Source organism: Glandiceps talaboti, chromosome 5 (assembly GCF_964340395.1).
Source record: "Glandiceps talaboti chromosome 5, keGlaTala1.1, whole genome shotgun sequence".
In the NCBI taxonomy this organism is placed as follows: Eukaryota; Metazoa; Hemichordata; class Enteropneusta; family Spengelidae; genus Glandiceps; species Glandiceps talaboti.
In genome coordinates, this window is record NC_135553.1 from 16201310 (window position 1) to 16270723 (window position 69414).

The 69414-nt window shown below is 36.6% G+C and overlaps 4 protein-coding genes across 4 annotated transcripts; 2 read left to right on the top strand and 2 right to left on the bottom strand.

The window, feature by feature from the left end:
* Nucleotides 1–638: 638 nt before the first annotated feature.
* Nucleotides 639–8773, bottom strand: LOC144435147 (uncharacterized). The gene is made up of 5 exons (XM_078123714.1): nt 8482–8773; nt 5582–6547; nt 4930–5082; nt 4585–4764; nt 639–3806 (listed from the first exon to the last, which is right to left on the bottom strand). The coding sequence occupies exons 2-5, from the start codon at nt 6485–6487 to the stop codon at nt 3282–3284; spliced, it is 1764 nt and encodes a 587-aa protein (XP_077979840.1). The 5' UTR covers nt 6488–6547; nt 8482–8773; the 3' UTR covers nt 639–3281.
* A 2992-nt stretch (nt 8774–11765) lies between these two features.
* On the top strand, nt 11766–18980 carry LOC144435027 (uncharacterized). Its single transcript, XM_078123565.1, has 4 exons — nt 11766–12064; nt 12724–17039; nt 17779–17928; nt 18327–18980. The coding sequence occupies exons 1-4, from the start codon at nt 11863–11865 to the stop codon at nt 18513–18515; spliced, it is 4857 nt and encodes a 1618-aa protein (XP_077979691.1). The 5' UTR covers nt 11766–11862; the 3' UTR covers nt 18516–18980.
* A 2818-nt stretch (nt 18981–21798) lies between these two features.
* Nucleotides 21799–33928, bottom strand: LOC144435409 (uncharacterized). The gene is made up of 8 exons (XM_078124005.1): nt 33823–33928; nt 31296–31526; nt 30530–30762; nt 29972–30155; nt 29401–29685; nt 24348–28741; nt 23547–23690; nt 21799–22855 (listed from the first exon to the last, which is right to left on the bottom strand). Exons 1-8 carry the CDS (start codon nt 33893–33895, stop codon nt 22679–22681), a joined length of 5721 nt encoding a protein of 1906 aa, XP_077980131.1. The 5' UTR covers nt 33896–33928; the 3' UTR covers nt 21799–22678.
* Nucleotides 33929–46261: 12333 nt separating this feature from the next.
* On the top strand, nt 46262–58454 carry LOC144436020 (putative oxidoreductase YteT). The gene is given in 12 exon segments (XM_078124693.1): nt 46262–46351; nt 51749–51854; nt 51857–51906; nt 52814–52873; nt 53560–53667; nt 54005–54061; nt 54374–54504; nt 55169–55223; nt 55441–55533; nt 56311–56547; nt 57459–57620; nt 58323–58454. Coding segments are annotated over 12 exon segments (1281 nt in total).
* The last annotated feature ends 10960 nt before the right edge of the window (nt 58455–69414 follow it).

The window sequence follows — 69414 nt, forward strand, 5'->3', positions numbered from 1 at the left end:
CCTAAAGGCAGAGCACACGCACCTTATTACATCATTTTCCCGAATAACTTCAATCCTTTCATTAGAGGGCAATAGGTATTCTTCCACGTACAAATGCACGTGCGTGTATCTACTGAGTGAAAAACGCGATTTGATCTGACTCTCTAGATCTGAAACAAATTTACAGTTGTCTAAATTTACTAAATACCATACTAATCTGGGGTGATACGGCGGAGGGTCATCGAAACACAGACGAACACGAGTGTTCCTCATGGGGAGCGCCATATTGGAAAATTGCGCTTCATGACAGAAATAGCGCCCTCATGATGAATTGAATTACTGTATGTGTGATGGCTGGCATGTATTTATTTACACATATTGTGGCTATAGTCCTTAATTAAAGTTTAGAACAAGGTAGGCTACTTTTGAAGTGTCACATTTGCAACTATCAAACACATTGCATTACGTATATATTGTTGGTACCGCAGAAAACAGGAATAATACGTACATGTGAAGATTTACATAAAATGTATTTTTGACTAATTCTATGGCTTATATGTTCAATAAAGATGATACAATACATACAATTTAATTAGTTTCAATTTTATTATACTCAACTCACACTAGTCGAGAGTGTGGTATGTTACAAATCATGAAAAACTAAATGAAAATGAAAAATATAAAAATAACTTTCATCCGCTCAGTGCATGGAGCTACATAGTACATGTACTGGAGGGTAAGTGACATAGCAGTGATAAAATACAGCTGCAAGATCTAGATAATTGTATTCCATTATTATTTTAAAGACATTTTTTGTGACATAGTGAAAAAAGTAGAAGTATTTGAAGTACAACTCTGGAACAATATAATTCATATCTGCCAGATGTGTGCTCCTTACATGAAAATAACAAGTGAAACTCATATATGGTTCACTTTTTACCCCCGCCCCCTTCCCGCGTGGATATAGAATAATAAATATATATATTATTGAAGAATCATATCAAAATCAATGACCCTCGACCTGGGCGTTACATTGTCACTACTGGTGAGATTATTTTTAGAGTCACCTACTCTAAAACATTCTGCGAGACTGTGTCGATGCTATGAAGATTTTATTTATTTATTTATTTATTTATTTATTTATTTATTTATTTATTTATTTATTTATTTATTTATTTGAGATGTTTACAAGATTACCCCATTTACAGACACCCAGAAATTGGAAAAGACTAAAATGCATTCAATATTTACAAAACTAATAAAAAAATAAAACTATAGAAAAAATAATATTACCGAAACTCCGTTAAATTCACAAATCAACTATTTCATTTAGGACACTTTTTCTAAAATTACTGAGACTGGAAAATATGTCAGCGTTTTGCAATGTATTGATAAAACTGAATTATCGAAGGTCCTAGGTAAAAACGAGTTTTTTCCTTTGAGTAGTATTAAAACGAGCCATTTTGTATTTTGTAGCGGGAACGGAGATTCCTGGAGGAACATGAAAGGGGAACATTGACAACAAAATACATTTGAGTTAAAAGTACATTTAACATTTATAGAAAAAGACTGCATCCAGCAATTTCCTACGACATCGATTGAATATTAAAATACTGACAAAACTTATCAAGGCTTACTCCTTAACCATCCATGCTGGAATTTTAGTGATTAAATACTTCTGATGGTCATGGGTGACCAAACTTGTGGACAATACTCTAGCTGACTTCGTACAAGTGATTTATATAAATTAATGATACAAGAATTGTCATGGAAAATACTTGCAGGTACGCTTTATCAAATTTAAACCAACTAGCTTGTAAGCCTTTTTGACGATGCCCCGAATATGTAACTCCCAGCTTAAATTAGTTGAGAAGACAACGCCCAGATCTTTGACTTAGTTTACACGGTCGATTTTGATGGCGTTAATCGTATATTTATGAGAGATGACAGTCTTCTTCCTACTGAAAGTAATCACATTACATTTCTTCAAATTAAGTTTGAGGTGCACAGTTTGGACCATTCGGAAACGTTATTAAGGTCATTATGTAGTCTAAATCTGGCAAGATCATTAAAAATTGTCTTAAAAATCTTGGCTTCGCCTAATACGGCGAACACTCGGACGACTTAAGAACATCAGGAAAATCGTTAATATACATACTAAGAGTAAACCCTGAGGTACACATAACCTTTTGCCATTTAGATTATGTAGCTCCAATAACAACACGCTGTTGTCGATTATTTAAATAAGAACGAAACCATTCGAGAAGGCATCCACTGATACCATATGATTTCAACTTGTGTATGAGAAGTAGATGGTTAACAGAATCAAGAACTTAACCCCATAAAGGATGTCAGTTTTAATCATATTCTAGGATCGAAGTCCGAATTTTATTGTAAAAAAATAATAACGTCTGATTATAGAAGATAAGTTCAGAGGAATGTTTCTATTCTGGCAGTACGTCATGCTATGATCATAGTTTTACTCGAATTCTTTAGGGCGCCTTTAGTAATTACAAGGAGAGGGCCAGGGGAAATCAGGCCCTTGTCTTTTGTGTGATCATTGTAAAATGTGTGACCCTACCCGATTTCGTACGCGTCTTGCAAAAAAGTTGCCCTCTCTCAATTTCCTTTCTCTAAAATATGACTCTCCCAAAATTATTTTAAAAACATTCCTTGGGTTAAAATGCTATCAGACATGGAAAAGGACACAAGTCTCTGAATCAATGGTTAGGACTTGGTACTACCGCTGCCACCTCATTGATAGTTTTAAAGGCATTGGTTATTTCTCACGACTACCTCAAGGGGTTCGTGTAAAAGCACTGCATTAATAAATATCTGTGTTGTCAAATTGGCTGAGCTGAAGGCCAGAACTCACAAAGACTAGATGGGCATAGTCCTTTAATTGTTGGAACCGAGGTCAACACCTCCACAACATTATCCCCGATATCTTTACCCAACTGTTCCCGTTTTCCTTGGCAGACCCATTCCTGTCCTCGCATCATAACTGACTATTTGAATCTCTGCATGGTTGCCAACTGCAACTTGACTGATATTGTTATATTACGGTACCTAACCCAAACCGACCCCGAAACAATGCGGAAGCTAGAGAGATGCAGGACGGGTGGCAGCGATGGGATGCCAAAATCACAAATAATACAAAGTTAAACAATACAATGAGTCAAGGTAAAATGTGACCTTCCTCTAATCCCATTTTCTACACTATCTCTCCCCCCGAACCGATTTGTAAAAAGTGACCCCTCCCCCTTGTAATTACTGAAGGCCCCATAATTCCCATGACTTTGTCATGTTGATTCGCCTTCATCAAAACTGCTGCCACCCATACCGGAATCGCTGCTCCCATCGCTCCTGACTGACGCTTTCTTTGGGCACAAATGATCATGAACTAAAATTGCAGCTTGTTCATGACCAATATTTTTAAGTCTCCCTTCAAGATCTGTGAGAATCTCCCGTTTATTGAGTCCACCCTGTATGCTCCGTTCAATGTAAAAGTCGAGTAAACATGATGAAAGACTTCGATGTTGGCCAGTCACATTTTTTGTCAAATATGAGATCGTTTCTGTTTTCAATCCCAAATTGGCGGCTAGGAAACGTGCATCACACTGACTTTCAATATCTAACCGAACGCATAAGTCAACGTACAACTCATAGTTGATAATGTCCGAGAACCGGTCATTGTAAACACGCTGGAATTCTGGTAGAGAGTTCCTAAAATCTCTGTCTACTGCGTTTACTTGAGCAATCGGACGGTCCGCATTTGCAGGTCGCCGGGCAGTACTCTGTAATTGATAAAGTGCATCACGTGGTTGCTGTAAAGATAAAAATGTAGAATTATTAAACCCTTTATATGAAGAATTCTAAGTTTGATAAACCGAAGAAAGCCAATAAAATATTCGAATTGTGTATATTTTATAGTCGCAATGTTTTTTTTTATCTTCAAATTCAATGTCACCAATATCAAATATGATAGTTGTGAATCGTGACATTGAGCGTGTCGAAATAAGTGTTCTCTATGAGTGTAATCTTTTATTTCACAGTCATTAGCTCAAATAATTTAAATATCATAAAGACTTCAACTGTCGAAGATCCACTTTTGAACTTGTGTGAAGAGGATTATTGGCCACTAGTGGTCTGAGATATCATATATATTTATGAGAGAGAGAGAGAGAGAGAGAGAGAGAGAGAGAGAGAGAGAGAGAGAGAGAGAGAGAGAGAGAGAGAGAGAGAGAGAGACAGAGAGAGACAGAGAGAGAGAGAGACAGACAGACAGACAGACAGACAGACAGACAGACAGACAGACAGACAGAGACAGAGACAGACAGAGAGACAGACAGAGAGACAGAGACAGACAGAGAGACAGAGACAGAGAGAGAGAGTGTGTGTGTGTGTGTGAGAGTGTGTGTGTGTATGTGTGGGTGGGTGGGGTGAGTGAGTGAGTGAGTGAGTGAGTGAGTGAGTGATGAGGGTGTGTGTGTGTGTGTGTGTGTGTGTGTGTGTGTGTGTGTGTTATCTATAAGATATGGCAAGCAATAGAAATTGAACTCACAAGTTCAAGATAAATATGACATGGTCTCTTTTTATGTTTACCTGGCGATAAAGTGTACTCCTCAGCTTAATAATAATCTCTGTATCTGGTCGTCCCTGTTCGCAGACAGCGAGTCTACAACCTATGTTATCTGGGAGGCCTCCTACACTTTCAAGCGAGAAGGTACGAACTACTCCAGAGGGTTGTCTCGATTGTCCCATCCAAATATGTTCTGGTTTGACCTATATTTGTTGAAATATCAATTAATTTAGTTTATCGAATAATCTAAAATGTAAATCGATTGGTAAATTGAATTTTGAACTGTCAATTTCGAGGACCGTGCGCTGAATAATATCTTTAAAAATGATGTTATGCGATAAAATTTACAATAAATGTTGATTTCTGACCTCACATCTCGTATCATTTACCAATTTCCAGCCATCTGGTGAAACGTCAGTAAGATTCATTACAAGTCCTTTGTTTTCTTCAATAGATATTCTCTGGGACGTGTCCACATCTACCAAAGTTCCACCGATTTCACTCTCGCTTTGCTTAACTATCTGTAATAGACGTCGATGAACATGGTAAGCATCATATATGTTTGAGGTGGGAATGGGGCTCCGAACATGGACAAAATTCAACCAGGTTTGTATGGTAGTTAGAGATAACTATGTGGTTGGAAGTTCAGTTTTGAACCCTCAACAGTTTGGGTTGGTCTGTGTACGAAAACTATTGGCGTTACGTCCCCAGATCAGTAATAGCTTATACTTCTTTCTGGACGTTTCAAAGCCGGCTTTAGGGTCAGTCGCAGTTGTTGTTGTTGTTGTTGTTGTTGTTGTTGTTGTTGTTGTTGTTGTTGTTGTTACAGTAATAAAATTACCAATCCCATATTTGTTTGCACAAACTTTAATTGAGTAAAATGTCTTGCTAGAAGACTAAGAATTAACACTTTTCTAATCTTTCAATGGGTTCAGAATAAATCTTAGCCAATTATCATTTCTTCCATTCTTACATTTCAATGTTCAAACTTTCAGAAGTGACGATGATAGCATTACCAACCTTCAGATCTGCCACTGTGTCAGGAAAGACACGCACTCGTAACTTGATGGAGTGTCTCTTTCCGAATTCCATGAAGACTTGAACTTTGAAAACACCTTTCAATATGCTCTCACCTCTCATACCAATTATTCGATAAAGAGTAAAATGCTTCAAAGCGGTGATGCAATATCCTCGATCGGGTCCTCGACTCCATATGCAATGGGCTTCATCGTCATCTGTCACTTGCCAACTGCACTCCTCATTCGGTTTCGTATCACTTTTGAACACCTTGAAGCTACTGTATTCACCTTCTTCTATAGCCGTCTTGACTGACAGCAAGACGGGTTTCTCGAAAGCAAGACCATGTGGACCACATCTGATAACCGGTGACAGGTACATGCCATCGACACCTGAAGTCTTTGGGTATTCCTTCATGTTGTGAGTTAGATAGATGTAGACTTTATATGGCCCAAGACTCTTACTGACTGCATTTGGCGTGATTCTCAATCTCACATCACCGTCAGCAAGGACCAGTTCCCCACCTCGATGATCAAAAACACCACCCGCAAAGTATCCCGTTGCATACGACAGTGTGTTGAGGTAACGTTTCCGTCTCTTCTTCCTTTTTCTAATATTCTGATCAAGCTGTTCAAGGCATTTAGCTAAGTAAGAGTCTGTACAAACCAACGCCGATTCTCCTGTAATGCACCCAGTTCTAGTCCAAATGTTTGCCCATTCCAATTCCCTGAGAATTTTTCGGTTACCTTTCTCTGCTCTGCGTGCGTGGGCGGCCCCGCATTTTCTGTCATTTTTTGAACATCTGTCTGTTGAAGATGCACGAGAAGAGCTTTGGCTGGAAGATGTTGATGAGTCTTGAGCCGATGCTTGATCTTCATAACGTCTACAACGGCGTTGACGGAAAGACATTTGGGAGGCTATGCAAACCTGAATACCTGAAGAGTTTACAACCACAAGGAACCTGTACACCTAAATGTAGATAAAATACAGAAACATACACTTCACAATTTAAATAAAATGAATCAAATGTAGTGTCATGATATGTTCGTTTAAAATGGTCTACTTCTGTACACCATTCTATATACTCACTTTCCGTATACCTTTGTCAGTACGGCATGTAACTGTGAATATTCTGACTGAGCGACCACGCGATCATAATGGTTCTGCGAATTCTTTTTTGGCCGAACCAATTTCTCCCCTGACGTAAATTTTGACTCCAGCCTAAGGGCGTGGCCATGGTTGCTAGGGTCAACTGTGTCAAAATGTTTTGAACAAACTCTTCAGAATAACATTACTAGAAACATCTCACCAAATTTCAGTCTCATTGACTAAATACTTTTTGAGATATAAATTTTTGACCAAAATTAATTTGCATATAACTGATGAGATCATTATATGCTTAATATTTCTTCATTTATACACACCCACATATGCATCCCTGTTAAATTTCAGCCTAGTCTGCTGGGTAGTTTTGGAATTCAAAATGTTTGACAAAAAAACACATTTCTAGGCCTAATTTGCATATTACTAATGGAATCATCATGTCATGAACAAATCTTAATCTACACAACCCTAAAAACCTTCCACCAAATTTAAGACCAATCAGCCCAGTAGTTTTTGACCAAAATGGCATTTTTGACCCTAATCACACACCTGTGATGTGATCATTTTGCTTTGAAAAATTTCCCAAGTAGACTTCAAAAGTAATGTCCCCACCAAATACCAAGGCAATTGGTCTGGTGGTTTTTGAGTTTAAGTTGTTCATACACAGACAGACACACAGACGGACAGACATACATACATACATACATACATACATACATACAGACAGACAGACAGACAGACAGACAGACAGACAGACACCGCTCAATGCCACCAAATACCAAGGCAATCGGTCTAGCGGTTTTTGAGTTTAAGTCGTTCATACACAGACAGACAGACAGACAGACAGACAGACAGACACCGCTCAATGCCTATAGCACTACTGGACCTTATTATGAGTTCGGTTGTACTGAAAACAGTGCAGAGCAACCTTTTGATTATGCAGAGCTGAGAGCAAACATTGAACAAAGTCACCTTTTGATCGAGGAGAGTCGTCGACCACCGTATCATATTAAAGAATGACATTTACATTTGTATACGGCTTTTCCGTTGTTTTCATAGTTGCCATTAACTAATTCAATATATAAAGACCGACCTGTTTTTGTTTTTGTTTTATTTTCTTTTGTTTTTGTTTTATTTTCTTATCACTAAAATAGGTGTGCTGGCAACACGCCTTGTATTGTATTAACGCTGATGTCAGGGACATCATATCTATAAATAGAAGGGACTTTCCACCTTCTTTGCGCATGCGTCACCACAAAGGTCAGTAAATAAAGTATTTCGTAAGTCAAGGAATTTCCATGTCTTAGTTCGACAACATTCGATTTCCTTTTCAAAAATCATGCATTTTTTATGCAAATCAAATAAATTCAATGACGCAATATGAAAAGTGATTTAACGTATGATTAATGTATGAAGTATGATACAATCATCAAAGCAATGTAACAACACAAGATTATAGAAAACTATGTACGAAAACTTTGCCTAGTGAAAACCCGGGACCAAAACATACATTCTTCGATACTTACAACAACTCTAACGAAATGAAGCTATATATATTGACCCCGATCATAAAGCAATAAAACTTCTTCGTCTTTGACAAAATATAGTAAGAACAATTTCTATGGACTATACGTTCCTTTCGAACTGTGAGGAGTATTTTCTGTGCGCAAACAATAACAAAACAACCAACTACATCGAGTTAGCGAAATAAACCATAATCTATGCAATGTGGTGTGTGATAAGGATATAAAACTCCTGTTTGAAGACGGTTATAAAAACCGGTTACAAGAAATACTCACCCTGGCTTAAGACCTTCACTAAGATGTTGCGGTATATGGATACTTCATGTAGGTCAGCTCTCTTCCCTACAGAATGATTTACATTGATTTAGGTCTCAAAGAGCTTTCCAAGGCGCCTGTGAACATATGTGATCTGAAATGTATATTCATGATACTACTACTGCACTATAGACTAAGTACGTCATCCACCACGTTTCTTGTAAACAAGCTCTACCACTTAGGCCTAAAAGAAAAAACTGTTTGGTTCATGTTACCCGACCCCACCTAGTTTTTCACGTCACGCAGGCCTTACCCAACTGACATCACGCAAGACAATATTAAACTGTTCTTCTAATCTGTTATGACTGTACATCTGATGAGAAGAAACCAATAACACAAAGACCATACGGAAAACATTATTACCTGAACTAGACACTCACATAATTATAAAAAAATCTACCTATCCCACCTATTCTAAAAAATTGAGCGTAGTTGGAACCACATAATTTTTTTTGTTAGGCTATATCAAAGTGAGATACGCTTGCACTCAGACTGCGTCTGCGCAGTTGCAGTTGTTGAAGAATGGCCGGGGAATCCCCATTTCATGCATATTTGGATAGAAGCCAGTATTACGTTTAAACAAGAAACGTGACACACCATTTCTCGGTAGGGTGGAGATCATTCGTTTCAACACAAATAAGATAATTAAACTAATCCAGAGCGGTATATATCATTTAAATACATTCTTTCCCACTTTAGATTATTTTCCTGAGCTTGTCGAATATCCAGAAATGCTATAAAATTGTGACAAGTATCATGATATGTAAACTATGACAAATGGTATGCACAGCACACTCATTGTTCAATAGGAAATCCCCCTACTTTCCCATTTTTGTCAGACAAAATAGACGTGACGTCATATTTTCTAAAGACGTGAAATCATCATTTTGTAAAAACGGTAACAACTACTAACATGGCGAACCTTCACATCAAACCATATCGGACAGCGCGGAGACACAATTTGTGGTATTGCAGCCTCGTGTTATTCGTGTTTTGCTTGACAATCCAAGGTAAGTTTTGTCACCACGTCCTGTGTGGTTTCATTTTACCCTTTTATGTAGTATAAAGACGAGGTTTCAATACCTGACCTTAAATTGCTGAACTGTGAACTTTACTGTAAACTACACGACCCGTCCAGTAAATCATTGAACTTGGGAATCACTTGTTACTAGTGCGCACTGATCGATATAAAACACTGAAAACAGGGACAGGGTTATTGGGTGAATTACCTGTATGTTGTGCTGTGTATTTTCAAAATACTTCTTAAAATATACATCAAGGTTGTCAGATATTCAAAATGAAATTGAAGACATGGCGAAATAATCACCCATCTTTGTCAGTGACGTGTGTGCTGTCACTGTCACATAATTACACGTCATTGGGAAACTTCCATTAATCTATGGTCTATCTTTGACACATAGATACATGTATGAGTAATGTTTTCTACACATTGCTAAATACATATACATGAATATAGTCTACTGCGTTTAGTTATTTCTGAAAATCATTAGCAAAATTAGTATATACTCAAAATAATTCAATGTATGTTCAAAGTTCAGTATTAGTAGCTTTTCATTGGAAATTTAGATTTGTGAGGAGAAACGCAACTACATCGTCGTAAACGACAGCCTCTTTTACGGCACCGTCCAAAACGCACGGCCAAGTTCGTTATTTCGCAGTGTCGCGGGAGAAATAACGACTCTGGTTTGCGAGAATGTCCATTATTTCGTAGTGTCGCGAAAGAAATAACAGCTGTTTGCAAGAATGTGCAACTATCACGTGCCAAAGTTTTATCTCGTGATATGAGGTCATTATTGTCTTCCTTGTGACGTAAGAATTTGGCATCGCCTCCATTGTAAAAGTGAACTGTCATTTGAATATTTCATTTGAAAGAATTGGCGATATATTATTTTGTTATGTACCTCTATAGTCCGAAACTTAATAAGGTCTTATTTCCTGAGTTATTTATATTGTCGGTTTAATTATATATTGGACAGACTTATATTAAGTGTGGAAATACCCGCCATGCTATTTAATAATGTTCAAATTTACGACACCTTTCGATTCTCCTACTAGAAAGACCCGTATAATCCTTAATTGTTGGTACCCGTATAAACCTTTGGCACTTTTTTTGGCCAACCCTTGCTTCTTTGTGTTTTATTGCGTACTTTTGCTGTACTTTCGTTTCTATATTAGAGTGGTTACTTTGTGACATTAAAGGTCAAAGTTTATATTCAGGTCTATGAGTGATCTAATGACCTGAATACCTGATTACGTTAACAAGCAGTTGCCAGTCTGATGATCGCTTCCACATTTGTGGAAAATGTAACTCTGGAGAAAACGTCTGTTTTTGTAAGGATAAGCTTATACGTTATACATGTAGCTCACTTAGTTCTCATTGAAAAGGTGTGTTAATTGACCCACCCGTACAATTTTGCGCAATTCATTCTAAAAATGATAATAATAATGTCGTTGGTGGCGCTTCGATACACGTGTGTAGTCAGATTTGACGTGGCGCCACCATCGACTACATTCAAAATCTATTATAAACAGGCAATATATGCATTTTGGGTCTGCACTCCACATTTGTGTCGTACTTGACACTATCTGTGTACTAGTGTACAGGACATAGTGTACTAGTAATCATATCTTACAACGTAAAACCACATCGTATCAAATTCGTCGAAAAATACAAAATGTTGTGTTGAGTTCTGCGTCATGATAAAATGCCAGTTTGATACGTTACTATAATATTTGTATTTGTTGGATTATCACATGGAATTTCTATCTGATATGCAATTTACCATTCTTTTCCATTTAGTGCAAACCATACCAGCAGTAGTTAATAAAGGCAGTATATCTAGTACACAACATGAAAATTCTGCTATGATAAACCTCTATCCACCATGCAACAACGGAACGTTCTCTTCAGATAACTTCATCTGCTGCCAAGGGCAAAAACATCATAAAGTGAGTAGGCATGGACGACCGATGGAATGCTGTGGGAGCGATTCACACAACCCAATGCAGTCGATATGCTGTGGAGAAACTGTCCTTAAGAAGTCCCAGCTCCATACTTTACAATGTTGCAATGAAACAGTGTATGATGCTACCATACACGACTGTACTTTAGGGTCTATAGTACGAATGTCTAAGAAGATGATGACGCGTGGAGATGATGTCATCAGGGAAAACCAAACGTGCTATTCACACAACCCACTGCAGTCGATATGCTGTGGAGAAACTGTCCTTAAGAAGTCCCAGCTCCATACTTTACAATGTTGCAATGAAACAGTGTATGATGCTACCATATACGACTGTAGTTTGGGGTCTATAGTACGAATGTCTAAGAAGATAATGACGTGTGGAGATGATGACATCGGGGAAAACCAAACGTGCTGTAATGGTGAATTATTTGTAACGAATGGTACGCCTGCCAATGGAGGAAAGTGCTGTGGGTTTGAGGACGGAGCTGTAGGGTATAACCCACAATACAGAATGTGTTGTCAGGGACATCTCTACGAGCTTACATCTACACAACAGCGTATGTTATTCATTGCTGATTCATAGTGTTGTGTTGTGTTGTGTTGTGTTGTGTTGTGTTGTGTTGTGTTGTGTTGTGATTGTGTACTGATTGTGTTGTGTGATTGTGTTGTGTTGTGTTGTGTTGTGTTGTGATGTGATGGGATGTGCTGGGCTGTGATGTGTTGTGTTGCGTTGCGTTGCGTTGTTTTGTTTTGTGTTTTGTTGTGTTGTGTTGTGTTGTGTTGTGTTGTGTTGTGTTGTGTGGTGTGATTGTGTACTGATGTGTTGTGAAGTGCTGTGTTGTGTTGTGTTGTGTTGTGTTGTGTGGTGTGATTGTGTACTGATGTGTAGTGATGTGTTGTGAAGTGCTGTGTTGTGTTGTGTAGTGATGTGTTGTGTTGTGTTATCGTGTATTCTTGTTGTCATGTATGAAACTATATTATTTTGCCTTGTCATCAATATTTTCAATTATGTTGTAGGTTTTATATATTTCCCTCTCATCAACTGAATGATATGTTTATAATTATGTTGAATCATTACGTCCCAAATAGTAAAGTTGACAACTTAATACAGAAATTATATGAAGTATCGGTCAACTTTAAAGGTATGCTAATTTTGTCGAAGACCTGTGAAATGTTCTTTTTTCACATAAAGCTTATCTTCTTCTTCCTCTTTTAGAATGTTCCCAAGTAAACACGATTTTCTACGTCTCCAATATGAGAGGGAATGACAAGGGGAACTGTTCTCTGAGTCTACCATGTAAGACTATACAACGTGCTGTTGATATAGCCAAACCTAATGACGTCATAACTATAGATGCCACTAACAACCACCTGTATCCCTATAAACTATGTACAGAAGACACAACTGACACTGATCAACATTACGGTGTATATATTGAAAAGTCACTGCATATAAACACAGTGAATGGTACCGCCATCATAAATTCCTTATATGACTGCAGCGTGTTCTACTTCAACGGTACACAGAATACCATACTAAACCGTGAACCAATAGAAGTGAGTCTTACAAACTTAACGATTATCTCGGGAGTCTCGCCAAATCCGAACTTCGGTGCCGCGATTACTTCGAAAGACGCATCCTTGATCATTGACAACTGTCATTTTGAAAATCTGATTTCACGACGCATGGCAGAGGGCAAACGAAAATTTGCCATTCTTTACGAACTAGAAACTGCAATCGGAAATTCGCCGTTTCTTTTCCTCATGTTCAACACATATCTCCTAAACAGTACCGGAAGTGTTGGTATCATAGTTGAGCAGCAGCAAATGTCCATGGATACACTAGATGTAGTAATCAAGAATTGCTCATTTGAAAACAACAAGTTGTCTGGGATATACCTAAAAGTGTCAAATATTGGTAACTTCACTGGCCACATTCAAGATTCAAATTTTACTGAACACACAGAGAACAACAAAGGAGGGGTGCTCTATCTTGAGGAGTCGCTAGATGAGAAGACACACGCCCTCTGTGATTTGACAGAAGACATCATCAAAGCTTTAGATGCGAGCGTACTAAACGTTACTTCTAGTGGTTATCATCCAAGGAATTGTGTTGATCGAGAGACATGGAGACAGTACTGGTTGTGCAAAAAACATCTGCCGGCACAAAATTACTCAATGCATCTTAGTTTCAGTAATGTATACTTCAATGACAATAGTGCAACCAGTGCTGGGGGAGCCATATTTGCAGATATGACGTCACAAAGCCACCTGGTAATCAACAAAGTTAACTTTTATGGAAATGAAGCCACTGGAGTTACTGGCAGAGGTGGTGCTTTATATCTCTCTGGTGGAACAGTTGAAGTCAGAAATACAAACTTTGTCGACAATAGTGCATTTTTCCTCGGGGGATGTATCTACTTGAATACTGATGGAGATGCCGTTTACATGGACAACTGTGTTGTGAGTATCACGCACACAAATACACGTCTACTGGGAGCTCTTCTCTGGAGTGATTATGAAGGAAATCTCACAATCAAAAATACCAGATTTGAAGCTGATGCTAAAAATACAGACAAAGTCAATGCTATCTGGCATGGCTCACCCAAACCGTTCAAGCTAGATGACACCACATCTGTCATTTGTGATAAAGGCTATAACTTAAATCTAACACAAAAGTACAACCGAAAACAATACGATGTCTTCTTCACTTGCCAAGCCTGCGGTCCAGAAACATATAGCCTCGGTGCGAGTTATAGCAACGGAAGTGACATCACGAATATCACCTGTCATCATTGTCCTAAAGGCGCTAATTGTGCTGCAACAAGTCTTAAATCGAAAGCCAACCACTGGGGATACGAAGAAGATGATAGAGTCAATTTTTTGCTTTGTCCCCCTGGCTACTGCTGTCATGGCAACACCGATAGCATATGTGATGACTTTCAGTCATGTCATGATGGCAGGATTGGTGCATTGTGTGGTAATTGTCAATCTGGTTACACAGAATCCATTACAACGATTTGTGTGGCAAATGATAAGTGCGAAGAATCAGACATAATTTACTGGATCCTGGTGATTGTTATCATAATTTTCATCATCGTGTTTTCTTTGATGTTAAGTGGTGCTTTCAGGAAAAATAAGGATGCGGTAACTGAATACACCAACTGTGATATCAACACCTCGAATCAACATGCACATGAAGAACTAGATATAGTAGTACACGATAACGGTGGTACCAAACTGCGACCTACGAAGCAATCGAAGGGGCAGATTATTATTTTAATAGACATATTAAAGTTAGTATTCTTCTTTTATCAAATCGTGGCGTTGTTGGCGAGGCCTCGAAGTAGCAAGGACTCCATCTTCATTGTTCCGGGTCTATATTTCATTGTTCACTTGTTTAGTTTTCAAGTATTACCTGACTTCTTAGAGACATGCTTGCCAACCCTTGATAATTACATCACAAAAACCCTCTTCATCAATCTCAATGTCATAATTCCTGTTGTCGGTATTCTTTTGCTATTTTCCGTCATTGTTTATATCTTTAGATGCATAAAGAGACGTCGAAATACTAGTCAAATAGCCATTGACCAATCCATTTCGGATCACCTTACTTTTGCTCTGTCAATGTGTATAGTATTTGGGTATATATGCACTTTGAATATCGTATTTTCTTTCACTAATTGGGTTTGGATCAGTGGCGAGCTAAGGTTGTATTACTCTGGGGAACTCGATCTTGTTGGACCATGGTTCATTTTGTCCCTCTGTGTTCTCGGTATGACCGCATTTCCATTTCTGTTTATGCCACTATTGGTACTACGTAAATCCCAAAAGGGCAGATTTTCATATCTTTACTTCGCAGTACTTTGCATTCTGCCATTGCCTATACTAGTATATGAAGGATGTTGCGCTATCTACAACTATCGCAAGAAGAATGGCAAAAACAGTGTCTCGAAGTCATATGTTACAACGAATGGTGTAGTAACCTTCCTCAGGGGCAACTATCGCGAGAAACTTGCGTGGTATTGGGAGTCAGTGATGCTAACGAGGCGTTTTGTTCTCGTCGCCTGTCATTTTTATATCAAGGATGAATTTCAGCGTACAATAATTTTGGTTGTTCTGTGCTTGATTATTCTCTTTCACCATGTATATACAAAACCCTACAAGAGTGACAGCGTAAACAACGTAGAGACGGGAATACTACTCATTCTCATCACAGTCGGACTGGTCAATACCATCGATGCTTTCTGCTATACCTATGGATCACAAACCTGTAAACCAGGCCAACATGTTCTAAACGTACTTGGTATATTTGAATCTGTTATAACATTGTTACCGCTAGTCGTTTTCTTCCTCACGTTACTATGTTTCCTCCTTGCTTCAATTGAAAATACGTGTTTCTGGAAGGAATGCTGTTGTGGATTTGCCCAGACAATAATTGACAAAATTTGGAAAGACGTGGACGGTAATGCACCTAAAGAAGACCAGCAGCGTATGCTTTGTTGTGATGAAGAAACAGCAGATGGTACAACTAACCACAATAGTACTAGTAGCAACCAGGCCGACAGTAATCTTGGTAATGGAGCTCCTAAGCACAGTGCTACTAGAAGCATCAGTACCCCACGAACATATCGTCGACAGAGATACTCTCGCTTACCCACAGAACACCTCGAAGTTGCTGCAGTTTGCGAAACAAACGATGATGAATTGAATGATTTGGGAACTGACTCCATGCCGAATGATCCAGTGTTACTTTCTGCATCAACAGAAGATCCCATCGTCACAACGAATTCTGTAACAGAAAGTCCTAAACCGAACCAGGGAAATGGATCGAGTCAAGAAGTCGGTGAGGGTGCCGCGGCGAATTCAAAGGGAAAAGAACTGATACCTGAAATGAGAGGTGATAACAATGTCTACTTGAAAGCATGTTTAGAGCAGTTAACCCGAATTGTGAATACGGCAGACGACCCCGCAATTCTTTACACAACAAATTTTACGACAACGGTATTCGCTGCTGGCGTTTTCAACTATGAAGGAGGGCATTTAACGATAGAACAGGCAGGCGTCAATCTGTTCATTCCACCAGGAGCTTTACCTGAAGATGACGAACCAAGACGATTCTATATCTATGTGTCAACAAACGACAGCGACTATCCAAGACTTGGTGCAGACCAAACAGCTCTTTCCCCGGTCATTCGATGTGGTCCAACAAACTTCACTTTCCAGAAACATATCCTACTGTCAGTGAAAAACTGCATCGACTCAAAACAATCTGGAAGCTTAAAGCTGTGGAGAAGTTTATCTGATGTGGACCAAGTGACGAACTGGCACGATTCCAGTGAGGGACAACACACTCTTTGTATTTGCCAAGGACAGGACAGCATATCCTTCATCCGGGAGTTGGCAATGTTCTGTGTGATTAGCAACACCGACTACTGTATGTACAAAGTGACAATATTCATCTCTCTTGTGAACGACAGATTCACAAAAGTAAGAGTTCTGTTGTCTAGAGACACACCAGCTGATACAGAGGTAATTAACATTACTCGAAATTACATTCGAGGCAATAATATTCCGTTTTCATGGGACCAGATATATTGTGACTGTAAAGGTGCAATGAACAATGTATGGTGTACATTTCATCGAAGGAACATATCATTCGGAATGGAGATATTGAGATATTGGTTTCCTTGGTTTCGTTATAGAAACAAACAAATTGTTTTCTTCAAAAAGAATCAGTGACTGACAATGATATGCAACGTCTGATCATTTTATCATAACTTCAGTACTAGTACCCACTTGCCTACAAACTGGGATATAGATACATTGTATCACCTCCCAACAAAATGTACATAATACAATGTTCACTTGATCCACACAGTCTGTCTGATACCAGGAGATGGGAAACTTTCCCAAAGGTTGTATCCATATTTTCAGTTAGTTTATGCAAACTGCTTAGTGAATTATATCTATATATGCTATTCACCTATATATGCACCCAGCTAGTAATCAGTTAATTGTATTTGAATTACATCCAGTAGTAAAACGACTCACAAAGAAGCTAAGAAAAATATTGTGATTCTGTATACCACAATGCTAGGATTTTTCTCGTTTTGTCTACGCGTCAAGTGGATTATAACTCATTGTTATGACTGTGAATGTGTGTACTAAAAAGTCATTAACTATGTCTGTAATTTTAAGTATACAACACGAATTTCATTACCTATTCCCATCATGGTATTTACACCACCATTATTGTTCATTGTTTCAGCTGATGAAAGTAAAGGAACAGGGCACGGACAGCTACCAATACAGAGAGGAAATGAAAGTCAATCTGAACAAATCAGATGGAGATTATAAAATAGAACTTAAAGAAATCAAACCAATTGGTTGGACTCTAGTTGATGGCGAGAACTCAAAGGTAAGATTTGTATCTTGTTCTTTTCATAGTTTATAGATATCTTGGTTCGACTATTGGTTTCACTAAGAGCCTCGTTGCCCTTATATGGTATTATTTTTCGTAATGTTCAAAATATATTCATGATGTGATGAGTGTCAAAGCACGACGACAATCTCTTTTGAAATATTTTGAACTACAGAAGAATAAATATAACACATCAACAGACTTTATGGACGGGTGCTGTCTTTACCAGTCCCTTTTGGAATCTTTTAGCATCATCATTCTCGAGATGAATTATTTGCAGTAGCATATACCTGTATACAAACACGACTATTCGAGGACGTGTCTTTTTTCCACATGTGGTAAATAAAATTGTACATCTCTTTCTATGTTTATATTTCTATTGCTTCCATACTTAGATGGTGTCCAAAGAATCCCTGTGGATGAACAATCAAGGTGGTGGGCCATGTCCTGCTGTAACTTTCCTCCTGGAACGAGGATACAATCAGCGATCCCAAGCCATAGGAGGAGTTATTAATTTACTGAAATCTGGAGACAAAAAACCCTTGTGCAGTTTGACATTTGATGATGATTTGGCGTTGGCTTGAACTATATGCACAGAAGTTTAACTATGAAGTGCTGTGTTTGTGTTCACATCAATGACTTTATTTAGAGAAGTCAAGCCTACCGTCTATTATCCTAGATTGGAGAATCGGACTGTGACCTACTGTGACCTAAGAAAACAGTCCATAGCTTAATATCACGAGGTAGCTGCACACGATGATTTTGCTATGAAAATAAGTAAACAAAATTAATATAAACTCATATATTACGTTTTGAGTATATTCCAACTTTAGTGACTTCACAAGGTCAAAATCCACACTTATCAATATTTCATTATTGTATCTTAATTCCTGATATAACAAGTTTAATTTCAATAGAGTTAATAATCATTTCAAAATGTATAGACAGTGACCTAGTAGGATCATATGTGATGAGTCACTGACGTAATGTGCAGATATACAACGTAATGTAAACTTTAGATTGTGGGTTGTTCAACACAGAGACAGAGAGAGAGAGAGAGAGAGAGAGAGAGAGAGAGAGAGAGAGAGAGAGAGAGAGAGAGAGAGAGAGAGAGAGAGAGAGAGAGAGAGAGAGAGAGAGAGAGAGAGAGAGAGAGAGAGGGAGGGAGGGAGGCAGGCATGCAGACAGACAGACAGAGCAAATTGGGACGTGTCTATCTGGAGCATGGCGTTACTATTACGTGTAAATTATTAATAAATATTTTTGTTTTGTTTTGTTTTCTCTTGACAATGAGCAGAAACATTACAGTTTTATGACGTAACTTACTTTATTATAACTATCTTTGTTCATTGAAAAAGGAAATGAACATTTACTGTGAATTTAAGATTTAATCTATCAATGTCATGACTCTAAAGTAGTTTAAGTTGTTGATGTGGGAGAAAACTGATTTCAGTGGTTTTTCAATACATATTTGAATTTGTATTTTTTGTTGAAGTGTATTTATTAAACAATACCCGTACATAACTTGACTATTGTAGTTTATTTTAATATTTTCCAACGAAATATTTCATATAATTCTTCTGCTTTCTACACTTTGTATTAATCATAATCAGTTAACTTATTTGTACTTTTGCTAAAGTTCAGTATACATTGATCATATGCCACTGCGTGTGTGTGTGTGTCAATTGACTTGGATCAAAAACTGTACGGACACGCAATTCCGCAAGCGCACACATACATACACATACACATACATACATACATACATACATACATACATACATACATACATACATACATACATACATACATACATACATTCATACATACATACATACATACATACATACATAACATAACATAACATACATACGTACGCACGTACGTACACACATGCACAAATTTCGCTCTATTCTAATTGTGGACAATATTGGATAAGATGTGTTATGTTCTGTACATACATGTGATAATTTGACCACTATTTATGAATACTTGCATAATTACAAAGAATGACAGAAAGCATTTTTTCTTAACGTTTTCCATAAATACATTACATGTTTATTGCATCATTTAAAACTTAATTACATCAGCATAATTATCAATGCTACATTTTGAACCTCATTATCGCATGACATTAATGGTTTAACCACCTGCATAGATCAATTAAATGAAAGGAAAGTGTGTTAACTATTAGTTATTGTGGGGTTTCGTCATGTATTCTGTGTGCGTAATTTTCTCATACCAGTAGCAATATGTTTCACAATTTGGTCGATTTAAAATTAGAATATTGATTGTTTTCATATGTATGCATCACCAAATATATCTTATGAAATCACCATGCATTAACGTAACTGCGTATACTCCTTACTGATGAATTCAACCAGGGTATATGGGCTGGTCTATGATTCAACATGCTCCAATGATTCTCCAATAGGTTTCTCATTTGAGTGAATTAGTGCCCTCAGGCTTCCCAGTGGTTGTCTTTCTCCCTTTGTTTAGTCTGCTCGTCAACTCTATAATATTATTGAGCATACCTTGTCATCTTTAAGGTTATGTTATTAATTAATTAATTAATTAATTAATTAATTAATTTAGATAGAAAAAAGGCTAGTGAGTGGGATAATTTAACTCCACGACTCCTCATTGATGCTGCTTAAGTAATAGCACCGCCTTTGGCTCACGTCATAAATTGTTCATTTTTAATTGGTACATTCCCATCAGCGTTGAAGGTCGCCAAAGTGAAACCCATTTTCAAGAAAGATTACTCTGTTGGAAACTATAGACCTATATCTATTTTGCCCCTATTCAGTAAAATCATTGAAAAAGTCATAAATAAACAAATCATCTCTTATCTGGACAAATTTAATATTTTGTATAGACATCAATATGGTTTCAGAGAGAATCACAGTACCAAACTTACCTTGATTAATTTAGTAAATCACATTCTTAAAGAGATTGATAAAGGGAATTTCACTCTAGGGGTATTTATTGATTTCAGTAAAGCGTTCGATACAATCGATCATTCGATCTTATTAGCCAAGCTTGAACATTACGGGTTCCGGGGCACTTGTCATAACTGGTTCAAAAGCTACCTGTCAGGTCGCTCTCAGTTTGTCCAGCTAAACGGTCATATATCGGAAAAACGTTTTATTCACTTTGTCGTTGGAGTACCCCAAGGCTCTGTACTAGGCCCGACTTTGTTTTTAATGTATATAAATGATCTTCCAAACTCGTCCTCTTTCTTTGATTTCCGTTTGTTTTCAGACGATACCAATCTCTTTCATACCTATTCACAGGTTGGGGAAATTAATTTGGATCATGTTTCGGGTCAATTACACGAGGTTCAACGTTGGTGCAATACAAACAAATTGACGATAAATAGTGAAAAATCAAATTTTATCGTATTTAGAGGGCGCAAAAAGAAAGTAAATTTGATTGGTGATATCACATTACAAGGCAAAAGCATCAAGGAGGGAATTACTTTAGACAAACATCTCTCTTGGTCCGACCACATCGAAAAGGTAAACAAGCTAATCAGAATAAAGTGTGGGATTTTGTATAGACTTAGACATATATTACCATTACACATTTTACTACTCTTGTACAACACATTCATACTCCCCCATATCAACTATGGCCTTGAGGTTTGGGGTAACACTTATTCATCACATCTAAATAGTATATTAATGTCACAGAAAATGATTGTTCGAACAGTTTTGTTTAAATCTCCAACGGATCACTCATCTCCTTTGTTTGCTCAGTTGAATATTCTAGATGCATAGATATTTGATAGGTTCCTTTATTTATGGCTTGATCCATCAACTATCACCACACACTTTGTATGATTATTTTGAACCTTCACACCATAACTACAATACAAGACTCTGTTCATATCAAAATATTTATCCATATTATGCCAGAACAAACTCAGGTCAGTTTTCTTTCTCCTTCTCAGGGGCAAAAATCTGGAATAGCACCCCTGTCAACATAAGATGTATCAATACGCTAAACAAATTTAAGCGATCTTATAAACAATTTCTTCTAGAAGAGTAAATTAAACCACTGTACAATTTATTGTTACCGTATGTTCTTCATAAGTACTATGAACTCCGAGGTACTATGTATTTCCTTTTGCTATATCACTTTGCTGTCAAACATTGTATATAACTATGGTAGGGGACAGGCTTGAATAGCTGTAAGCTAAATCCCGATTCCCCTATTTACCCACGAAATAGTATTTTTGTATGTGTATCTGTAATGTTCATTTGTGCTTTTGGGTAAATAAATACTATATATAAAATACTATATATATGTTCACAGTGAATAAACTCATCTGGTAATGTTGCAAGAAAGTGAACAATCAGCTCAAACATGGAGTTATAATACAATATCCAAACAATTAGGATTTTGGTTTGTCTTTGATTATCTAAAGGTGCACACGTTTGTTACAGGACCCATTGAATATCTAGTCGACAGGAATTACCTTTTCACCAAATAGTTTTGAAATCTGAAGTATTCAAAATTAGAAACGTGCGTGTTGTACTTCTTAACTATTAATGTTGTAATGGTGATTGCACACTGCAGTCTAATTCTTGGCAGGCACATCTAATGATTAGTAATACTATGGAAATTTAAAAATTATGACATTTCGTCCACCTGGACGTACATAAATGACCTAGTTAACAAAACATATTGGTTCTTATCAAGTAATGTTTATGCAGATCACAGCGATATCATTTCATATCATCTATTCACTTAAATCAAAACGCGTTATTTCAGAAGTTTCTGTGTCGTCAGTAACTGTTATGTTTGCGCTCAAAGGGGCAGCACGTTGATCGACATTTCGTGATTCGACAAGATAAGTGATGACAACTGATGGACCAGTGCTGTGTGACTGCTGCCATATGAGTTCACTTGAGATAACCTGCAACAAATAATGACAGATGTAGCATTGAGTTTGCAAGACTGGACACACAAAGAGTTGTAACATTCAATGTAAGTTTCTGCAGTGTTTCAATTAACAATATCCATTGAATTACGTGAGCAAAAAACAAGAATTAAACTGAATCGCAGTTTCAATCTGTTCACTTTAAAAAGGACAGCAAAGATTTCCAAACTTTTTTTGGTTCAAATTTTCAAAACCTGTATATATATATATATATATATATATATATATATATATATATATATATATATATATATATATATATATATATATATATATATATATATATATATATATATATATATATATATATATATATATACAGGTTTTGAAAATTTGAACCAAATTATATGCTATAGACCCTACAGAACTGTTTCGTGAGGTGCGTAGTCCTCACTCATCAGGGGTATATATATATATATATATATATATATATATATATATATATATATATATATATATATATATATATATATGGGATTTTTGCACAAAACAACGACGCACTCTTTGCCCCGTGGCTCTAGATCTGTTGAACTAGACGTCGTTCAAGGCAGGTCAGAATATTTTCTGATTTACATGTAGCACTATGGCTGTCCCATGGGACACCGATGGCTGTACATACCTTTTAGTGTCTGCTTACAGTTTTAAATTTAAAGAAGGAATTGCTTACCTTGAGCGAATCATCCAACAACTTCCAGTTCTTGCACAGTTTATTTAGCTTTATGTGCAGACCCTTTCCATTTTTGGATAGAACACATTCGCTGTCACTACCGACTTTCTTGCCATGCAAAGATGATTCCTTTACATTCACAAGCTATAACAGGACAAAAACACCGATGGTAAGTTATTCATTACAGCAAAGATGGCATTAATGCATTTCATAATAGGGAACTTGCAATCCAGACTGAACATTCTCAGACGCAAAGGACTATGGGATTATCTGTGGTTATCTTAATACCTAATCAGGAGCTATCGATAAAATAAACCTTCCACAATGGTCAGGGTGACTATGAATTGATCATTTGTGGTTAAAAACAACGTAACATTATTGTTTGCAATTAGTATTTATTATCACATTTCCCATGATGCAACATTCAACATGGCGGGTTTGCAAGTTCCCTATTGACTGGTGAGACAAATCCCTTTTGACTTCTATATTAATTGCAAAATAAATTCATGCAATTGAACTACAAATTTCTACCAGTTTGATCGAAATAATTTGGCTTTTCCCACTAGAGGCTCACATAGTGAAAGTTTTCTCCATAGATTATCGATATTGAATCACTGTGTAGTTTCATAATCAAACAAGTCACGGGTATGGAATAGCCATTTCAAATTAAAGCTAACGTAGTTTGTAATCCCCAGATGGTGATTAGTCATACAGCTTCTACCAACATTTGCAAAGGGAGATATAAGAGTTTTCCCTCCCCGTACAACATCAAATGTGAAGCAAGCAATTGCAAAGGAATACCTCTGTATCTGCTGCCGTTGCTCTCCATAGTCTGATCCTCAGCTTACTTGACCTTTGACTGACATGCGTAATAAAACCACCCACTCGGAACTTCATACTTGTGACGTTGCACACTACGGTGAAGGTGCTCAGTACATTGCTGAAAGAAATGGTATCGTTACCTTGGCAGATACACAGAACTTTGCCGGTGTCACTGGCATTGTACCATTTCATTGGTTGACTCATATCAGCATCACTCGCCAAGAGCTTCAGCTTCTCACTGACCTCAGATGGTTCCAAACAATGTTTGATAGACAGAAGCACGTGTTTCTGAAACTTAAGACCATGGGGGCCACATCTTATGACAGGAGTTAAAGCTGTTTGGTTTGCATTTAATCTTGGATATTCACGATCAACAGGTGAAACACAGATGAATAATCTCTTGGGGCCATCGGATTCTGACAGGGCTCCAGGTGGAATGAAAAGATTGACCCCAGCTTGCTCAATGGTCAGATGACCACCCTCATTATTGAATTCACCAGCAGCGAATATGTTGGTTGTGAAATTGGTGGACGAGAGCAAAGATGGGTCTGGTAAACCACCAAGAATATCATGAAACTGATCCAAGCATGCAATGATATATGCTTGGTCGTCCCTCCAGTTGTAAACTGCAAAGCAATCATTTGGAGAGTTCACTTCACTACAAAATTTCCCATGATTACGTTTACTTTGATCGTGAACATCTACTAATACATCAATGTTGTTGGCGGCTCCTGTGCACGCTTCTTCCACATGTAATGCATTTTCAAGAAGAACGGGGGCGTCACAGAAGTCCACACTGTTGTGAGGATAATCATCTGTGTCTAGTACACAAACGGTCGGATTCGCCTGTCCTGCATCTTCCTGGCAATGAATTGGCCCAGCTGTCGACTCAGACTGATATCCACTGTCAATTAACACAGAGGGTGAGGTCTTTCGAGGTGACAGACTTGGTCCCTTTTCAGAGCCATCATTAGTAGTGCTTTGATGGAATCGGATTTTCTTCGCTGAATGTGGAGATTCAGGAGTATCTTGTAACTCGTCTTCAAGGAGTCGCTCCCTCTCGTTTTGTGATGATATAACCTTTCCATGTTTAGTATTTTTCTTACAAGACCAGCAAGTTAGGAAAAGTGAAAAAATGACACATGCAAAAAGCACTGTTATAGGTAACATAATGAACACAAACTCTACCCATTCAAGAATCCATTCTAAGGTACCCTCCGGTTCAGCAAATGACGTCACATATGAATGAGATAGAACATCTAAGGCATTGAGGCCTGCAATTAAGACCAATAATATCAATGACATCATCTTGGTACGATTAGCAGTCGTGCTGGTGAAAGGTTGGGCTACTGTATGTATTACAGCGATAATTGCACACACCAAGACTAGCAGCAGCGAACGGAAAAGAATATCAGCGATGCCAAAATGACATAGAACCATTGCAAGACGACTCCCAATTAAGATTACCTCCCAATATCTGCGCTTGTCTGTCTTGAAAGGACCTTGAAGAACTTCGAGGGCTATGAAACTGTAGTCTTTACCTCCGGTTTCTGCCTCCATGAACCGAGGTCTCTTAATATGCTTTCGTTTCTTGTAAACCAGCCTCATCACCAAAATAGGCCATGATATTAGAACAAACGGAAGGGGAAAAATACATGCACACAAAAACTGGGTAACACCGACTACGTTTTTTTCTAACAAATAAGATCCAACTAAAACAACTACACAAAATGGTAGCACTCCAGTGACAGCATACAATAGAACCCCATGACTCCACCACTGATCACAGGAAACACTGCCAAAGTATGTTAGATTCGTATGATTGTTAATCTGGGTGCAATCAAGCCTAATGAAAGCACCTCTGGCAATAACCACATAACCTAGCAGGTAGAGTTGTACAGAAGCACGAGCTAGGTAAGTTGAACAATGAAAGGTTATCACACTAACTTTGAATGACCGTTTACAACATAATTGACTAGCTTTGTCTGTGGCCCTTGATGCAAAATACGGGAAAATCAACAGTATCCATAGATTGATAAAGAATCTACCATTTGTGAACACTGTACTACTTGTTAGAGGCCATATGTCTTCTGTATCTCTGATGCAAGTCACTGTGAAAGGTGGTACGACTTGGAAATTAAACAGCTTGACTACAAAGTTTTCAAGGCCTTCACGATAGGAAGAGGGATCAGAACTTCTGTCAAAAATGACCAAATCTGCTGCCTGATAAAAGAAAAATATTATCTTTACATAATCATCGGACTTCTCCCAGGACAGACCAGTAGTCGGTTGCCTTGACTTTGATTCTTTAGACATGTGTTCTATCTTCACAGAGTCGTCTACTTCATATTGTGTTGGCGAGTTTTTAACAACATTCTCAAGAGGCACACATTTACCTGACGGCTGTTGTCGAAGAGAAAATCTACTTAATCCATGGAAAACTTTCTTCGACAATATCACTTTGAAAAGGAGGAATATCAAGAATAGTGTAGTGAACGAAATTAAAAATGTTATCATGATAGCTTCGGAGTAATCTGGGCAGTTTTCTTGTTCTATACAAAGAGTGGAGCCAAGGACACTGACATGACCTGGTCTGCATTCTGAACAGAGTGTGCCTGAACGGTTGTGTGGACAGGAATCAAAATGTAAACAATGGTCTTGATCTTGGCTAGTACAGCAACGCCCGCTTGGACAGGATGCAAAACCTACTTTGACTGGTGTCCCGTCAACTCTAAAACCCCAATTGTTTGGTCTAGGCACCACATTAGTATGATCACAATTGCCCATAACTGGACAAGGTAAACAATTCACTCCTTGAACATTTTCCGTTCCATGGCTGTAAGCCTTCTCAAAGCTGTATGTTTTCGCTGGGCATGGTTTGCATATGAATGATACGTTATGTGTCCCTAAGTAAAACGTGTCAACTATCGTTAGATTATAACCTATTGAACATGAAACAGACGAGCTAAGGTCAAGTGTAAAGTTGCCCTCTGCTTCATGAAATAATACTGTAATGTCCTGGAAGGCTGTTGTGTCCACTTCGAATGTTGAATTGGAAATAACTACCGGCCCTTGGCTGTCAGAAAAAAGAAGTTCCCCAGTGCGTGTTGAAACTGATGAAAACTTATTCCTGAAAACAGTATCCTTGATCTCAAAATAGTATGTTGAATAATCATTGTACCAGGATCCAGCTAGGAATGGGGCGATGTTGTTGATGATTCGACTAGAGAGGAGTCTAACATATCCACCATTGATAAACGTAGCACCACCTCTGCCTGTTTGATCCGTTGCCAAATTGTCTTCAAAAAGTACATCGGCAAATGTGAGGACAGTTGATTGTGGTAAGTTAGCATACAATCCTCCACCCATTCCCTTTGCTGAGTTGGCAATGAATTGTACACTAATGAACGAGAAGGAGAGGATAATTGAAGAAAAATTTGCAAAGTCTCTGTATACTGGTGCTCCTACTATACTGGTGTTGGAAAGGTCATTTTTTGAAACTATGTCATTTGAAGGGGGATACCCATCGTCAGCATACAAACATTTTCTGTCTTCCATTCCTATTAAAGAGACTTCTGTCGTTCCAATGTAGCCATCACTTCCAATAGATTTTATGTTCACAGCGCCTCCAGATGCACGTTGATTTTCTTTAAAGGTAACATTGTCAGCATGACAAAATAAGTCAATTGTTCCAATGTCTTGTATCACAAGTGCTCCATTAGGTGAATTCAGCTGAAACCGACAGTCTTTTAGAGTTATATCGACACATCCTCCAACCTCGTTTGTGAGGGGCATTCCGATCATGACTGCACCGCTATTGTTAACAAATATACTATCATTGACCAATAGTCGATACTCCACATCATCAATTTTGTCATCCAGATTAAAAATCAATGAATAGCCGTTTTTATTGTTCATAAAAATGCAGCTGAGTACTGATAGAGCAGCATTACATACTGTAATAACACCTTCTGACATTGCAGCCGTGGTATGTGCAATTGTCAAGGACTTTAATGTCACGAGCATCGGTTCCTTTAGTTTAGTCATTCCAGCTCCATTGAATGTTAGAAGTTTGCAGTTGTCTGCACTCCCAACAAGGTATACTTGTGAATTGTACCCTATAATTGAAACTGAAATATTGAATAAGAGTCCGACCATTCCATTGCTGTACTTATCAGTTGTACACGTGATTTCATATGGTTCATCTTCACTACCTCGTCCATCGATAAATAGGCTATCTCCCCATTCCAAAAACGCCATTGCATAGTCTATTGATCGACATGCATTGACTGGAGTTGTTCCGCATCCTTCCCGGTCTTTTCCTTCCTGGGATACGTACCAATTCTTGATAGCCTTCAATAGTGCTGAACAACCTACAGATGAATGGGGTAATAATGGTAACAAATACAACTGCCGACATAGAAGCATTGGCGAAGGGCATTTGTTACAAATGGGGAAAGTAAACATGAACTGGGTTAATAACACTTGGCACATAATGTTGGAACAGCAGTGACTTGTATTACATTTGATGGTTTGATAAAAACAGTGTTATGGCCTATTTAAGTGTACATGAAATAGCAGGGGAGTACTGGGAATTTGTTTGTAAATGACTGTGAACTATTATGTAGAGAGGCCATATACACCAAACGTTATTGTCAAATGATGGAATATAATACTTGTCTCTGCTGTTCCAACATGTTGTGCCAAGTGTTCTTACTCCAATTCAATTGTTTATTTTCCCTGTTTGTAACAGGTCCCATTCGTCAATGCTTCGATGTCGGCAGTTGTAATCAATCGAACACCACAATCCAAGACACTATTCCACTCTCTGTAAAATCAAAGAATACAGTAACTATATATAGAACAACGTCAAACATGTAGGCTGGCTAAAGCCAAATGGCAAGGAAGTTGAGGAGCATTATAACATTTATGGCGTGAAATAGATCTTGAAAGGGTACTTAACTAAGAGATGACAAATCTCATTCACTTCATTTCCTACATTGTTGAATTATTCATTAAATGTATATCTCACCAGCTTCACTTCGACGATGAACTCTATCAAAACAACACATCTGTGTCTCAGGGTTGTACACTTGTATGCTCTCAGTACCACAACATCGACTGCTTAATCCATTGCTTCCTTCCACTCCCGATACTTCGATGACGGTGTGGTTGCAACAAATGTGGGTATCTGCATTGTAACTATACCCTGCACAACAGATTTCATAGGATGAATTGAATGTGATATTACCACAAGATAAAACATGTTCGTCCGTGCGAAATGCATCCGAGCAAGGATCGGCATTTATTTCCTGACCTGAAAAAGTAGAAATGTTCAGATGAATAATTTGATTTGCTTCATTATGTAATAGTGATACTGATCGATATCATAATGTCATACCTCAAAGGTCAAAGTGGATGGTATACGTCTTGTCTGTTGATGTGTGAGGGCGCCCCGTCACAGTGTACCTTACGAATGGGCACAGGTGTTGTTTCAAAACATACGTTCAATTAATTGCTGTTTGGAAAACAATCTGGGATACCGGATGGGGCTACATGGATTTCAAACCTCTCCATGAATGAAGTTTTGATCAAATGTTTACCTTTAAGTGGATACAACACACCGCCACAGCAACGTTGAATCATTGGATTGAAAACCCTATTCCCACAGCAGTCTGTCCCTCCATTTCTGAGTCGATACACTCGGCCATCACAGCAGATATGAGATTTCACGTCGATGGCGTGTCTTCCACAACACTGATTTGACTTTGTCACTTTATGTACCAGCTAAAAAGGGAAATAGCAAAACATATACCGATAAAAGCAACACTGGTTCACCGCTTGCATCCCATCCACATCATTCAAAAAAGCTTGAAAGCATTTACTAATACCAACTATAACAATACTAAATAAAATAATTCCTCCGAAACCATTTTACTTGAATACACGAAAACTAGTACTTAGATGTGAGTTTATTCAAAAACAATGCTTCAAATTGGCTGAGTGGGTGAAATGGGGGAGGGGTGAAAGCGTTAGTTGTAAGGGTGACAGCTAGACTGGTACCAATCACATGAGAGATTTCTTGGAATCACATGTTTGGTATGATAATCAATAATTATTCCTATAAAGCATTCGAAGAGTGTGATTCATAAATGATGTACCTTGTCACAACAAAGACTATCCTCTGTATCATACACAACTCCATCACAGCATTGGAAATCTTTCCCGTCTGTTGTCTCAACGTAGTGAATGGTAACGTTTCCCTTGGTGTCAATACAACAGACCTCAGACGCTGGGTTGTACAAGTAAGATTGTACGCGTCCGGCCCGACGTCCGTGAAGATTTCGGTCAACACAACAGGACTCGTCAATTGGATTGTACGCCCTATCACCACCTTTGACCAATAATGAGAAGTTATAGTTATAAAGTGTGCCCCCCGGATAAAACGTTATGAGCCACACACACACACACACACACACACACACACACACACACATATATATATATATATATATATATATATATATATATATATATATATATACACAAATGTATATATATATATATATATATATATATATATGTATATATACATATATATATATACATATATATATACATACATATATATATATATATATATATATATATATATATATATATATATATATATATATATATATATATATATATATATATATATATATATTGGGACGGTAAATTAAGAATATGATGATGTGCAGGTATTTATTCGCTAAATTGATCCGAATCATAAAGATAGAACTTGAATATTAGACTTTCAATATTAAATTCTTTATAAAGATTCATTCCAAATAAATGATGGATAAATGAATGAGTGGGTGGGTGGGTGGGTGGGTGGGTGGGTGGGTGAGTGAGTGAGTGAGTGAGTGATCGATCTATACTTACAGCATTTGGCATTAGGGATAAGTTGTATGTCATAAATTATACCATCACAACACATTTCTTTTTCTGGGTTATAACAGTTCCCACCATCCAGAGAGTTCGACGGTCTACAAAGTGCACATATAATAATCGACTGAAGTTCGGTATTCATCGTCAGAGGGGATGCAGTGTGGTTGCCACTCAGCGGTATCATCTCAATTGAAGACATCGACATTATTATTGCATGAGCGGGGTCTATACATCACATAAAGAAATTGTTACAAATAAAATATTAAGTATGAATTTATAGACAATATCAAATTGGAATTTATCTGTATAAAACAAAAAATCGTCTGATTCCGATTACCTAGCTACTCTAACCAAGTTTTGCATGCCAACTCTAAATGCCTCTGTGAAACAGGAAAATACATCGAAAATGGCTTGACACCCCGGGAATTAAAACAAGACAAAAGCATACTGTCACCCGCCACACATAGTACATACATACATACATACATACATACATACATACATACATACATATACACACACATACATACATACATACATACATACATACATACATACATACATACATACATACATACATACATATACACACACATACATACATACATACATACATACATACATACATACATACATACATACATACATACATACATACATACATACATTCCATTCATTCATTCATTCATTCATTCATTCATTCATTCATTCATTCATTCACATACACACACACTGCCACACACACAAATCAAATAACTAGCAGTGGTCTAGGCAATTTTTCTTCAGGATCACTTCTAGTATAGTATGCAATATATGCTGAAATATGAAGGGCGCCAACATGTGACAGCAATGCGAGACTTTTTAAGATGTGTGTGTGTGTGCGTGCGCGCGCGCGCGTGTGTGTGTGTTTACAGCTACAATTGCATTATGATATATCATAATGAGTATTACTATGTTGGGAGGTTTTTCCACCTCATGTCGCATTTTCCCAATCAAATACATACGACGTAAGATAATTGAACTGTTCTTTAATATCAATATTAAAAATAGAAACATTTTTTTAAGGTAATGCCTAACCATGTTTTGACTGAAATAAGGTCAAACTTTGTCACTCTGTGTCCCGTAGTTATAAGAGTACATGTATGCAGGTAGACCCGAAAAAAATGAACAACCAACTTGAACTGCGTACTGAGGAGTATTGAAAAAGGGTGTTGATTTAGGGTATCATTTTGAATTTCATTCAGATTTTGCTATACATCTCCACCTAGTAGTGTGTTGGCAAGCGAAACAAGAATTTTCTAAAAACAACTTGAAAAACTTTGAAAGTTTGGTTCAATCAATTCAAGACTCGTCGAATATTTCCGTCGTCGTATTAAAATCACAGCCTCTTTTACGGCACCGTCCAAGAGGCAGTGTCGTGGAAGAAATACCAGCTCTACTTTGCGACAATTAATATTTCAGGTTGTCGGCATTGAAGTTTCACTTCTGTTTCAAAACAAAACAAAACAAAACAAAACAAAACAAAACAAAACAAAACAAAACAAAACAAAACAAAACAATGAGACTGTTTTTATTAGGAATTTGACAGTATACAATTATGGTTTCTTCTTCATCTTTGATTTTGATAATAGAAATTTTGCTTTGATTTGATTTGATTTGATCTGATTTGAGTATTCGCTAAGATGTTGTGACGGTATCTAGTTTGCACAGTGTGTGTTAGTTTTACCCTAGACCGCGTAAACGTCGACATTACAGTTCACAACAGCTGACAAAACGTTTGACGATTTGTGCTGCTATCATGGTTCCGGTAGTATACTGAAACTGAACATGATGAACTAGGTTTGATATCTCACGATGATAAAATTCACTGATATTTGATTTAAAAAAAAAATAACCATAAAGTAAATTGTCTCATTTATTGGGGAGACGTATTACGATGCCAAATATTTATTTTATTTAGTTTCTTTCGTAAAATGCAGATCGACAATTACGTACACGATGATGACAAATATGGCTACAAAAAGAATCAGTTTAATAGGGACCTATTCATCGCATTATCTAAGTGAAATAGCGTATTCAGTCACGTGACTAAACTTTAATGAATATGTAATGAGAGCAAGGGGAATCCCCTTCTAGTTCATGACATAACCAGTATCACGCGAACATATCGTGATCGCGGAAGACAACAACTTACTAGGTTGTGACCGCAATACATTCCAGATATATTTTTGAGCAAACAAAAATTTCTCCATTTCATCATGCTCTACCCCGATCGAAAGTGAAAAAAAATAACGTTCGAAAGATGCAAAATTGAATCATCGTAAACTCACGACATGTAATTCATACGACATTAAAGAAATATACGCAAGCTGTAAAGATTTCAGAGATTGCCGACCGAGAAACAAGAAAGAGGAATTAAACCTGACAAAATGATCAATATTTTTAGTGCCAAATTTCATATGGGTTGAATGCTATATAGACGATGTTACATATACAACATAATCGAAAGATGGAACCTTACCATGGATGCAATAATCCATTAGAAGAATGAACGTCAACGTCAATGTCAAATATCGATGATACGGCTGAATCATTTCGAGTTCTATCCAGACTGGTTTGATACGATATACATGTAAACACGCGCCTCACGAAAAGTGTATTTTAGTATAGCAAACGAAGTCTGGACAGTCAGGTAAACAAGCTGTATGGTAATTTATGTTAAATATCATTCCATTCAACGGTCACTTGGTAGCTGCCACCTAGATAAGGGGAATCCCAAAAAGACTTTTGTTCCATATTCGCAAAGGGGAATGTTAATGTCATATGTACGCTTTGTAATTACACAGTTGGTTTAGGTAGAGAAGTGTGTATCTATGTCGTCTAACATGTACCTATTAAAGTCACTTTACTAACTAAAAAATTCCACTAAAATACATGTAAATTGTGACATACATGGGGTTACGAGGGAGTAACAATGCATGTGAACAATACTTGCCCTGGCCTTTTCAACATGGGATATAAAACGAAAATTGAAATAGCTGTTTGGATAAAATAACCCCTCTCCAAAAGTAAAATGGCCCATCGATCATAATACATCACTGTGACCCAACCTATCCTATTGACATTTTGCCTGACGGTATTGTGCCGCCAGGTCACGGTATAATTCGATATGCAAATGTTGGGGAAATTTGGGGGAAAGTACCGCATTCCTATCTAGTAGTGTAATACTTTCGGTACATTATTCACCTCTATTTTTAAACCCACATAAGAATATGGTATGAGTTCTTGTCGTTAAAACAACATAGCGTTTCTGAAAAGATGTGCATTTTCGTCTTTCCAGCAGACAGTTGCACACACAGTTGCGTTTTACAAGGTGAGCTTCATTTCTACAGTATAAAGGTAATTTTGGTTTCCTATACTAGCATAACAATGAAACCAATAACTTATCTATTCTTCGGTCTCACTTATTCGTAGCTAGGTATGTTTATTGAAACCCTATCTCGACTCTGTCTTTGGGGAAGGTAACGCTGGGACCTGCACACATGGGTATTTCATGAATACTACTACAGTGGATAGAACATGCATAGGCAGACATTTTGAACTCTAAGTCTAGGCAACGAAAGCACCCGTGTCGCGCGATATATCGTATACATACAACGTAAAGATACCTTTATTGGTCTGCGCATTGTTTGTCGATCGCTTTTTTGAGCAATGATGTTTTTATGATCAGTAGGCTTTGGCATATAAAAGGTAATACATTAATAACCATAATTGTTAAGTACATTTTACATGCAATGTGTAAGCGTGAACCGGTAGGGGGTATATTAATGACGTATACGTATATATTGAACGGGGAATTACCGATATTTTTGCGCAAGCGCAATAGATCTACGATGATACAATAGTATAATGTTGATAGTATACGTAAGAGTGAAAGAGAATATGTTGTCAAAGTTCTAAGATATAACCACATTATCTTTACAATACCTGTCACGGACGGTAACTGGGACTATTTTGTCATAATTGTTGTCCTAAATGTCAACTTTGTGTGTTCTTGTATTTTTTTAAAGAATAGATAGTGATCAAACTATATAAGAATCATCCCACAGATTTATGATTTTGTTGACAAACAATGTAACGGTCCGAACCTCGCATTGTACTGTTTAAACACGGACATCAAGTCAGTGTATACAATACTAGCAATGACATATAAACAGGCAATTCAGCTAATTTTCTGTTGTAAACTGTTTCCTCAGTAAGCCTACGTTTCGGTTTCGGTTTAGCTTTAATGTAATAAAATCACAGAAAAGTTGTTTGAGTTGCTAGGATTTAATCATTCTCGGGTTAGTTTATCATTTAGTAAGCTTATATTTATGTACCTTTGTTTGTTATTTGGGAAAAAAATGAAAATTGTGGCTGTTTCTGACACCTGATTTCCTGGACGAAAAGTGATTGAAAGTAGTTTGTTTAATAATTTCACAACTATAACAACTCGTTTGACAATTGGAGAACAATTTCTATATAAAACATAAAGCTATGTTATTTGGTATCTACATTACAGGGCCACCTGCGTGAATACGTATAATTTGATTCACGGCTTGTTTCTAGAGTTCAAATATGTCCTACACAAGCGGAAAACGGGGTGACAAATACAAAAAACCTATACAGAATGGTATCATCAGTAACCAGACGTCAACAAGGTTGAGTGAAGATCTTGGTGAGGATTCTAACGGCATTTTTCAAAATGGTTTGTCTCATGATTCAGAAGGCCACTGTACAGAGGATGCAACATTAGCATTTGCTACCGGAGATCAACAAATCCTTGCAGAGCCAAGGACCCATCATCAGACCAATGAAAGTTCTTCGTCCGTCGGCGAACCTGTTGGCGGAGATGATGAAAATGACCAGATCAAAATTCATGCGATCAAAGTTAATGATGTATACATAAAAAATTGTCAGCGTGAATACAAAAAGTTGAAAATAGAAATGGGCGTAGCGATTCGAGAATATACAGTTTCTGCGCCGTTTTTCGCTGGTAGAGAAATTGGACCCACTGGAGGTTGGTTAAGTATTGGAGATGACGTGTATATGTATATACCAAGCAACGTTCTGAAGCGAAGTGTCGATGTTTTCCTGTTTGCCGTTCCAGTCAGTTTTGAAGCTCATCATCCACAAAATAAGGAATCACTCATGTCTATCAACGTAGAATTTAGTCATGAAAATCAAAAGTTGTCTGTTCCGGCTATGGTAGCAATCAAATCATCGTTCAAAGCAAACCAGAAATTTGATGTACGGAAAAATGACGGCAGCAGTTATCTTGAAAGAGGAAAGAGTCACAGTGAAGTTGCAATTGATATCCACGGAAGCTTCCTCGTCATGTTTCTGGTCGAACCTGGCACATACACTATCGTATCTGTTCCGGACAGCTATGAGAAGCAGTCCGAAGGTGCACGTGACAGCGAAAATGCCCCTCCACCAGTACGGCTGATTTTAACCCGTGCAGTGCGAAAACTTCATGTGGCCAAAAAGACTCTAAACAATCCAAGTGTGATTCGGAAAAAAGTGGTCAGTGTAGTATTGCTGAAAAAATGCGTCAAGTGGACTTGAAACCCAAATACAGAACTGGATTATTTACACAAGAAAAACCCGGTGGAATTCAGCTACGCACTAGAATATGGAAAGACGATGAAGCAACCAAGCAGGTAGGTGATATTCTGTCAAAGAGATATCATTTTTAAAAGTTTGCTAACATAAATGAAAGATATCAAGAAGGACAAATATTAATGTGAACACTCAGACTTTAATATTATAGAAGGTAAAGTGTTTGGTTTTACTTATATTCTATGCTACCAAGAGAATTGTGATCGCAACATCTGTACAAAATAACCTTCACTTAAAGAATGAGCAAAAGTCACAGTAGGGAGATTTGAGAGAAAATGGGGGGCACAGAAAAACCACGAGGTATAAATGGCCTTAATTGAAGTGTACACTTAATTTACCTCATGAGGAAGGTGATAGCCATAACGATTTATTTGTGTCTGCTTAAGTATCTATTAATCTCTCGATCTATTGATCTATATATTTGTCTGTCTGTCTGTCTGTCTGTCTGTCTGTCTGTCTGTCTGTCTGTCTGTCTGTCTGTCTGTCTGTCTGTCTGTCTGTCTGTCTGTCTGTCCGTCCGTCCGTCCGTCCGTCCGTCCGTCCGTCCGTCCGTCCATCCATCCATCCATCCATCCATCCATCCATCCATCTATCTATCTATCTATCTATCTGTCGGTCTCTAACATTTGCCTTTGTCTAACTGTCACTGACTTTGTCAGTCTCTGTGTCTGGCTGTGTTTGTCTGTCTGTCTGTCTGTCTGTCTGTCTGTCTGTCTGTCTGTCTGTCTCTTTGTCTCTACCTGTCTCTTTATCTCTCTGTCCGTCTCTGTCTCTGTCTCTCTGTCGCTCTCGCTGCCTCTATGTCTCTGTCTCTATCTGTCTCTCTCTCTGTGTCTGTCTGTCTTTCTCTGTCTGTCTGTCTGTCTGTCTGTCTCTCTCTCTCTCTCTCTCTCTCTCTCTCCCTCTCTCTCTCTCTCTCTCTCTCTCTCTCTCTCTCTCTCTCTCTCTCTCTCTCTCTCTCTCTCTCTCTCTCTCTCTCTCTCTCTCTCTCTCTCTCTCTCTCTCTCTCTCTCTCTCTCTCTCTCTCTCTCCACCGTTGAATTTATCCCTCTCAGACCCTTCCCAATATCAGCCATTAAGGTGATACTGGCTCTTTCCCTGCAATCAAGCTTAAGATTGAAGGAAAAGACTCTGCTGGCGTGTAGGTCAAAGCTCAGTGTGAGATTCCCCTTATAAAGCCCACTTTGTAAAGGAATGTCTTATGGACTCTGAAATAAATGTAAATAAGTATGGCTTTATTGTATAGTAGTGGTGTATCATACAATTGTACATCGGGGAAGGGGGGGAGGGGTACCGTACAAATTGTCCATACAACTTATTTGTTCGGTGGTGGAGGGGGAGGCTACGAAAATTCTTGGGTTCATTTCGAGGGGGGGGGGCGTAATTTATTTGAGAGCGCTAAGAGTGTGCTGAGAAGCTCTTTTTGAACGACTTCTCTTCAGGCCATACATTCTACTTAAGCAGTAGGATGCCATCATTATTATTTCTCTAGATATCAATACAACATAATGTTAACTATTACAACTCTTTCAATACTTTGCCCGAATCACAGAATGTTTATGAGAGAGAAGCCACTCTGGGCAGTGAACAGATGGATGCTGACCGACGTCTGTATCTGACCAATTCCAATCACATCAACGTTACTTCATCCATCCATGGTAGTGGATGGAAATTCATAGGAAGGACAGATGCTCACGACAGTAAAAGCCAAACAAAGGTAAAGCTACACTTATCTTGATTATTTATGAGACAAAGACACAGCCGTACAGAGACAGACAGACAGACAGACAGACAGACAGACAGACAGACAGACAGACATACAGACAGACAGACAGACTCCACGCGCACACAGAAAACGAACAGGTAGGCAAACAGACAGACACATACATACATACATACATACATACATACATACATACATACATACATACATACATACATACATACATACATACATACATACATACATGCATGCATACATACATACATACATACATACATACATACATACATACATACATACATACATTGAAAGGAGAAACTGTCATATGTGTTAGAGAGTTGTTTCTGTCAGGATATTAGGGAGCCTTCAGTAATTAAAAGGGGGAGGGCAGGGGGAAATCAAGCCCGGCCTGTGGCATAAAATGTTACCCTCCCCTAGCTATAGCCCGTTATGCCAAAAGGTGACCGTCCTTCAATGTCCTTTGTCTAATGTATGACCCTTTACCAGTTCAAATATTTCAGTGAAAAACCTTTTAACACCGCCTCCAGGTGGCGTAGTTGTGAGACCAGCTCCTCTCCACACACCACGACTAACACGTCATTCAGCGTATTTCACTGATATGTTATGCTGATTACTTTACAATGGTGGCAGCGGTGGGATGTGGTAGCAGTAGGATTTGGAACCAGTGTCAGCGATGGGCTTATGCCAAAATCTCAAACTAATGTAATTAAAGAATGTGTCAAGGTAATATGCGATCCTCTCCTAATTTGCATTTTCTCCGTAAAAGTTACCCGCCTACTAACTCCCACTGCCCTCCCCTTATAATCAGTGAAGGCGTCCTTATAAGCTGAGAATGGAAGTGTGTACACAGTATTTTATATTTACATGTAATTTCTTGTCATAATGTTAAGTTGTTTCCAAATTGCCAGATTATTCAATACGAAGAACTTGATGACAAAGATGGTGCATCGTGTACATCTACCGTCATTCCGATGGAACCATGGAAAAGCAACAACTTTTTCAATTTACAAGCCCTTGTTCAAGTCAAACAAGATGGCGCATGTACTGAAGTTGTCGAATTCGCTGTGCTTGCTGGAATCTCACAAAATAGTCATGTAAGTATTCACTTTCAAAATATTTCGATTCGTTATTGTTTCCTTGATACACAGTTGTGCCGATGGAACTGGCAAGGTGATTTATTCGCCGATTTCTTCTGTACAGGGACTGTTACAGACCTGACTTAAAATCTGTGGATTTTTATAGCTTAGTTATACAGTCATCCTTTGCATTCGAATAGGCTTACATGAGATACCATATATTATTGTTTTCAGAACTGCAGTTGTTGCGCTAAAGGAGCTCCCACGCCACGTTTGCTAGGCACCCAACGATTGACAGTTGACGAAACCTTCAGGGATATGTTCATCAGATTGGAACCAAATAGAAGAATGGGGAACGTACTATCGGAAGATACTCATAGAGATTTGTGCGTACAGCTCGATATCAAACAACCAGAGACCGGGGCTGACGTACGAGGACTGGCTGCTAACATCGGTCTCAGCAACAACACTATTGCAACGATCACTAGCAACGTGATTGAAAACAAATATCAAAGTATGTCAGATCTCGTAATCAATTTCTTCTTTTTTATTAGGAAGGGTTTACCAAAGCAGCAAACAGTGGATGACCTGAGAGAGCGTTTGATAGAAATCGGTGCCTCGACCGCTGCAAATTTACTCGAGGATGAAGTAAGCGCAACTCAATATACGTCTTTTGAGGAATCTTCGTTCGATGATAACGATGAACATCTCGCTGCACTTGCGAAAATGACGAGTAGTCGCGAAAGTTCGGCAGAAAGTAGAAAAATAACCACGCCTGACTCTGGAATCTCTAGTCCCATTGACGGAGAAAATCCTGCAAAGAAATAGAGAGAGAGAGAGAGAGAGAGAGAGAGAGAGAGAGAGAGAGAGAGAGAGAGAGAGAGAGAGAGAGAGAGAGAGAGAGAGAGAGAGAGAGAGAGAGAGAGAGAGAGAGAGAGAGAGAGAGAGAGAGAGAGAGAGGAGGGGAGGGAGATGGGGAGGGGAGGGAGATGGGGAGGGGGAGGGAGGGAGGGAGGGAGGGAGAGGAGGGAGGGAGGGAGAAGGAGGGAGGGAGAAAGAGAGGGGGAAGTAATGAATAAGTGAAAAAGAAAGTCTAGCAATTCCCAAAAATTAGTAATAATTTTAAACTTGGTAACTCTGGATAAAATTAATACTGTACGCTGTACTTCATAAACGTTTTGACTCAGCCGATCACATAACTATAATCTTCCAATGACCACAAAGCACGCAATTTTAAAAGTAATGGAAACAACAACTCACAGCATCCTCACAACTCTATGTAAACTAGTTTGTATACATATCATACAGTTCATGAGTATTGAAAAAAAGAAAACTGTATTCGTTGATTCATACAGTACAAAGCTGGAAACTACTGTACTGCTGCACAAACTTATCTAATTTTACAAGTACGCAGTTTAAAATAAAACTTAAGTTTGGCGAAATACTTTTTTTTTATTTTTATAGATATGTTTGTTATATATTTTTTATTCGCAAAATTTAATTCAAAGAGCTCATATATTTTTGATCTTCAGTGGCATTCCACAAGTTTGCACCAACATTTGTATTTTGCCGTCGAACAAGCGAAACCGAGACCATTTTTTTAAAATGATAAATGTTTGTTTTCTACGAATTCGTGAGTCTAGCTAACGTAGTCCACCATGTCAGTTGAATTTACCACGGCTCAGAATAGGGGCATGTACAATTCTAGATTGATATTGATACATGAATTTTTAAATAGGCCTGGTAGCATCATTTTGTGTCGGATTACTCGTTTTATTCGTTATTAAGACCTAGAGTTTATTTCGAAGTCTTTGTTGTTTGTAAGTTGACTCACTTTCCCGAACAGAAATAATGGCATAGCCCACCACTAGTAAAAAAAAAAGCCTCACTATAGCGTGATTTAGTACTCAAGATAGCAGTACGTAGTAAGCAAAGGAAAGCTTAGATTATTTGACATGCATGTATTTCGTATAGTGGCTCACAAGTACTGAACTGAATTAAATCTAAACCCGATTTTGTACATTCTTGACATCAGAGCACGTCCCCTGAGATCTTTGTGATCACAGTTAGCATTTATGCTAGTATTACCATACGTTGGAGAGCTCCCCCTACATCTATGGCATTACACTGAGACTTTGATATATAAACAGGATGTTATTTAAGTATTTGAGCTGTGGCTCGAGAGTGAAAATAGTAAATTGTGCCTAGTGAATATATATATATATATATATATATATATATATATATATATATATATATATATATATATACTGTATATATACTATATATATGTATATTAGATGTTTTCTCTTTTGCAAATCCTTTTGTCCAATTTTAAATAATTTTAAGAATTGCATAGTTTATAGCAAAAGTGCTACAGGTTGACTGTAAACTCAGGGATTCCATCAGTACCAACATTGTATATTTACCTGTGTAATTGTTGTATATAATGTGTTTGCCTGCTCCATTAAAGAAGCCACAATAATCACATCAATTACGTCACATGTTGGGAGATTTTGTAAATCGTGATGGGTCAATAACTTACAGGGTCATATTTATAACTAACAAGGCTCCAAGTATTAATCAAAGTTTTTCCATAACACATTTTACACTTGTGGCTTTAGCTTTATTGCACAATCCATCATTTTCTAAAGAGAAAGTAAAAGTGAACACTGACCCATAATATCAATATTAGATCACAAAACAACAGTTTGAAATATTGTGAAAATTATCACGTGCTAATAATACTTAACGATATCGAAGCTAAGCTTCATTTGATTGACATATGCTACCTTCAACGTGAACACACTTATTTCCACGTTGCATCGTTGTAAAAGACCAAAAATGTTTTCCAGGGGTGTCAAAGTGTCTTTGTCGTAGAAACAATATCACAGGAAGACGTTGATAACATGTGCATTTCAAATATCAAATTCAGCTGTGGTGTTATGTTTGAATATGATATGTCTATTAGTTGGGTGTATTTGAGACCTGACTTTAACTTACCTTATTTCAACAGATGTATACTACAGATTTAAGCAAACATTTGTTACTTTCTATTCAGTTACAGGAGATTTCTTCTTAGCTTGCAAATGCTACTGAACGATGTATCAAGATTAGTGAAACTGATCAATGACAGTGGTTTCGTGCCGAGATAGACACAATAAAGATAACACAAAAACATCCCTTACACAGTGTCTGCTTTGTATTGTGTTAATGATAAAAATAATTAATACAAATGTAACAAAATATAGAGCAGACTCTGTGAAAAGGGGTGTCTGTGTGTTTATCTTTAACGTGTATGTATCAACATGAAACCTTGTGATCAGTCTCACTGATCTTGATACATTGTTTATTAGCATTTGCAATTGCAAGCTAAGACGAAATCTGCTGTATTATAGTGAACATGACAGGGGTTGTTTTACAGTGATTCACTGTCATGTATGGTCAGGTACAAGACCAAGGTCGACTTGCATAACAAAATGTATAGGTTTAGTAATGTATGTCATTAATTTACTTGTATTGTTTAATTATCGGTATTACATATACTCTGAATGTGTGTAGTTGAACTCGATCAAGTGTATTTACATGAAATATATATTCTTAGATATTATTCCCAATATTTTTCTCCGTCCAGCCACGAAAAATACGAGTGACATTAGGGGGGATTTGTCACTACACGAGTTTCACAACTTGTAGTGACAACCCTTTAATTTGGTCACGAGTATTTTCAGGTTGAATGAAGAAAAATATTGAAGAAGAACATAATTATACCAGCGCCAGTAATATCAAAGAAAAATCAGGGAAAGTGATGGCAATTTTGAACGCTTTTACTCATATTTCGAACACAGCAGAATGAATGACGTAGACACGCGTTGTCGTGACGTAGGACAACCAGGATACATATTTTTGGCTTATGTATGGTGTAATATGTAAAGTATACATAGAATTGGGGGGGGGGGGATTGAATGTGTTTGTATATATAACTATTTAATACTATATTATAAAACAACTCTTGTTTTGTCTATATCAATATAAAGCTAGAATATTGTTGTGCATTGTGTTCTTGTCATGTAAATGTACAGCACTGTGGTGTACTTATAAATTAAATTCCGAGTGCATATACATTACATTGTGTATGTTTATTGCACATCACTGTGGCGTGCATATGCATTAAATTTCAGGGTATATTTACTTTCCAGTGTATATACATTGTGTATGTTTGCAATTGTACAGCACTGTGGTGTACATATTTTAATTAAATACCAATGTATATTTACTTTCCAGTGTACATATATTGTGCCTACCATATTTTACAGCTACGTAGTGTGTATTTGCATTAATGTTCAAGGTGCTTTTAGACTATGGTATCGTGCTTGTAACACTTAACACAGTACAACACACGTTACTTCATTATCTGAGAAACTACCGAAGATGTGCACCTAACACTGTTGTCAGAAATTGTTTCATAACCTACGTGTTGTCTATCTATCTGTCTGTCTGTCTGTCTGTCTGTCTGGCTGTCTGTCTGTCTGTCTGTTTATCTGTCTAGTCTGTCTGTCTGTTTATCTGTCTGTCTGTCTGTCTGTCTGTCTGTCTGTCTGTCTGTCTGTCTGTCTGTCTGTCTGTCTGTCTGTTTATCTGTCTGTCTGTCTGTCTGTCTGTCTGTCTGTCTGTTTATCTGTCTGCCTGTCTGTCTGTTTATCTGTCTGTCTGTTTATCTGTCTGTCTGTTTATCTGTCTGTCTGTCTGTTTGTCTACCTACCTGTCTGTCTGTCTGTCTGTCTGTCTGTCTGTCTGTCTGTCTGTCTCCCTAACATATATATTTAGGTGACAGTTTGAAACAAAGAAATGATGCAATGGACTTGTAAATATATCTGTGACAGCTTCCATCTTGTAATGATATTTACAGATACCTACTTTAAATGTGACTGACATTCAAAGGACATTGTATGTGTGTCGTACGTGAACTCATGCCTTACAATAAAAGTTTGAATTTAGCCAAATGTTGGCGAAATCTTATCTTCTTGTTGATTTAAATTTGTTATTGACTACCACACCACCAAATTCAGAGAGCTTTTGAGAGAACTTTGCTCCAAAAAGCATGCATGTTTATATTTCTCGGTTTGTTGAGAAAACGGTTATCAGTATGTAGTGAGGAAGATAGCTCTTTTATTGACAAATTACTGTATTTTAGTGAGGCCATGCATTTACTGTCAAAATTCTTCCATTGCTCAATTTGACAGTTTTGTTAGAAATATTTTAATTTAGGGGTACAAAATACATCCATTAAAAGTAAAATCAATTTTGTTGGATGAGAACTAAAATGGCGCGCCCAGCCCCCCCCCCCCCACCCCACCCCACCCCACCCCACCCCAACCTTGCCACTCCCATCCACAGACTAAAAGAATTTTTTATCTTACACTGAACAAGTGATCTTACCTTGTACAAAGGATAGTCTCGTATATTCTGGTTTCAAGAACATTTTGATTTTGGAGTTGAATATCTTATTTGATAAATCATATATTTAATAGGAATAATACTTTTCAAAACAGACCAATCTACTGAAGTAGTAATATCATAATGTACAACATGTATCATAACAGTTGTCAACAAAAATTATGTATATACCTGTTTTTGTTTGTTTCCTTGTCTAAAGTATGACATTTTGTCGGTGTCAGGGATCGTACAGGGTTTAGGCAATTAATCGCTGCCACGATAAGGACTGTACTGTATTAGTCAACTTCAACTATTTCGGACAGTTAATTATACACCGTGTTGCACCGTACAAGTACAAGGGGTTTGCACCGCCGCATATAACGCCCGGTATGTTTCTCTATCTCTTTTTCCAGTATCATAACATTTGACTTCTAAGAATGATGTATTAGCCTAGTAATGGTTCAATCCTATCCAGTACACAAATTTGTATAAATGATATCTGTGACGGTAGGAGGAACTGCGGTTAGATTTGAAAAAAAAATGTCTGACGTGAATGACGCGAATGGGGTATAGAATAACGTAACATCGTTTACACGTAAATACAATTCACTAGAGACATACAGTAAAACAGATCATGGTTGTTATTTGTTGAGAGACTGGTTGGCCAGATTCTGGTTGACAATGTTGAGAGACTGGTTGGCCAGATCCTGGTTGACAATGTCGAGAGTCTGCGGCTGTTTGTCTGGATCATTGTTTAATTGTCCATGTGTGCGTGTAGAGGACATACATGGCGTATTTGTCAATGTTTCAGTGTTTGGACATTGATCCTTCGTCATGTGTGTCAGCGATTTTTAACCCCCTGATAGCAGCTAGTACCAAGTGTGCTATACGCAAGGTCAATGGTTAATAACAGAAGTTAGTTTGGTATCACGTTGTCTATTCAGTGGGATTATCAAAAAGTAGTATTGATCTGAAGTAACACATACTTAGACTTGCTAATTTGTAGTTTTATAACCAACAAGATTTAGGTAGATATAACCAACATGAAACAAGTGACTGCAGTTGTAATTGGAGCTGGCGATAGGGGTACCAACTATGCTGCCTTTGCGTTAGATGTTCCTGAACGATTTAAAGTAAGTATGAAGCTCTATCCAATCTGTCTGTCTGTCCCCTCCCTCCCTCCCTCCCCCCCTCTCTCTCTCTCTCTCTCTCTCTATCTATCTATCTATCTATCTATCTATCTATCTATCTATCTATCTATCTATCTATCTATCTATCTATCTATCTATCTATCTATCTATCTATCTATCTATCTATGGCTGTCAATTTATAGACACACCAAGCCGAGTCAATACGTCCCCCTGTCATGTCATGTTGACTGTAATTTCAGACTTCTGAGCATAATTGAACTGAGAGCCTTTTAGGAAATATATGTATACTAATACTATATATGTCTGTCTGTCTGTCTGTCTGTCTGTCTGTCTGTCTGTCAGTCTTGCGAACTGACCCACAGGCACGCATCCTGATCTGCTGTTGAATGGGTGATGTATTTCTCCAATGACTACACGTATATATGCACTTTTGTAGGTGGATGTTTTTTTTTTCTTCTTCTGTTTGTTGCATTCATGAGATAATATATTGTCATCGTTACTTAACACCAATGTATCTGAATGTTTGACTATTACAATCATGGTAATTCAACATTTCTTAACACCAATGTATCTGATTGTTTGACTATTACAATCATGGTAATTCTACATTTCTTAACACCAATGTATCTGATTGTTTGACTATTACAATCATGGTAATTCTACATTTCTTAACACCAATGTATCTGATTGTTTGACTATTACAATCATGGTAATTCTACATTACTTAACACCAATGTATCTGATTGTTTGACTATTACAATCATGGTAATTCTACATTTCTTAACACCAATGTATCTGATTGTTTGACTATTACAATCATGGTAATTCTACATTTCTTAACACCAATGTATCTGATTGTTTGACTATTACAATCATGGTAATTCTACATTACTTAACACCAATGTATCTGATTGTTTGACTATTACAATCATGGTAATTCTACATTTCTTAACACCAATGTATCTGATTGTTTGACTATTACAATCATGGTAATTCTACATTACTTAACACCAATGTATCTAATTGTTTGACTATTACAATCATGGTAATTCTACATTTCTTAACACCAATGTATCTAATTGTTTGACTATTACAATCATGGTAATTCTACATTTCTTAACACCAATGTATCTAATTCTTTGACTATTACAATCATGGTAATTCTACATTTCTTAACACCAACGTATCTGATTGTTTGACTATTACAATCATGGTAATTCTACATTTCTTAACACCAATGTATCTAATTGTTTGACTATTACAATCATGGTAATTCTACATTTCTTAACACCAATGTATCTGAATGTTTGACTATTACAATCATGGTAATTCTACATTTCTTAACACCAATGTATCTAATTGTTTGACTATTACAATCATGGTAATTCTACATTTCTTAACACCAACGTATCTGATTGTTTGACTATAACAATCATGGTAATTCTACATTTCTTAACACCAATGTATCTGATTGTTTGACTATAACAATCATGGTAATTCTACATTTCTTAACACCAATGTATCTGATTGTTTGACTATTACAATCATGGTAATTCTACATTTCTTAACACCAATGTATCTGATTGTTTGACTATTACAATCATGGTAATTCTACATTTCTTAACACCAATGTATCTGATTGTTTGACTATTACAATCATGGTAATTCTACATTTCTTAACACCAATGTATCTGATTCTTTGACTATTACAATCATGGTAATTCTACATTTCTTAACACCAATGTATCTGATTCTTTGACTATTACAATCATGGTAATTCTACATTTCTTAACACCAATGTATCTGATTGTTTGACTATTACAATCATGGTAATTCTACATTTCTTAACACCAATGTATCTGATTGTTTGACTATTACAATCATGGTAATTCTACATTTCTTAACACCAATGTATCTGAATGTTTGACTATTACAATCATGGTAATTCTACATTTCTTAACACCAATGTATCTGATTGTTTGACTATTACAATCATGGTAATTCTACATTTCTTAACACCAATGTATCTGATTGTTTGACTATTACAATCATGGTAATTCTACATTTCTTAACACCAATGTATCTGAATGTTTGACTATTACAATCATGGTAATTCTACATTTCTTAACACCAATGTATCTGATTGTTTGACTATTACAATCATGGTAATTCTACATTTCTTAACACCAATGTATCTAATTGTTTGACTATTACAATCATGGTAATTCTACATTTCTTAACACCAATGTATCTGATTGTTTGACTATTACAATCATGGTAATTCTACATTTCTTAACACCAACGTATCTGATTGTTTGACTATTACAATCATGGTAATTCTACATTTCTTAACACCAATGTATCTAATTGTTTGACTATTACAATCATGGTAATTCTACATTTCTTAACACCAATGCATCTGATTGTTTGACTATTACAATCATGGTAATTCTACATTTCTTAACACCAATGTATCTGAATGTTTGACTATTACAATCATGGTAATTCTACATTTCTTAACACCAACGTATCTGATTGTTTGACTATTACAATCATGGTAATTCTACATTACTTAACACCAATGTATCTAATTGTTTGACTATTACAATCATGGTAATTCTACATTTCTTAACACCAATGTATCTGATTCTTTGACTATTACAATCATGGTAATTCTACATTTCTTAACACCAACGTATCTGATTGTTTGACTATTACAATCATGGTAATTCTACATTTCTTAACACCAATGTATCTAATTGTTTGACTATTACAATCATGGTAATTCTACATTTCTTAACACCAATGTATCTAATTGTTTGACTATTACAATCATGGTAATTCTACATTTCTTAACACCAATGTATCTGAATGTTTGACTATTACAATCATGGTAATTCTACATTACTTAACACCAATGTATCTAATTGTTTGACTATTACAATCATGGTAATTCTACATTACTTAACACCAATGTATCTAATTGTTTGACTATTACAATCATGGTAATTCTACATTTCTTAACACCAATGTATCTGATTGTTTGACTATAACAATCATGGTAATTCTACATTTCTTAACACCAATGTATCTGATTCTTTGACTATTACAATCATGGTAATTCTACATTACTTAACACCAATGTATCTGATTCTTTGACTATTACAATCATGGTAATTCTACATTACTTAACACCAATGTATCTGATTGTTTGACTATTACAATCATGGTAATTCTACATTACTTAACACCAATGTATCTGATTGTTTGACTATTACAATCATGGTAATTCTACATTTCTTAACACCAATGTATCTGATTGTTTGACTATTACAATCATGGTAATTCTACATTTCTTAACACCAATGTATCTGATTGTTTGACTATTACAATCATGGTAATTCTACATTTCTTAACACCAATGTATCTGATTGTTTGACTATTACAATCATGGTAATTCTACATTTCTTAACACCAATGTATCTGATTGTTTGACTATTACAATCATGGTAATTCTACATTTCTTAACACCAATGTATCTGATTGTTTGACTATAACAATCATGGTAATTCTACATTTCTTAACACCAATGTATCTGATTGTTTGACTATTACAATCATGGTAATTCTACATTACTTAACACCAACGTATCTGATTGTTTGACTATTACAATCATGGTAATTCTACATTACTTAACACCAATGTATCTGATTGTTTGACTATTACAATCATGGTAATTCTACATTACTTAACACCAATGTATCTGATTGTTTGACTATTACAATCATGGTAATTCTACATTTCTTAACACCAATGTATCTGATTGTTTGACTATTACAATCATGGTAATTCTACATTTCTTAACACCAATGTATCTGATTGTTTGACTATTACAGTCATGGTAATTCTACATTTCTTAACACCAATGTATCTGATTGTTTGACTATTACAGTCATGGTAATTCTACATTTCTTAACACCAATGTATCTGATTGTTTGACTATTACAATCATGGTAATTCTACATTTCTTAACACCAATGTATCTGATTGTTTGACTATTACAATCATGGTAATTCTACATTTCTTAACACCAATGTATCTAATTGTTTGACTATTACAATCATGGTAATTCTACATTTCTTAACACCAATGTATCTAATTGTTTGACTATTACAATCATGGTAATTCTACATTTCTTAACACCAATGTATCTGATTGTTTGACTATTACAATCATGGTAATTCTACATTTCTTAACACCAATGTATCTGATTGTTTGACTATTACAATCATGGTAATTCTACATTTCTTAACACCAATGTATCTGATTGTTTGACTATTACAATCATGGTAATTCTACATTTCTTAACACCAATGTATCTGAATGTTTGACTATTACAATCATGGTAATTCTACATTTCTTAACACCAATGTATCTGATTGTTTGACTATTACAATCATGGTAATTCTACATTTCTTAACACCAATGTATCTGATTGTTTGACTATTACAATCATGGTAATTCTACATTTCTTAACACCAATGTATCTGATTGTTTGACTATTACAATCATGGTAATTCTACATTTCTTAACACCAATGTATCTGAATGTTTGACTATTACAATCATGGTAATTCTACATTTCTTAACACCAATGTATCTGAATGTTTGACTATTACAATCATGGTAATTCTACATTTCTTAACACCAATGTATCTGAATGTTTGACTATTACAATCATGGTAATTCTACATTTCTTAACACCAATGTATCTGATTGTTTGACTATTACAATCATGGTAATTCTACATTTCTTAAGACCAATGTATCTGAATGTTTGACTATTACAATCATGGTAATTCTACATTTCTTAACACCAATGTATCTGATTGTTTGACTATTACAATCATGGTAATTCTACATTTCTTAACACCAATGTATCTGATTGTTTGACTATTACAATCATGGTAATTCTACATTTCTTAACACCAATGTATCTGATTGTTTGACTATTACAATCATGGTAATTCTACATTACTTAACACCAATGTATCTGATTGTTTGACTATTACAATCATGGTAATTCTACATTTCTTAACACCAATGTATCTGATTGTTTGACTATTACAATCATGGTAATTCTACATTTCTTAACACCAATGTATCTGATTGTTTGACTATTACAATCATGGTAATTCTACATTTCTTAACACCAATGTATCTAATTGTTTGACTATTACAATCATGGTAATTCTACATTTCTTAACACCAATGTATCTAATTGTTTGACTATTACAATCATGGTAATTCTACATTTCTTAACACCAATGTATCTGATTGTTTGACTATTACAATCATGGTAATTCTACATTTCTTAACAGATTGTCGGTGTAGCTGAACCCCGACAGTTTTCCAGGGAGAAAATGCAAAAGTTGCATCACATTCCTGATGATAAAGTCTTTTCTGAGTGGTCAGAATTAGTCAAGACTGAAAACTTGCAGATGTTGCCATAATAACAACTCAGGACCAAGGTCACAAGGTACTATTTTCAGATATAGAGGTTTTTTTTATTCATTTTAGATTCTCAAACTTTTGAATTCATTTGACATAAATATTGTATTCGGCTTGCAATGCGAAAACACTCCCCTTTCCTTCAGATTTATCCGTCGTATTCTATAGCGAAGTATGGCCATTGGACTTACCCCACCCCCAGTCAAACCACACCTACCCGTGTTTCAATTCCAGGTGCTCACATTGGCCCACAATCAGTTTCCTTTCTGTAAAACATGGCCCTCCAAATGTCCAAATATTTCAAAAATATGGGTTAATAAAATGCTGTCAGGGACCCGAGTCTGAGACTTAATGGTAAGGACTATATCACCCCCCCCCCTCCCCCACTGACACCATATAGAATGTTATTAATGGAATTGGTTGTTTGCCACTACTGCCATCACCTTGGATTTGTTTGAAGGCAGTATATTATTTAATCCATGTGCTTTGCAGCTTAAAGGCCAGGGTTTCAATCCCAGGTTCTCACATTACTGTTATCTTATCAATGGAGCCATAAGGATTACATAGGATCATTCTTTTGTTCTGGACCAACTTGTTGAATACCTCTGGCAGACAACCGAACTGGGCCAGTATAACCATTTAATACCTTTCCCTCGACACCTTATGGAAACACAATGTACAAATGTACATTCGAACATTTTTTGATGTCACATGAAAAGCGACAGACGACACTTTTAGTTAGAATACAAAAGTAAAGGTGAAGGGTTATCAGAGGCGAATGTTTGCACCCACATAAAGCGTCCTGCAAACCAAACACCTGTCAATGTTTTCCATTGTCTTCATAACATGACTAATGTTTTATGTCACAAATACCGTGGAGAACTGACACCCCTTCCTCAATCCCATTCCTGATCATTTGGTATCTTTTATTTCAGGCCCCAGCCATATCATGTGCTAATATGGGCTACCATTTACTGCTGGAGAAACCCATGGCAGTAAGTATACAATAGACAGCCATAGGGTATAAGTATTGATAACAACACAAGTACATGTAGTTAATTAGCATATTATTTTTAGATTTTACCAATGTAATATAGGATCCCTCTAGCCCTCTGAAGTGTCAGAAAACGTTGTTTTTTTTGTATAATTCTGAATGGTTTGTGTAATGCGTTACCATAGTGACTAATAAAGATATATCTTCAGCTATGAAAATGATATAATATTACAATACTGTTACATGTAATTCTCTCTCTAACGTCTATGGTGTAATCATTATGCATGTAATTCACACAGGCTCTTATAACGCACAAGCAGTTTTCTTTCATTTTCGCAAGCCGGAGATATTTCTAAAATGAGGCTCGTTAAGAACGTTGCCGTAAAACAGGCGGTGGTTTGCGACGATGTTTTCTTTATCTCCTGTAAGGGAAGGTAATGCTATACTTTTGTCTGTCTGTCTGTCTGTCTGTCTGTCTGTCTCTGTCTGTCTGTCTGTCTGTCTGTCTGTCTGTCTGTCTGTCTGTCAGTATGTGAACATGATATCGCAAAAACTACTTTATCGATTCTAATGAGACTTGCTACACATCTTCCATATGATAATGACAAGAACTGGTAAGATTTTAATAGTAAACGCCCAATGTACTCAGTACATTGTTTTTCTATAATATTAGTACCTCCGTTGCAGGTAACAGAAGAAGATTGCCGTGAAATAGTAGTGGCATGCGAGAAGAACAGAGTTATGGTTGCTGTGGCACACGTACTCAGATATTTCCCACCGATAATCAAAATCAAGGCAAGTAATTTAGAAGCGAAGTCACAGTTTATACCAGAAATCATTGACAGTCGTGTGCGTTAGTCGTCGGTCTTCAAAATTACATGAAACTATTAGTACTATCTATCTCATAATTATACTAGTTTACTTATTCTAATATTAACCAAGCAAATACTATTAAGCGACTATCGGCAGTCTCATTTGGGAGAGATTACAGTTGGCTTCTCAGTACTATATGCAAGAGATGGACGCGTGTAAAATGTACACAAACACAAACACAAACACAAACACAAACACAAACACAAACACAAACACAAACACAAACAACATCATTATTTTATTCATTCCAAAATTTCAGGAATTAATTGACAGTGGTGCAGTTGGGGACGTTGTGAATATCCAACATACAGAACAGGTGAGCTGTTGATAACTGAATTAACGAAATAGGGGCAGTGCAGATATTAAAGCACAACTGTAACTGTTGTTACAGTGGTGGTAATAGGAGTTATGGACCGCCGAGGTACCCTTGTAACATGGGTCTTTCTCTTCGGAATGACAGTGCACCCTTTGAAACAAAGCAACATAATGATTTTTTATATAAATTATCCTTAGTCCAATACAAAATATTGCCAATTTGACAATTCACACTTTCCAAATAAATGGATCACCTGTCCACACTGCAGTTTGTGAATTTTCATGATTTTCTGTTTTATATGTTTACTACCAGGCCGGATTTTCGCTTTTTGCCCATGCATATGTTAGAGGCGACTGGAGGAAAGAGGAAAGCAGTACGTTTTCCCTGTTGTCAAAATCATGTCATGATATCGATCTCTTGAAATACTGGATGGGAAATGTAAGGTAGGTTATCAACTCTATACTAAGGACATCTTTGGGTCATTTCCTTGTACGCATGTCTTACATCATGTTAATGTCTGAATGTCTCAATCGTACAAAACCCTTAAAAGCAGTCATGTGTTCGTTCAAATTGTTGATCCATCAATAAACTCTCTCTCGAGGTATAGATAACCATTGTGACTACCGGTCCTTGTGACCAGTTCGGAAGACATTTCCGAACAGTATTGTACAATCTCTCTCTCTCTCTCTCTCTCTCTCTCTCTCTCTCTCTCTCTCTCTCTCTCTCTCTCTCTCTCTCTCTCTCTCTCTCTCTCTCTCTCTCTCTCTCTCTCTCTCTCTCTCTCTCTCTCTCTCTCTCTCTCTCTCTCTCTCTCTCTCTCTCTCGCTCGCTCGCTCGCTCGCTCCCTCCCTCCCCCCCTCTCTCTCTCTCTCTCTCTCTCTCTCTCTCTCTCTCTCTCTCTCTCTCTCTCTCTCTCTCTCTCTCTCTCTCTCTCTCTCTCTCTCTCTCTCTCTGAAATTGTAAACACATGTACAATGTAAACGGATGCATACAGGGATAATTGATATCAATTTTCATAAGCATATAACTCGTGTTTCTATTTGTTATGAAATTGTTACAAACGGTCCCGTATACTTAGTTGTTTGTTGTGGTTTTTTCCCAAATTAGTTGTACGCACGTATCATCCTTTGGCTCTCTGCAACATTTCAGAAAGAAAAATAAGGTAATTCTAATTTATGTTTTAACACAACTTTTGATCTTGCCTTTTGGTTTCAGAATCAGATAAATTATATGTGAATAAAATGATTTTCTATCCGACTCACTGTAAATCATAGACGCTATTCATATATTTTTTCGTTTATATATGTTGTATATATTGAGGCGGTGCCTCTCTACAAACTATAAAATGATATTCATAAGGACATTGTATTCTAACTCAGCCAACAGGTGCCAGCTCCAGATGTATGGATTGTACCGTTGAAGCTGACTGTCCGTATTCTGCCAAGAAACACTACATTCCTCAAATTCAACAGGTTCGTCTACAAGCTATGGTTACATTCACTATACTGTACATGCATATTTCAATTGATAATTTCTGGTGATTATTCATTATTTTTATCCAGTGACTTCTTATGACACCTGTTAGAGAGCCATATGCACAATGGTTAAAACTGAACGTTTTTTTGTACACATGTGCTCTAGCCCTAGACTGAAAGATCAGCCGTTTTGTAAGCTCTTTTCTCATCCGTTTCCACGGGTCCCCGAAAACGTATTTTTACAGTCTGTTCCAGCCAATAGCCAAAACGATATGCAAATTAAGCAATTTACCGAGCAAATGATGTTCTAATTCATCTCCTCGTAGTACCCAGCGTACAAGTATCTTGAACAGACTAAAATAGTTGATGATCAAATACGATCAAAGTTGACCATCTTGCAAGACTTTTTTGTTGTTGTTTTACTGCTGAACACGGCATGATTGTTATTGGGGGAAGTCTCATAATCTGAGTAAATAAAACTCGCTCTTCAATCACAATCCTGCTGTGTTCAGTAGTAAAAGTGCTCAACTATTGAATAAATTAAGCAACAAGCCAACTTGCCAAATGATCGACTTTGATCGTATGTTATATGTACAGCCGCCTGGCGAACTCTCCTTGTTTTAGCTATAAATGTATATGTTATGTACAGTCTTCTGGTGAACATCCCCTATTTTATAGCTGTAATATATACCGTATATATGTTATGTAGTCTTATGGCGAGCACTCCCCAGTTTTAGCTGTAAACAACTCTCCATCTTGAATTTCTGTCTACAGGGAAACACGGGCTGGCCTGTGTCTGTTGTATGTCGTGTTCCTGTTCCTGACATAGAGAACGTTACCGATGCGCTAAAACACGGACCATATGGACGATGTGTCTATGAATGTGACAACGATGTTTGTGATAATCAAGTTGTCAACTTCAACTTTGAGGGCGGTAGAACAGCATCTTTCACTATGGTAGCATTTACCGAGCTTGCGAGCAGAAGAAAAACAACTGTGTATGGCACTAAGGTACGAGTATATAGTTGTAGAACATTTTGAAAAACCACTCGCTGAGCTAGATTACTCATCTTCATCTCTAAATTGAATTACTAGTATAAAGAATGTCATATGGTGAGGAGCGAGGGACAGTAGTACTTGACAAATCTTTGTCACTGTGACTTGTGAACTAATATACTCTATTCACAGATGGTCATGAGACAAAATAATGTCGTTATAAGGTATTTACGATCAATATTAACATACCATCACTCGTGTTTGCACTTCAAAAGGTGCAAACACCGGTGGTAGTATTTTTGACTTTTCGTAAATATTTAATACGCCATTATTTTTACATCATGACCATCCTTAATTGAATAGAATATTAGTTCCCAAGTGACTAGTTTTTGGTCATGTAAGCACATTCTTAGTAAGCCTTAAGCTTGTGCATACGGGAACTTGAAGTTTTAAACTTTGTCTGTTACTTTTTTCAATAAATTTAAATAACTTTGGGGTACATTCTTGTATCACCACGAGTAAGATCGAAACACATAGGATCCTTCGTCATGGATGATTCCTAACGAGTACTAATAGTGTACTAAAAATAACTAGTTCGGGTTTGATGAGAATATATCAGAAAGAAATTTTAACATATATACACACTAAATTCATGGGATGAACAATCGGAATTGCTGAAATGTTACAGCCTTTACAACATGGGTATGCAGTTTCGATCAGATGCTATATCAAGTTCCGGTGAGACTGACAACGAGGTAATTAATACAGCATTTCCTTCCAAAGTCCCTGCAAAGTGTCAACATAAAAACTTTGTGGCACGGTCTCACTGAACTGATATCTTGTATTTATAGAAACTGCATGCTCATTGTGTATATTCTGTTTATTTAAGTAACCCATGGCCATATTCAAATGCCAATATTTTGCAGGGAGAGATACGCTCTGATGGTATGGATGTGTATCTGTTTGATTTCAACAAAAAGGAAACAGAAAAATATAACTGTGATGCAACACCACCAATAGAGACAACACTGGGTGCACATAGCTTTGCTGATTATCATTTTATGGATGCATTTGTTAAAGCCATTGCAGTAAGTGTGTGAGAAACAAACAGTCCAGGGATTAAGATTCAGCGACTGTTACCAACTGATATGTATTCCTATCTAGTTGGTGGATCAAACTTGTGGATATCACTCCAGACATGCTGTCACTGCCAGAAGATCTAAAACTTGATCTCAAAGTTTCATTATCATGCCCCTATATTTCCCTGTGTTGTCTTGAAGACTTATTTCTTACTGGTTACTGATAGGTCAGTGTTAGTGTCAATCAACTTGGGTGGATTAGGAAAGTAACTGTCTCAATCCGTCATCGGGAAAAACATATGCCCTTTTACGGCACTGTGTCGGTCGTAAAACCAACTGCCTTTTTATTGTTCAGTCTTCCTCGTAAAACTACATGCCGTAACCGTCCACATTGATTTTCATGATGGTCTTTGACTTTTAGCCTGGACTTCTTTCTTTAAGTTCAAATAGGAAATTGCTAAATAACTTCGGAAGTTTTGTACTGAGAGACAGTCAATTGATTCAGAAGTGTCTGTCTGCACCAGGTATCAATATAAACAAGCTTTTATTGATTAAGTAGGACACTGAATTTTGATTTTCACTTTCATCAAGGTCAAATTGCAATTTAAGCAATATAAGGTCGCACACATTACATTACCAAAAGGTAAACTTTCTGATAAGATAAAGCCAAACTATTTGTTTTTGAATATTTATTTTTATTTCCCTTCACAGACTAATGATGTATCTGGAATCAAGACCGGACCTCAGGATACACTAGCCAGTCATATTCTAGTCTTTGCTGCTGAGAAATCAAGAAAAGAAAACAGAGTTATTACAATAAATGGAGATTTAACTTATCAGTAATATAACGAAACACAACGATATGGTCGACATCAATGTCAATATTATTGTATTCAGCTCAACTCCAATGTACATTTTGTCACATAAAAATGACACAAGAATGTCAAAATTGTAAGAAGACCCACATTTAATTTCAGTGGTCGCCTGAGACACATGTCCAAACGAAGTGGTTTTTCTTTGTTTGTATCCGTGGCTCCGAATGTCTTCTTACGTCTAGCTCGATGAGGCGTTGAAGTGAAGCTTCAGAATCAAACGAAGCCACCCACAGCCAGGGGTGAAGAGAGATGTTGAGATTCGAAGCCACAGATACCTGTCAATTTCTGTTCAAATACAAAGTTTTGTAAGTTTTTGAGCGTCCATAATTACTGGTAAAGTGTTCGTAGCATGGGACCCCGAGGCATGCGTATGTCTACTAGACGACTACTGTACTAATAGATGTTCTCAGTTCTATTGTATTTTGTTAGTGACAGTGTAATTTGTTGTTAAAAACACCAAAGCATTTTGAGAGAGAGAGAGAGAGAGAGAGAGAGAGAGAGAGAGAGAGAGAGAGAGAGAGAGAGAGAGAGAGAGAGAGAGAGAGAGAGAGAGAGAGAGAGAGAGAGAGAGAGAGAGAGAGAGAGAGAGATTGACTGTTTGAACAAAATCAAACCCTAGGAGCAGTCGTTTACCTTGTACTTTTGCAAAATTGTTCACTTCATTCACCAGCCACACCCCCTCGAGCTCCCTACGGATGATTATGGTGACGCTGTCTTCTCCACTGCTTCAAAGTATCTCCAAGACTAGTGTAGGTTTAACAGTCCAATATGAGGTTTCCCTTTGCAAAGCCCTGATCATATTTATTTGTAAAAAATCACTTTTTATGTATCGATGCTGATGTCGCCACTGTTATTTTAATGCATAATAATTGTGCCGTACAGCGGTTGTACATCTCCAGAATGTGGTTATCATGTATATTTAAAATTATATATATATATATATATATATATATATATATATATGTATATATATATATATGTATGTATATATATATATATATATATATATATATATATATATATATATATATATATGTATGTATGTATATATATATATATATATATATATATATATATATATATATATATATATATATATATATATATATATTTACTATTACGCTCTGCAACTACGGTATAGAGCACTGTTTTAGCAGATTGATACTCACCGAGTTATATATATGTATATATATATATATATATATATATATATATATATATATATATATATATATATATATATATATATATATATATATCTAGTTTTGATAGTTCTGGAACTCTTTCACGCATAGCTATAGTACGATCATCAGACAACGATAATGAACTGTACTTGTCTTTTAAGAAATCCAACACCACCTCCGCCATATCTTCTATTGAAGAATGTGTCAACGATATTAAGAAATGGATGACGCAAAATAAACTGAAGTTAAATGATTCTAAGACAGAAGTCATTTTAATTCGTTCCAAATTTGATCATTCGCCGTTGCCTCTCACTTCCATCAACATATGTTCAAGTGTTATTGAAACTACTTCATCTGCGAGAAACATTGGTGTCATATTTGATGACAATTATACATTTCAACAACACATAATTACCACCTGCCGCACCATTCACTTCCTCCTTCGTAAAATTGGACACATCAGGAAATACCTCTCTCAGGATTCTTGTGCCACCCTCGTCCATGCTGTCATATCATCGAAGCTGGACTATTGTAATTCCTTACTATATGGTCTGCCTGACGTTCACTTACAGCGCTTACAACGTGCCCAAAATACGGCAGCTAGGATTATTACGCGCACCAGGAAATTCGAACACATAACCCCTATTCTGAAACAACTTCATTGGCTTCCAGTATCTCATCGTATTGTTTTCAAACTTCTGCTCTTCACTTATAAAGCCCTAAATGGAATATCTCCACAATATCTCAAGAACTTAATTACACCTCGTTCTTCATTACGCACTCTTCGTTCATCGGATAAATGCCTTCTGCATACACCCAAATGGAATCTGGTTTCCTATGGTCGCCGTTCCTTCTCTTCAGCAGCTCCTGAACTTTGGAACTCTCTACCCCTGGACATTAAAACCTCTCCCAATGTTAACATTTTCAAAAGACGCTTGAAAACCCACATATTTCAGAGAGCTTTTTCATCTCCTTTCTAACTCTAAGCGCCACTGAACATTGTTTTCTTTGGATATTTGGCGCTATATAAATTTATTAGATAGATAGATAGATAGACAACTGATAATATAATATAGTATAATATAATATAATATAATGTAATATAATATAATATAATATAATATAATATAATATAATATAATATAATATAATGTAATGTAATACAGTTGTCTGATGATCGCACTATGCGTGAAACTCCGAGTTACAACCAAGAAAGAGTTCCAGAACTATCAAAACTATTGCGCTCTGCCACTGCGGTATAGAGCACTGTCTTAGCAGATTGATACTCACCGAGTTATATATATATATATATATATATATATATATATATATATATATATATATATATATATATATATATATATATATATATATATATATATATATATATATATATATATATATATATATATATATATAATAGAAATAATATAATATGAAATATAATATAATATAATGTAATACAATGTAATACAATGTAATATAATGTAATATAATGTAATGTAATATATAATTCACGTGTTGTCCCTAGCTTCTATAATTCTTGGCGGTTCATTTTGGGGGCCATGACATGTATGAGAGCACGAAGGAGAGGGGAGGGGTGCGATTTATCTTTCTCCTCAGATCCCCCACCCCCCATCAGCTCGTTCCTCTACCTGCAGATTATGTATAAGTTAATCTGTTGTTGCGCGATGGGGTCTCTGTTTATATAATTATAATTGAGTAGTGTGTTGTAGTGGATCAATTGTCACAGCTATACAAAAGAGAACACTAGAGGTCAACACAGGGTCCAAACCCGGGGTTCAAGACCTTGACACGAAGACAGCGTATTGAACTGCCATATTACTGACACACATGGAGCTATTGGAAACTGGAAAGCCTCTTGCTACCTGAACCATTGGTAACATCAAGATTGAAGATTAATAGAAGCTAGCCGCTGCAGTATTGGTCAACTAAGTAGACAAGAGTGTCTAACGCCAGACTTTGTTACACCCTAACATCGACATACACAATTCTCAAATTATGTACCACAGTGGTAAGTCCAAATGTTCGTATACGTCAGTGTGTCTACACATATCTTGCACCGAATTCGTCGGAGCGCGGAGCCATATCATTTCAAAATAGTCGGCGATTCCTACTGAACTTGAAGGGGAGTTTAATAGGAAGTCTAGATCCAAACTACAGATTTATTTGGAATTTACATGCAATCCATATAACAAAAACAAAAAACTTTTGCAAATGTTAAACGTCTGTACGTAAAGACCCGGAACAGTTCCACACAGTCGATTCAAGTGTTTCTATTTTCGGATCATACAGTAAGCAGAACACACCAATTACCCTGCATGTTTGTAGAGCTTACATTGATACGACAACCAGTGATAACCCAGACCAATACATGTACATGTACATAATGCCAGATAGGACTTTGAACCAAGCTAGACGATAACGTCAATTATCAAGATAGATGGCCATGGGGGAATGGCGTGTCATATCACCAGTACACTGTGTGATGTGTATTTAAACGCCATCAGTAGGGTGGACGTCTCAGGTTGTAATGTGTTAAAGAAACCAAGGTTAAACATTTGAATACAATAAACCTGCACAATCAATCAATGTAACGCTGTCGCGTTCCAGTGATGGGATGTGACGTGACGTGGGGTCATGACACGAGGTTATATGTGTTAACTCAGCCGTCGATGGAGTGAAAAATCAGATTTAAACTGAATGCCAACCGTAAGGCAATCACTAATTATGCAAACTACTCATTAAAGGTAAAAGTTGTATCAACAAAGTTCATAGGACAGGTGCATATTATTATGGTTTATATATGTACCATATTTAAATATTATATGAAATTTGAACCTTGAATTTTTAAGATACAGCCTAGTTACCTAAAATCGTTAATTATGCAAAATTTTCATTAAAACTGTAAGCTATATCAACAAATTTTACTTTGATATGGTTAACATTGTGTACTAAATGATATTGAAATTCAAGTATGCATTCTTAAGATACATCCTAATTACTGAAAATAATTAATAATGCAAATTAGTCATTAACACTGTAAGGTACATCAACAAACTTTATAGGGCGTATGGACTTTGTTATGTTTAAATGTTTAATATATGTAGTAAATTATATTAGATTTGAAGTATGCAGTCTTACGATATATATAGCCTAATTACAGAAACTCATTAATTATGTAAAATAGTCATTAACACTGTAAGGTACATCAACAAACTTTATAGGACATATGCAATTTGTTATAGTTAACGTATGTAATGAATTATATTGAAATTGAAGTATGGTTTCTTAAGAAATAGCCTAATCACCAAAAATAATTAATTATGCAAATTATTCATTAACGCTGTAAGGTACATCAACAAACTTTATAGGGCGTATGGACTTTGTTATGTTTAATATATGTAGTAAATTATATTAGATTTGAAGTATGCAGTCTTACGATATATATAGCCTAATTACAGAAACTCATTAATTATGTAAAATAGTCATTAACACTGTAAGGTACATCAACAAACTTTATAGGACATATGCAATTTGTTATAGTTAACGTATGTAATGAATTATATTGAAATTGAAGTATGGTTTCTTAAGAAATAGCCTAATCACCAAAAATAATTAATTATGCAAATTATTCATTAACGCTGTAAGGTACAGCAACACATTTTATAGGGCAAATGCACTTCGTTTTGTTTAATGAGTATAACTAAATTATATTGAAATTGAAGTATGCAGTCGTGAGATATTACTTAATTAGTTGATTTCATTGATATGCAAATTTCTCTAATTAACATGAACAGATCTCGCTCATTGCTATTATCATTATATGTTTGCGTTTCTAGGCCTCAGGCTCATATGCAAAGTTTACAAAATAGAAAGAGAGAGAGAGAGAGAGAGAGAGAGAGAGAGAGAGAGAGAGAGAGAGAGAGAGAGAGAGAGAGAGAGAGAGAGAGAGAGAGAGAGAGAGAGAGAGAGAGAGAGAGAGAGAGAGAGAGAGAAATTGATTGTTTGAAGAAAATCAAACCCTAGAAAGTGTTAGTCTGGCACAGCTATAAAAAACACTTAGTCTGGCACAGCTATAAAAAACACAGTCTGGCACAGCTATAAAAAAAACGCTTAGTCTGACTGAAAAAATATATATATTACATAGTATTTAGTTTTGGAATTTCTCACCCCATAGCTTTTTATACATATTCACACAAATTGAGCAAGATATTTGAATTAGCAGTATTCATTTAAAAAATTAACTTATTGTAATTTGGTTGGTTGTTAACATTGATTGGTAAGAGTTGGTTTCCAAGGTGATCATATACTGGAAAATTAAAAGAAAGTGTAACCCACCTTCGACATCCCCTAAGTTACACAAATAGAATATATTATGAGAATCAATACCATGATGCCGTCCTTGTGCTATGGCCAAAGACAAAGACGAACATCTGAAACTTATCAAAGCCTGAATAAATTTATGACTACAATTCAAAGATAAATATTTTTCAGGTTTAAGTACACTTTTAAAAATACAGTAAGTTCATAAATTGGGGTTTCTTCTCAACTGTCCAGCCCATATCAACTAGAGTTACTGTATTGTCCACAAGTTTGGTCACCCCATCGGCATAAATTCCTCAACTACCTTTATTCTGGAAAATCGTTCCCTGTTAAAGGAGTAAACCTCGATTACAGTAATCTTTGTCAGTATTTTAATATTCAAAGTCTTCAATCTCGTAGGAAATTGCTGGATGCAGTCTTTTAAATATAAATGCTTAAATGTCTCTTTTAACTCAGTGTATATTGCTGCCAATGTTCCGTTTCATGTGCCATCCAGGAATCTCCGTTCCCAATACACATTTAAAATGGCACGTTTTAATTCTACTCAAAGGAAAAACTCGTTTTTACCTAGGACCTCCATTTTTATCAACACCTTGCAAAACACTAACATATTTTCAAGTCTCAGTACTTAGAAAATATGTCCTAAATGAAATAGTTGATGTCTGAACTTAACGCAATTTCGGTAATTTTTACCTTCTTTTAATTTATTTTATTTCTATTTTTACTAGTTTTGTAAATATTGTATGTATTTTAGTCTTTCCAATTTCAGAGTTTCTGTAAATTGGGTAATCCTGTAGACATCTCAAATAAATAATAAATAATAATAATAATAATAATAATAATAATAATAATAATAATAATAATAATAATAATAATGATGATGATGATAATATAGTTGCTTGCAAACATCAGAAACCCTAACAGTGATATTGTCCAGAAATACTTTCTCATTGCCAATCTCTAGAGCAATCCATGCATAGCCGAAACCGTATGATCTCTACTGAGTAGCTTTATCCAGTATCTTATGCAACGTCGCAGAGGATTGGCAAAATCATGGAATCGAACATTCTGAAATGTAATTTAAGTGGTATCTGAACAACTCTTCTGCTTGCACTAAGTAGACTATTTAAAGATTTGTTGGCTTGACATGTTAGAGTGGCGACTGCTTTAGTCCAGACATTTCTTGATGATAGGACGAGCTCTAAAAATTTGTAACATGGGACTGTTTCAATCAAAATTGTATCAAAAACCTTTGAAAAAATTACAACTTTTGTTTTAAATTAACTTTCATATACCACTTTCTACAAAAGTTAGACAGTACAGAAAAAATGATTGCCCTATCTGTATACGGTGGGATTAAAAGAAATCCTGACGTCATTGATAGTCGAATGGTAAGTGAGTACATTCACAACCTTGTATGGGTGATAATTGTCATTTAATGCTGAAATGGGGAAGTTTTAATAAACAAATTCTGCATACTAAGCCAGGATATTAAGTTTACTTATGACTTTTAATTGCCGACACCTTGAGTAATGTGACAAAACACACACTTCATAATACTAACAAAAACTTTAATTTTCGACACAAAAACGTACAATCTTTACAACTAAAACACCTCACCACAATGTACACACTCACTTACTGTTTTTCTATCCGACCACTGCTAGGATGAGAAACATAACAAATCAATAGGGTGGCCCTCACCCAAATGCAATTTGCTTTGTAATAACCTTCTCTCTCTCTCTCTCTCTCTCTCTCTCTCTCTCTCTCTCTCTCTCTCTCTCTCTCTCTCTCTCTCTCTCTCTCTCTCTCTCTCTCTCTCTCTCTCTCTCACTCACTCACTCACTCTCTCTCTCTCTCTCTCTCTCTCTCTCTCTCTCTCTCTCTCTCTCTCTCTCTCTCTCTCTCTCTCTCTCTCGATCTTGACAACTGTACACTCTTGATTGATATCTTGTAGACAGAAGACTCCGTGATTCAAGCTGCTCAGACAATAGTTACAGACAGACTACATGCAAATAGGAAATATTGAAAGTGTCATCAAACCATCATCACTATGGAAACCAAAAACAGCAAACTATTCATCTCCGTTGTACATACATTGGTGTGTTTATTCGGAATGGCGACTTGGATGAGTACTAGTGGGCTTATGTTACAATTGCCAATAATGGTGAACTATCTTCCAGAAGGCTGGGCCTTAGGCTCTTATATCATACTGATTAATCAATTGGCAAGCATTGGAGTCATCGCTTTCTGCATAGCTCAATGCTTTACATCGAAAAGGGTTGAAATTCCTACCAATTATGTAATACTTTCAGTAGAGATGTTGGCATGTATTATGCTTGCATTGTTCTGGGACCAGACTTCGGGTACTACGGAAAGAGAAGAGCACAGCACTACCTTGCTGATAATTTGTGTCTTTATGGCATTGGGAAATAGCACGTCATGTCTTTCATTTTTAGCATTTATGACATTGTTTCCAAATGTTTATATGGGACCATTCTTTGTCGGTGATGGATTGAGTACCTTTGTTCCGAGTGTCTTAGCTCTTATACAAGGTGCTGGCGGTAATCCAGAATGTCGTAATATTACAATTATCAATAGTACTGTTATTGGAAATGTGTCGATAAATACAACATACCACGAAACTGAATATTACTATCCACCGCCACGATACTCCGTTGAAGTGTATTTCGTCCTCATCGCCATTTTACTGTGTATCAGTTTATTATCACACTCTATGTTGGCACATATGCCTATAATTACCAAGATTCATCTCAGGGAGGACGAAAACTCTAAGCCAAAGCATGCAAAATCCACTCGTTGGAGTTCGTCTACTGAAATTAGCACAGAAACATCAAACCTTTACTCATCTCAATCAACGCCAAAACAATACGATACAGACAAAACTTTGTACAAAGACAAAGAAAAGACTGAGAATACAGTAATGCAAAATGAAAATACAGACCCAAGCTTACGAAATGAAGATGCACCTACTGAGGCTGAACCATTACTAAAGAAATCCCGAAGTGTATCACTGTGCAGACGAGATTGGATCTACCTATTAACTATGCACGGATGGTCATGTGCAATGACAAATTCTGTTATGCCTTCGATTCAGGCTTATTCAACTCTGCCCTATGGAAATGCCACCTATCACTTTGCAGTGACATTAGGACTGGTGATGATGCCAACAGCAAGTTTATGTGTACATTGGTTACCGGCCAAATCTAACGTCTCTATCGGAGTTCTCAGCACTATGGCCACACTTGTTGCAAGCTATATCATCTACATAGGTCTGACAAGTCCATACCCTCTATTATGCGGCAGTATATGGGGACCAATTCTATCAGTAAGTGTGTGTTGTCTAATTTTCAGAGTCTTGGCTCTCTGGCCTGACATTAGTTAGGCTATGGGATTATAAACTATGTATGTAACAAAAGAAAAACAGTGTACATTAAAGTAAGTAGTGACTCTATTTGCTATTCAGTGAAATGAATCTTAGTTATGTTGGATACACCCTAAACAAGAATTAATAGACTATCAAACTTTCTGTCAGCAATTTTCAAATGACTTTACTAAGTGTATATAAGCAAATTGCACTCATTTACATATGGCCACACAGTCAGCAATAACTCGTGTACTTATCAGAGAATAAATATTACTTTTTAAAAGTGGTATTGCAATAACTGGCGCTTGAGGTGACCATGATAATGCTAATATTTGACATACATGCACTACCTGTAGTATTTTAAGTATACGCGTGCGCGCGCCACACACACACACACACACACTGTACACCTTCATTTGCCAACAGGTTGCTATGAGAGATCTTTACCATACATCCTGTCATGTGAGCAGCTCAAGTGTTACTGTATGCTCTCTTATATATTTACAATTTATTTTGCAGGTTACGTCATGGATTCTCTTCTATTTTCTATTCACTTACGTGAGGGTGTCCGTAGGAGTCCTTTTCAGAGAGGAGGGTCATACAGCTCTGCTTTGGTATGGTGGTGTAATAATAATTGCGTCATTCCTTGGAGCTGTAGTAACTTTCCCTATGATAAATGTCCTACATTTATTTCAACCAAACGATCCCTGTGAATTTACATGTTATTAAAACGTGCACTGGAGTGGGTACCAGGTGTCTGTGATCTGAAATGGTGTCTTCAAGAATACAAATAACTTGGTGTGGACTTATTTTCTGAAAGTGACCTCTTGACTAGCTGCAGCAAAGATAGCAAAAATATCAAAAGAGTGACTGTTATAAAATGAGTAGAAAAGACAAGATACCGTCTTTCCATTGGACAAATCTGAATAGATCCACCATTAGCAATACATTAAGTATCAAAACAAGCTGATGAATAGTTTTTGAGATGGTATTCTAAACATGAATTATGACCAAAACAATACATGACATAGGCACTATAACATCTTGCCAAATAAACAGGAATACAGAATCTGATAGACACTAAGAATATGTATTCCATTACCATACTTAAGTTGTGCTGCAGAATGAAGATATGGGATAATTTTCTGAATTCAAGTTCAAGGACACCATGGTAAACAGATTGTTAAAGTGCACCTCCATAATGTTAGATATATGTATATAATATTATTAAAGTATATAATGTATTATACAGGAACACAGTATATACTCATTCATCAACCAAACCAAACGTTTAGAACATATATTATCACATCAATAAAATTTCTTAATAAGTATATAAATATCATATACTATTGACATCTTAATGTCTTAATGGTTAGGGGTGGGGTGACATAGTACCACTGGCACAGTGGGTTACACCGAAAATATTCTTTCTTTCTTTTCAAAATACACTCTATGCTAATACCATACATGTGATACTAAGCTGTACTTTGCAGCAGCGTGCTGTCAAGGTGTACCGGAAGGTGAATTTTTAAAAGGATTGAGTATGGATATTTTAGATAAAACAGGGAAATTTTTTAAATATGTATAATATATTAATCTTGTTTAAAGTTACGCTATATATTCCTACCAATATGTATCTGGTTCTGCAACCTAATGAATCTTCACTAAATCCTCACAAAATTGCCTGCATTATGTCGTGGCCCGATAAGCTTATCCTAGCAAAATACACCAGATGTAAACTGAGCGCCTCCCGTAATATATAAGGGAACCACCAATTATTAAAATTAAACTAAAAAAAAACGATGGTATAAACAAATTTGTGTTGCTGAGGAGAACTATGAACTTGGTTTACACCATAATTTTTATTTCTGAACGATGTGTACGTGTGAACCATGGTCAACCTCAAATGAATCTTCGAAGAACATGTAGTGAAATAAGTTCACATAATGTGTTCGATCCGGTAACGAAGCTGAAAAAAAGGTTTCAGTTTGAGTGAGATGAAATGG

Bases quoted from the DNA above. Each gene is read 5' to 3' on its own strand.
- LOC144435027 (XM_078123565.1), top strand. From the start codon at position 11,863: ATGTCTAAGAAGATAATGACGTGTGGAGATGATGACATCGGGGAAAAC. The intron at 12,065-12,723 runs GTATGTTATTCA...TTCCTCTTTTAG, and splicing joins GCTTACATCTACACAACAGC to AATGTTCCCAAGTAAACACG. The intron at 17,929-18,326 runs GTAAGATTTGTA...TTCCATACTTAG, and splicing joins TTGATGGCGAGAACTCAAAG to ATGGTGTCCAAAGAATCCCT.
- LOC144435409 (XM_078124005.1), bottom strand. From the start codon at position 33,895: ATGATTCAGCCGTATCATCGATATTTGACATTGACGTTGACGTTCATT. The intron at 29,686-29,971 runs GTAAACATTTGA...CTACTTTTTCAG, and splicing joins TGTGTTGTATCCACTTAAAG to GTCAGGAAATAAATGCCGAT. The intron at 23,691-24,347 runs GTATTCCTTTGC...GTCCTGTTATAG, and splicing joins CAACGGCAGCAGATACAGAG to CTTGTGAATGTAAAGGAATC.
- LOC144435147 (XM_078123714.1), bottom strand. From the start codon at position 6,487: ATGTCTTTCCGTCAACGCCGTTGTAGACGTTATGAAGATCAAGCATCG. The intron at 5,083-5,581 runs GTTGGTAATGCT...CGTCTATTACAG, and splicing joins ACACAGTGGCAGATCTGAAG to ATAGTTAAGCAAAGCGAGAG. The intron at 4,765-4,929 runs GTCAGAAATCAA...CAACAAATATAG, and splicing joins TAAATGATACGAGATGTGAG to GTCAAACCAGAACATATTTG.